The sequence below is a fragment of the Triticum aestivum genome, chromosome 3A, assembly GCF_018294505.1.
Source record: "Triticum aestivum cultivar Chinese Spring chromosome 3A, IWGSC CS RefSeq v2.1, whole genome shotgun sequence".
Taxonomy (NCBI): Eukaryota; Viridiplantae; Streptophyta; class Magnoliopsida; order Poales; family Poaceae; genus Triticum; species Triticum aestivum.
In genome coordinates, this window is record NC_057800.1 from 699573208 (window position 1) to 699645296 (window position 72089).

The following is a 72089-nucleotide window of genomic DNA, read 5'->3' on the forward strand; positions in this document are numbered from 1 at the left end:
AGCATCAGCATGTTCTTCATTTTCTTCTCATGGGTCGGCCTTGTCTTAGTCAGCACCCGACGCATCCTTTGTTCAGATGATCTTGATGATCCCTCATTTGCAGCAGTGAGGGCGTTGCAACCCTGCCAAGTGGAGGTTCTGCGCCAGGTACAAAGTAGAGTAGAACCACTGAAAGAACAGAACGGTTTTCACTGGTGTTTTATACTGTGGCAAGGGCCACTGCCGTCTGCCAACAGCAAGAATGTTCGGCCAGGCGAATTCTTCAGCGAAAACGGCAGCGCAGTAATATTATCAGCAGTGGTGCGTGTGATCGCCCTGCTGTCAGAAGGTGTGCCCGGTGAGCGGGCTGCAGCAATCTTGGAGCATTCATTCGAAAATCAGAGGTAACAGTTTCCAAAAGGAAAGAGAGAGCTTCAGATGAAGAAAGCTAAAGGACATATTGCACTTCGGTTCAGTTGACCCTTGAACCACTATCCATCTGGTTGTCCATGTCCCAACTACTACTCCGAATCCTCAACTTACTCTTGCCTTACATCTCCATGTCCATGTCTATAGCATGGTTGCTGATGCTCGTCAAAGGCACGAGCTTGTCACTGTTGGCTTCAAACTTGCAAACCATGGTGAGAAGCTGTCGCTTAATGATGATCAGCACTTGTCCACCAAACTCGACTAGGAAACAACGGACATTATTTTCATGTTCAGTCACAGGAAGATCATCGGAGAAAAACTTATGAGGATCAACACGAAGCAACATCATCAAATTGCCCATCTTGCGGACCATCTCATCTAACATGGTTGATTCCGTCCAACCGCCATCAAACCCACCTTTGATCACCCTCTGCAAGAAACTATAAATTGCCTCCTCATAGTCGCGGGCGAAGAAACATTCACTTTCAGTATACGCCATGTAATGCTTGTGAGACGAGCCACAGAATAAATTAAGAATGGGCAAATCCATGATAAAGCAGACTGCAGCGGTGACCTCCCCATCGGGCGGCATGGGCGCCTTGAATGGATCATGGCGCCGGTGAGAGGGCTGAAGATGCGCGCGGTGTGAGGAGGGCTCTTGTCAGCCAGGATAAAGAAGCCCTCAAGAGTGGTGGCGACCACATAGTAGTCGCTGAGCGGCAGGAGCTCCTTGTGGATTAATCGCCCGGTGGCAGTGTTGACTGTTGAGCGCTCTCGAAGGCCTCGTCAAGGATGATCCACCCGCGCGGGCGAAACCGGCAATCCGAGGTGTTGTTCCTGGGGTCATCGGTGGCAGAGCGCCAGTCATGGCACACGTACGGCGCGTAAGTCCATATACCAATCGACGTCGTTGGTGGCGAGGAAGGACTCGGCGATGCGGCGGACGAGGTCGTACGGGAGACAGGACCAGTCTGCAATCGCCGTGGATGGTAAGACCGGCGAGGTTTCCAGACAGCCGGGTTGGTCCTTCTTCCCCTTGGAAAGCGGGAGAACTTCAGCGTGTGCAGCAGCGGCCACCATAGCTGCACGCTGGAGTTGCTGTTTGGCTTGATTTTCGATCTCAAGGACAGAATCCAAGGGCCAGCTCCTCCCTGCCAAAATGAAGAAGGACCCCAGTTGTAAAAAATCGCAACAATTGATCACGGAGAAATGAGCAGAAGCATCAAGCAATGGCACAGTTGCACAAGCAATAGCAGCAGCAAGCAACACTCCAGCATTCTTTTCTTCTTCATCCTCTCGCGCTCTCTCTCCCCCCAAACTCATCTCTACAGTCTACACTGGATCCCCTCTCATGCAGCGAACACAGCAGCAGCAAATCCACTCTGCTCTGTCCCGATCCATCATCTCCCCAAATCCAAATAAAGAGCGGCAGCAAGCAGGACCAGCATCTCCCCCAGTCCTCGCCCCATCTCCGGTGCCGGGCCTATTTTCTTCCAAATCGCAAAATTGGCTCGCACGGGTGGTATCCCCTATTTTCCTTTTTTTTGAGAGAATTCCTTATTTGGCCCTTTCTAAAAATTTACTTTCTTTTTTGGCTCTTTAAATTATTCTCTTCCATTTTTGACACTTAAACTTCGTTTTATGCCCTATGTGACCCTTTCATCCATTTTTCCATCCAATGATGTTAAATGGCACATGCAATGACAATTTTACCCTTGATGGTAGTACGTCACCAGAAAAAAGAAGAGAAGGGGCATGAAGGAACAGAAAAAAGGAAAGGAGAGGGGGGAGGGATCTGTGTTGGGAGTTTTTTTTATAAAAAAATTAGGGAAAAATCTATGTTGAAAGTTAAAACACAACATAACCTCCTGTACGTGTGCGTATATGTTGTACGTGTGCGTATATGTTTCTTGCTCTTCCATGTATCCGTGTTGTGGGGCCGAGTTTCCCATGCCCGACAAGCGGCCGGCCGTATCCTCCTCCCGTGCGTGGGTGCGCCGAGGCCGCTGCCGCTGCCACCTCCCATGCACGACGGCCCAGGTTGTCTGCCGTGTGTGTACATCGTATTACAACCGTAGCTCGTATCCTCTAGAAACAATACTTTCTTCGTTTCTAAATATTTATTTTTTAGAGATTTCAAATGAACTATCATATACGGATGTATATAGACATATTTTAAAGTGTAGATTCATTCATTTTATTTTGTATATAATTAGTTGTTGAAATTTCTAGAAAGACAAATATTTAGGAACAGAGAGTACATACGTGCAAGCTAGCAGACGCAAGTAGCTTGATTGATTTTCAAGTACCAGCAGTGTACGTGCATGCTAGTAGGCTGGCAACTTAATTGATTCTGACCTAACTCTTGCGTAGAAGCACGTACGCGACTAGCTTCTGCTCGATCGATCTGATCGTCTCTCAGAACGTAGCGACTTCTCTAGTTGGAACGAACGCGAAACAAATAGATGGGTTGCAACAGGCTATCTGGTGCGTCGCCGGCCGGCCAATACATATATACGTGCACGGCTAGCTAGGTACTGCAGATCAATTAAGCTGCCTGTTTAGCTGCTTTGTTGAGCTAGCTTGCAGGTACGTGTTCAGCTCCAACACATCGAGGTGATCAGATGCATGTGTGCGTGTAAATAATTTGGTCACATACAACACTAAGGGTAAAATAGTTTTTTCGGGTTAAAGTTAACACCGTTACAGGTTAAAACTGACGAAAGTGTCACATAGGGAACAAAATAAAGTTTAAGTGTAAGAAAAGGAAAAATACAAAATTTTGGGCTAAAAAGGGTAGCAAATTTTAAGAAATGGCCAAATAAGGAATTGTACTTTGCACAAGCTAGCTCAGTCCTAATTCACGCGAGGTTTTTTTTTTGTGTGGATTTGGCCGGTCGAAGATGTATGTCGATGGGAATGTTGCTCCGTTCGATGGTTGCGAAGTAGATCGGTCTCCTATTTGGCTCAATGATTTTATGCAACAACTGGGATATAGTGACCAATCCAAGAATGTTCTATGCTGGTTACTGCCTGAAAAGAATTTAGATGATGCGGATTGTGGATTGTGACACTGACACTTTCCACATGACAACAATTGTTCCAAAGCTTCAGTACTTTTAGGTGTTTGTTAATCACAAAGACATGACATTTGACAATGCATTTGATGATATTCATGTTAGTGGTACACCTGATCTGCCTCCTGACAGTGCTTTTGCATTTCTCCTGCACATTCCTCTTCCACCTCTGTTTCTTCACTTGCAACGACACTAGCCGAATCAAAACTACTCAATCCACGGCTGAAGCACCCAACTCTGACAAAAAATTCCTCATAGTTGTTTGGTCCATCTTCCCAGAAACAGTGCTGGCAAGGATTTGGTGGAACCTGTCAGAAATTGAGTACAAAAATTCAGAAACAAGAAACACACAAGAAACATCAAATCAAAGAAACCTAAAAAACGAGCAAGTAAGCAATATATAATATGCACATAATTCAAACTCAATTGCTGAACCAATCCAGTCCAATTAGATGTATGTATAGTGCAAACTCAATTCAAACAACTTCATGATAAACATCAATAACTCACATAGTAAGCGAATGGAAAATAGACACTTACATCACGCATGCAACTTATTCCGCGTGTCGGCTGGCAAGATGGAATTGGGGGTCTAGGGTTCAAGGGGAATCAGTGGTTTGATTTTCCTTTTCCTCTTTTGAGAAGAGGAAGATTTTTCCTTCATTCAAATCAGTATTGAGCAAAAATCTCGTTTTTTTGGTTGAGGGAAGTAGGACTCCCTTGTTGTCTTTTTAAAGAAAATATCATTTATGCCACTAGTTGTGTCCCACTATTCAGTTTTGTCATCGTTCAAAAATAACATCGTTCCGTGAGATGTTTCTCAAAAATGCCATTACATATCTAAAAAATGCCATCGTTTCATTAGATGTTTACTTAAAAATGTCATTAGACATCAACATTGTCAGGTCAAAACCGTTGACCATGTTATATGACAAAAGTACCCCCAGACCCACATGTCAGTTCTCTCTATCTCACAATAATAAGTATGGGCCCCACTTGTCAGGAGTAAGCAAGCGGATAATTTTACAGAAAAATCAGAACTATGTTGGAATCAAGTGGGAAAACTAACATCTTGGTCCATAGGTATTTATTTATTCTATCCTCATTAACATAGCAATGAGGATAGTCCAGATTAGAGGGATGTCTGCCTAAGTGGGAGTTCTTAAGTAATATGATTAATTGAACTTTAATTTATCATGAACTTAGTCCTGATAGTATTAGCATATCTATGTTGTAGATCAATAGCTCGCGATGTTGCTCCCAGTTTATTGTGTTCCTAGAGAAAAATTATGTTGAAAAATGTTAGTAGCAATGATGCGGATTGGATCCGTGATCTGAGGATTATCCTCATTGCTGCACAGAAGAATTATGTCTTTGATGTACCGCTAGGTGACAGACCTATTGCAGGAGTAGATGCAGACGTTATGAATGTTTGGCTAGCTCAATATGATGACTACTTGATAGTTTAGTGCACCATGCTTAACGGCTTAGAATCGGGACTTCAAAGACGTTTTGAACGTCATGGACCATATGAGATGTTCCAGGAGTTGAAGTTAATATTTCAAGCAAATACCCGAGTTGAGAGATATGAAGTTTCCAACAAGTTCTATAGCTAAAAAGATGGAGGAGAATAGCTCAAGCAGTGAGCATGTGCTCAGATTGTCTAGGTACTACAATCGCTTGAATCAAGTGGAAGTTAATCTTCCAGATAAAATAGTGATTGGCAGAATTCTCTAGTCATCAATCAAGCGGAAAAATTGACATCTTGGTCCATAGGTATTTATTTCATTATAACATGGCAAATGAGATTTTAGCTAACAACAATGGTGTCCAGTTGCATTTTTTAGCATGCTTCTAACAAAGCGATGGCATTTTTGAGCAGTTGAAATTCCTAGTAGCAAAACTTTTTTTAGCGAGTACTAGGGGCACAAATGGTAAAAAACCCTTTAATAAAAACTATTTTTAGAACTAAAAAAACCATCTTGTTTTCTGAGGGAAAACAAAAACTGTCTTGTTATTGAGCTATTTGTTTTTTTAGGGGCTACTGAGCTTGCAAACGAACCTGGGCTAACGAAGATGTTATGGCCAGCCCATTTACGATGTCCATCTATTCGAGATGGGCTCACTGCAGCCCGAATGCCATTGATGTCTCTCGCTGATGGCCTGACCTGACCTACCTCCGCCGCCGTCACTACCACAACACCACAATTCACTCCTCTTGCTCCGCTCCTCTCCTCTCCCGCCGGCGACCATGGCGAAGGCCGCAACAGCAGCAGCAGCGGCGCCTCTCCACAGCGGCCTCCCGGACGAGATCGCCATCTGGGAGATCCTCGTCCGCCTGCCCCCCAAATCGCTCCTCCGCTGTCGCGCCGTCTGCCGCGCCTGGCGCAGCGCCACCTCCGCCCGCGACTTCCTCCTCGCCCACCACGCCCGCCAGCCCGCCCTCCCCCTCGCCTGCGGCCTGGAAGACGACGGTGGCAGCTGCTACTACCTGGCGGCCCAGCACCAGCCCGTCGCCCGGCTTGCCAAGGCCTTCTATCTGTGCGCCTCCTGCGACGGCCTCCTCCTCCTCTCCAAGCGCAACCAGCTCTCCATCTGCAACCCGGCCACTCGTCAGTATGCTCCCCTGCCGGCGAGTTCTGCCTTCATTCCGTTGGGAATGTACCGGCACCGCCCCACAGGCGAGTACCGAATACTGCTGTACAAGGAAATTGGTCTTCCAGCGACCGACGGGCAAGATGCCTGCCACATCTTCGCATTGGGCTCTGTCCAGCCGCCGAGGAGCATCGGGTCGCTGCAGGAGGCGGAGCAACTGAGGTTCAGCGGGGTACCTGTCCCGTTCCGCGGTAACCTGCATTGGCACCTGAATAAGCATTGGTACCTACAAAAGTATTGGTACTTGCCCGAGAATCATGAGAGCAGAAGCAACATTATAATTGTATTCGACACCACAGCCGAGAGGTTTCGTGAGATGTGTGCTCCGGTTGTTCCTGACCACCATAAACTGTTTGAGATGGATGGCATGCTCGGCATGTCCAGCTTTAACAATACATGGCCAATCATTGATGTCTGGATGATGCAGGAGCAGGACTATGAAAGTGAGGTCTGGACCTTGAAATACCGAGTTGAATTGTCCAATGCAGATCTTCTCCTTGTGCAGTTTGGTCAGTTTGTCGATTATTGGAATGTGGTGGTCGCCTCTTGTGATGGCGCTGTGCTTGTGCTGGTCAAGTTTGGCAAGTCTATACTTCAGTTTGATATTGATGGCAAGTTGGTCAGTTTTCATCACAAAGACCTCTTAGTTACTCAACATCGGCTCAAGCAAACTCTTGTTCCACATACCTTCTTTCCGAGACTAGATGGTCATTCCGTGAATGCTTGGCCTTTCATCTGAGTGGTGTTGAGTGAGTTGGTCCTTCTTAGAGGCCAACCTGTCTTTATCCTTGAAGCCTGCAATATGTATGAATTTGATCCACCATGAGCCCTAGCTTCTTTATCGATGTAATGCAAAGTTATGATCAAGAACCTCCTACTGTAATATGATTGCATGAAATTCATATTTCTTTGGATATGGTTTTGGGCTGAAGTGGCTAACGGACAAGCTGATGCTAAAATTACCAACTCTTTGGGTTAGTGTTTGAAATATTGACCAATTGATCTGCCTCTTGTCTCTGTTTTTTTTTAACTGAAGAATTGACTTGACTTCTTATAGAGGGCTTCCTCTTTTTTGGAATTATACAGTGATCTTATTAATACTATAAATATTTAGCAAATATACAAGATTTTCCTGGTCCCAATATTTGTTGTAGCTGACGATGAAATTAAGGCAGATTATCCTCTTTACTGACTACCAAGCCACACCTTATTTCTAGTCATGAATCCATTCCATCTGTTTAGGTAATCAAATATTTCAAATACGATGAAATTAAGGAGTATTATGCTATAATTCTGTCTCTCTGTTGCATCATTAGGAATTATGTCTACCATTTCTCTTTAGCTGCCAGCCATTAAAAGGAACTGGTGCTTCATCTGATATTCAATCTTAGCATAAGCTCAAGAACTAAAACCTGTACCGATAAGCCGAAGAAAGGCTTATCAGGTCACACGACATGTTCCTCTGGAGACATTGTTATTCTCAGCCATGTTCATTTTTTTCTTTGTTTTTGGAATAGTAGCTTTCTACTTGACCGGACTGACCAGTCTTGGTTTCATGGAACTCAGGTAAGACTCACAAGTAATCCATGGAACAACAGCTACAAGCGAGGTTTGGGACTTAAAGTACCAAATCAGACTGCCGGTTGAAGAAATCAGGGGCCGGGTCGAAGATTATTAAGACTATGGCTATCGGGACATTAATGTTTGGGATGTGAACGATGTTTCGGGGGATGATGGCATGTTCTTGCTGGTCAATTTTGGTCGGTGTGTGCTTCACGTTGACACAGATGGCAAATTGATTGACATTTTCAATTTTGATCTCCAAGGCTTCTGTATTTATGAATGTCGTCTCAAGCAAAGTCTGGTTCAGCATACCTTTTTTCCGTCTCTAAAAGGTTATACTGTGAATGCTTCACCTTTCATCTGATTATTGTTGTTGAGTGAGGTGGTGGTTCTTAACGGACTAGCAGTCGTTTCCTTATGAGCTGCAATATCTATGAAACGGATCAACTATGAGGCTGCTGGCATCTTGCTTTTTAGGCATTGATGTAATATAAGTTAGGATCATAAGCTCTGAATGTTATATTGCTTGTCTCCCTTTCGGTTGAACTGATTAATGCCGTGTTGATGCTTTGCTCTGCTTTTAAAATATTTGCCACCTGATCCACTTCACGTGTCTATTTTCTGGGCAGGAACCGGCTTTGCTAGCGGTGTTCTTAGTTCTTAGTACCATACTTCTTGAATTGAAGAATTGACATTACCATTTTTATCTAGTGATCTTCTTAATAGTCAATATTAGTAGGGGTGTTACCTGTTTCTACCCTTTGTTGAAGCTGACGATGAGCATAGACAGATTCTTTGTTGATTTGCAAGCTATATCTGAATTTTTAGAAGACCATGGCGCACTGGTAGTTAAATTAAATGGTTGCATCCTAGTCAACTGCTCAGTGAAATGTTCTGTCATAATTCATTTTTCATAAGCCAGCATGTGAAATCAGAATACAAACTCATAGTTCGGAGCTTGATACCAACCAGAGTAGAAAATATGCAGAAACTTGCAATGTTTTTCTCTTCCTAGAATCAAACTCAAGCACGCTATAAAAACTTCACCGGGAGGAAAAAAAACTGGCAAGGTTAATTGATTAAGCTACATGAGCAGGAAGCACTTTGGACGGTTCTGTACAAAATATACTGTTCTATACAACTAGGCTTCTGATACTAGTAGTAATCTGGTTATGTACAAAAATCAAAACCATCTGGACAATGTTTCTGTACAAAGTATTTTTCAGATAAGTCGACCAATAGTCTGCAGATCATAAACGTATGTTGCCAAGAGTAGCAGATTTTTTCCGACTAAACATGGAGCTGCCGCCTGAATTTTTTATGTGCAAGACTTAACATGAAAGATCATTTCTATCTTATGTAACTGCAGCTAATGACCCTCGTGGTAATTGGCAAGACACGAGGGACATTTAATATAGAGGGGTTATGGCTGGAAGAAGACACTTAGTTTTATCTGCTTCTTCCTTATAAGTTGAAGCCTGAAACACATTTTCAGCCTGCATGCTCTCTTCCCTCAGCTTGAATATCATCTTTTCAGCCTACAGAAACGGAAGCCTACTATTGTTTCTCGTCAGAGGGTGTTCTCTGAAATGTAAGCAAAGTGAGATAATGAAGCAATATAAGCTCACCGATGATGCTAATAACTTAAGATGTACTAGTACTTACTTTGCATATATAAATTCCTGACACAATTTGTAGTTGCTGCTTTCTAGATAATGAAGCAATATAAATTCCTTCACATATTTTTGCCGGACTGGTGTTTTACTTTAACATATACTATATGCTATTGGGAGGACACAGGTGTTGATTAGAATTAACATAATAGTGCAGATGCAGTTGATCGCCCAGATTGCATTTAAGACTAAGAAATCAAAGCTGCACTCCTAATGCAAGGGAAGAGCAGGCAGAGGGTTCAGAATAGTAGTTGGAACTTGGAACAGAGACTTTGATTGACCAGTGGGTGAGAGTCAAGACTCACAGGTGATCCTTGGAACGGCAGGTCCATGCACAACTACTTATTCTCACCCTACATCTATAAATTCTTCTTCATCTCCAACTGGGGCATCAACTCTTGTATTGCGTCCTGGCTGAGTTCTTGTGAAGCTGTAGTCTGTATTAACTAGTTGTTTCTGTGTTGGTGGAATGGGTCCTCGCGGGCCTGGAGGACCAGATTGGGGAGGCCCTGGCCCTGGTTCTTGGGGGCCTTGGTTTGGTGGCTTCTTCGGATCCTGGTAAGTTGAATCCTCAGCTACTAACAGAAATTTAAAGTGTGCATTTTTGCCAGCAAAATCATCAAATTATTATCAACATCAACATCTCCAAAAGAAAAAAAAAGAAAGCAATTATATTCAGTTAGATGGTTAGTGGTTTAGTGGTCAACTCAATCAAATTGCAATATATAAGTGGCGAAGCATACATTAGTCGATCGTTTATATTTGTTCCTTTGAAGTTTTTTTCCCTGTTTGAAACAGATAGTTTATATTCTCTGAAACTCAGGACGAATACTTCTTGTGCAGCTTCTACCTCCTCTGTTGTTGCTGCCTCCTCCAAGATTGCTGCGGCCCATTCTTCGGACCCCCGGGCCCAGGCGGCTCACCACCACCACCCTTCTGATAGCAGCCCAACATATCCACCACAACGAATAATGCAGGCCTAAATGTTGGCTGACAAGCGAACATTCTGGCTGTTGGGAGTACCCCTTGCTACAGTAGTACACACACTACTGAAAATAATTGTCCTGTATATCTTGGAGATGACTGTATGCTCTTACCTAGTTACGTGGCACTTATATTGTTTGTACTGACTGAATGCAATTATCGGTCTATCTTCAAAAAAAAAGAATGCAATTATGGTTACATTTTGTTGGTGCTATTTCTAGATGGTTTTTGTAGATTCAGTTGTTTACATAATTTTTGCCGGGCAGGTGTTCTAATTTTACCATATGCTGTTGGAGGATATATGTGTTGATTAGATTAGATCATACCATACCATAAACTTAATTTGACACAATTTTACTTTACATACACCTTTTTTTGTTTAGCATGTACTGTGTATAGGCAAGGGTTGCATATTTACCTTGCCGGCGCCTTCAAAAGAAATGGTCGATGGTGTTATATGTTGCTTATAATTTTCCGACGGGTCTTACTCATATTTCAGTATGAACCATTCCACCTTCATATAAGGAGTGCACTACTGTCTCTTTTGGTTTGTTCTGCTACTCCACTCTTGCATATTTCTTTTAGGAATCTCTGCACAAATATCAGAGTAGCTAATTTGCACAATATGTTTCAGCACATTGGAAAATATTGACCAAAATATTCAGAACTGACATATATTCGAAACTGACCTCTCCTTTTTTTGCCTTTACTTCTGAGAGCGGGAATGATGGAGATAGATAATTTGCACTGAACCAATCAACCAAGTACCAAATTTTGCGCATGCTGCTCAGTCCAGTGTGGAATAACTCAATGATGTTTGACAAACCCAGCTTCCATTGATGGAAGGAATAAGGCCACGATTAAAAACTATGGAATTTGATTAAGAAAGTGATAATGAAAATTTCAGAGCTAGTTTATCCCCTTTGGTGTCAATCCAGAGCAGCATCCCAGAATTATAAATAATTGAGAACTAGAGATGTGATTTGCAGCTCACCATTTCTGCTACGAACTTAAGATTTGCTTTTGCATATAATAATTCCTGACACATTAAATAGCTGTCGTTTACATATTCTAGCCGTGCAGGTGTTTCAATATTACATACAAAAAGAATTATACGCTGTTCAGAGGATACCAATGTCGATTAGAGTAGTAGTTCGTACATAGAACAGAGTAACAGCCATATTATTTGCCTGGCTGGTGTTCTATTTGTACCAATCATGTTCAGAAAGTAGTCTGGAACAAGGCTGGTGAAAGTATTGCTGCATCCATATTTTGCGGGATAAGTATATTTTTCGTCGTCGAACTTTTTTGAGAGTTTAGAAATCGTCCCTCAACTCAAGTTTCCGTCCCTCAACTATCAAAACCAGATAATTTTCGTCCCTCACGCCGCTTCAGGCGGTTTTCGTCCGTATAAACAGTAATTTTTTCCAAAAAGCAAAAAAGTCTAAAAAATCTGAGGATCAAAGTTCCTCGGATGCGCAAGGTGCGTGAAATTTTTTGTGCTATTTAGACATTCCAGGAGCTCGTGACAAAGGAAAAACCTTAAATTTTTTGTGTTTCATATTTTTTTGCTATTTTTTTTAATTTACTGTTCACCGACGTACATATTTATAATTTTTTGTTTGTCATGAGCACCTGGAATGTCCAAACAATATGAAAATTTGCACCTTGCGCACCCGAGAAACTTTGATCCCACAAATTTTCGGATTTTTTTGCTTTTTTTTTCGAATTTACTGTTTGTCGGTTACTGTTCATGACAGACGACAACCGCCCGAAGCGGCGCGAGGGACGAAAACTATCCGGTTTTAATAGTTGAGGGACGAACATTATCCGGTTTTGAGTTGAGGGACGATTTCTAAACTCTCGGAAGAGTTCAAGGACGAAAAATATACTTATCCCATATTTTGCTAACAGATCCGCCTCATATTTCTGTTTTATTTTATTTATTATCTCAAGGGAAAAACATTTATTACAACCTAGGAATTTTTTGTCGTTTTTAGTAGAAGGAAAAAATCTGGTTTTGTTTAGCAATAGAAAGAAACATTACCTCTTTTTAGTTGCTACTCCCTATAGAAAAGTTCACAGTGACCTTCTTCTTGGACTAAGCCCAGCCTGTTGAGAGCTACTATTTCCGAGAGTTCATGGGCTAAGCCCAATTCTTCTGTTTCAACCTAAACGATCTTCTCCGTCGCCACCAGGACAAGCGCGCGACTCCACAATTCTTGTCGTTCCCAGCCGCCGGCGACCATGGCGGAGGTGGCCGCTGCAGGACGAGCGACGCGTCTCCTGAGCAGCCTCCCAGATGAGATCGTGATCTGGGAGATCCTCGTCCGTCTCGACCCCAAATCCCTCCTCCGCTGCCGCGCCGTCTGCCGCGCCTGGCGCTGCGCCACCTCCACCCGCGGCTTCCTCCTCGCCCACCACGCCCGCCAGCCCGCCCACCCCCTCCTCCACAGCGTCCAACGCATCCCTGGTCTCCACCTCTATAACATCATCGTCTTCGACCACCAGGCCGCCGCTGACACCCAGCTCCATACCGTGGCTCAGCTTGGCCGGTCTTTCTCCCCGGAGGCCTCATGCGACGGCATCCTCCTCCTCTCCAGGCTTGAAAAGACCGGCACCTGCCACTTTATCTGCAATCCGGCCACGCGTGAGCATGCTTCTCTTGGGCAACCGTGGGACTTCAAGACCTTGGGGATGTACCGGCACCGCCCTACCGGCGAGTACCGTGTGCTGCTGCAACGGAGGGGCTGCAGGGACTCACCTAAAGAACAAATTGGCTGCTATGTCCTTACGTTGGGCTCTCACCAGCCGCCGAGGTACATCAGATGTCCGGACACAGCATTGTTGTGCTTCAAGAACCCCGTCCAGGTACGCGATAGCCTGCACTGGTACCCAATGTATTATGTGAGTGAAAGCAGCCCACTCCTAGATTTCGACAAGACTGAAAGCGGACTGCTAATTGTATTCGACACCATAGCTGAGTCCTTTCGCCATATGCACGCTCCAATTGTTCCCACCTATTCATATATATTTGAGATGGATGGCACGCTCGGCATCCATAGCCGTAACAGGGACAGAGCGACTATTTATGTATGGGTGTTGCAGAACTACGAAAGCGAGGTTTGGGATTTCAAGTACAAGATTCAATTGCTGGTCACAGAAATTTGGAGGGAGTTTGAACCATGTGTTGGCCATTGGTATTGGGATGTGGACATTGTTTCGGGGGATGGTGACGTGCTCTTGCTTGTCAGATTTGGTTGGCATCTGCTTCATGTTGACAGTGATGGCAAGTTGATCAACAGTTTCAATCCTTTGTTTGGAGATGTCTATGTGTCTCGGTGTAGGCTCAAGCAAAGTCTTGTTAAGCATACCTTTTTTCCGTCTCTAGAAGGTTATGCTGTGAATGCTTTGCCTTTTGTCTGACGGCTGTTGCTTGAGGTGGCAATTCTTAACGGCCTACCTATTGTTTCCTTATGAAGTTATGAGCTGGAATATCTTTGAATTAGATAAACTACGAGGCTGCTGTCCTCTTCTTTTTTTGCATCGACGTACACATTTTATGATCTGTACTAGCTCTGACCGTTATGTGGTCAGATGAAATCTATGCTTGCCCGGTACCCTTTTGGACTAAAGTGACTCATGCTGTGTTGAATGCTCAGCTTTTAAAATATTTGCCAACTGATCCGCCTCATATGTCTATTTTCTGGGGCTGGGGAATTGGCTTTGCTTTATTGTAATCATACAGTGGTCCTCAATATATTGGGCCGGGGAAGTGGCTTTGCTTATTTTAATTATTTAGTGGTCTTCTTAGTACTCAATTGGGGGAATTAGCTTGGCATTATTTTAGTTATCTAGTGGTCTTCTTAGTATTCAATTGTCAGCAATTTATACGGTATATGTTTCATATCCCTCTTCTTTGAACCGACGAATTGACCTTACCTTTTTATCTAGTTGTCTTCTTAATACTCCCTACGTCCCAAAATAAGCGTCTCAACTTTGTACTAACTTTAGTACAAAATTGTACTAAGCTTAAGACACTTATTTTAAGACGGAGGAAGTAATTGATATATAGAGTGTTCCCTGTTTCTACCCTTTCTTGTAGCTGAGTAGCTGAGGATGCAAAGAGGCAGATTTTCCTGTTTGTTGACTTGCAAGCTGCGTCTGATTTTTAGAAGACCTTGGAACACTTAGTCATTAGGTCACGTAGGAGTCAACTTCTCAATGGAACCTTATGTCATAAATTCATAATTCGTCATTCTTTATGAATCAATTGCATCTGGTTAGGTAGGTATTATGGGGATCCGGCTTGCCTGCTCCCTCTCTGTGCTCCCATCCGTGCTCCCACTTCATCCTACGGCTGTTTTTTTTTCTTTTTTCTTTCTAATCTAATAATCTCCCCCCCCCCCTCTGATTTTAAAGGGGTGGGCCGGGCCTTATTTTGTTCCAATCAAATCAAGCCAGGTAGACAGGAGCACGGATGGGCACACGACGGGGGAGCAGGCAAGTCTCGTCCGTATTATGGAGACTAATAAGGTCATCATTATAGCAAGAATTGTACTCCCTCCGTCCCAACATAAAGATTTAGTACAAAGTAGTACAACTTTGTACTGAATCCGCGGAACTTATTTCAGGACTGAGGGAGTACATAGTTGTATTTGTCTCGTTCCGAGGAGTTTTAAATTTTAATATTCTTGTAGGACATAAACTGGTACTGCAATCTGAAAATTTATGAATACCTTTTTGTTCTTCCGCATGGACACCGTTTTTAATTATGTTGCACTGCTTGGAACGAGCTCTTGTATCATTTCCCTTTGTCTGCCAACTATTTTAAGGATTAATAATGCTTCATGCAGCGCACGTTCTGAACAAAAGTTCGAGAAGTAAAATTTGCACTATTAAATACAAAGAGTTTTGCCATGGTGTTGCTGTTGCACATTGTGTTCATGTCTTAAGCAGGGCAACACCATGCCAGTTATGTGATTGTACAGCTGTAGAAGTAAGTTGAAAGTCACTCTGATCACACCCGCATCAGATTGAAAGTAAGTTCATCATCCAAATTAATTGATCCAGTTGAAATTCTCTTCATCTTAAACCGTCTGATGTGCTCTTTGGTGCAAAACACGCATGCAGCTGTACCAGAGCTCATGGTCGATACAAAGGAGCGAACTGAATAGTAGTCGCCTCAGTTTGGTGCCATGTGTATGCTCAAACTTGCCCTTATAGGGCAAGAGAATTCATAGTAGTCTGAATATAGACCAGTGTGGGTGAGATTGAGTTGTCCATAGAACGGCAGGTGCATGCATAGTTACTGGTTCCCACACTACTGTACATCTATAATTTCTTCACCTCGAACTGCTGCATCAGTTCTTGGTTCATTCTCTGAAGAAGGATTGCACCTTGGTGGAGTTCTTGAGAAGCTATAGTTAGCACTGGACAGCAGCTTCTATTGCTGGAATGGATCTGCGTAGGCCTGGAGGATCAGGTTGGGGAGGCCCTGGAGGCCTGGAGGATCAGGTTGGCACCAGCTGGAGGGCCTGGATTTCCAGGTCGCCCTGGCCTTTTGGGATCCTGATAAGTTTAATCATCAGCTAATTAGTGGGACTTCACCTAATTTTTTTAACTAATGGGACTTTATACATTGCATCTGTCCTCTGGCATTGTCAATTCATTCAGTGCACAACTGTCAAAATTTCATATTCAGTTCACATCTACATTTCATCCAGTTAGATGATTGCTGGTTGAGGGGTCAATTAAATCAAAGTGGAATATATAAGCGATGACACAAACATTAGTCACTTAGGTTTTCTCTTCAAAGCGTTCTTTCTCTGTTTCTTTCCGCTGCTAACAAATTTACTCTTGTTTCTCTTTGTCAAAAGTCAAAACACATCCAGAGTGCACTTATGCCGTCCATCTAATGCTTGAACAGTCCCATCGCCATCACCTGGCCAACTAGCCAGGTCGCGGAGATGTGAATGTGATTGGTGTCGGGCAGGTACTACATAGTGCATTATGCCTCGATGTTTCTCACCTATGTATCGATGGAAATTAACTTTTGCTTCAACCTTTGCTAGTGTGCGCTTCTTTTCTAGTACATGTACATGCATTTTGCTTCAGCCATCGCATCTACCAGCTTCAACCATTCACAATGCTGCTTCTTTCAGCCGACTTAAGTTTCGTCTAATGTCAATGTGTCCTTCATTGTTTCTGACGAATTCTTTTTTTACGGATAGATTGCTCCATCAGATTCAGATCATGCTTCATTGTTTCTGATACTCTTGAGTGGTTTATCGAGTTTTTATCTTGAAATGCTATAAATGTGGTTTAATGCCACTTAAAAAACCTTGCACCTGTTGCGTACTTAAAATCGCATATGTCAATAGTAATCCTGAAACTCTCTTGAGTGTGGAGGGAAGCACGATTATCACATTTCAAATTGGTGTTATGATAATTTGCATTTGTAAATTAGTTCAGTGAGAACATGATTCTTACAAATATCAGGAGAGTTGGATAGTTAATTAACTTCAGAGCATTGATGATGCCACTGATTCTGTTTTCTTGGTTCTGCTGCAGGGGAATATCCTGATGATATTAGCAACAATCCAAGCTCAGAAGGTGGCTGAAGACAGGGTTAGAGGATGCAAGGATTAATGATCTGCTGAGAATGCCTGAATTGGAAATGCAGTCTGCGTGATCAGATGAGCAATCTTTTCGCATTGCATTAGACAACTCATCAACTAAATCATCACCCCAACGATTCAGCCAAACACGCAACATGACAAAGGGCGCGACATGGCATCCCGACTTCTAACGCTTGGTACTGGTGCCATGGTTTAGTGTCATCATAAGAGCTCGATGCGTAGAAATTTGATACAATTTATTCTTGCTTTCTTCACTATACGTGGAGCACTGTTGTCGGTCAGATAAATTTTTTGTCCCGATGGTCACTTGTAGCTTATAAAACTAACTTGATGTAAACTGTTGCCTTGAACTCATTTCCCCTGTATAAACAGGAATTAATCTTGTGACGTTATCTCAGTTTCACTTGAAATATCAGCCTCTGTTAGTGTTACATGCCATGCATATGAACACTGCATCTAGCCTGAATCTAGAGGAACTTTAGGCAAAAATACACTTTGGATTGAAGGACGAAGAACTTTATGCAAAAATACACTTTGAACCAAGGGGACACTGGTTAGTTTATTTTGACCTTAGAAAGAGCAAACATTTCAGTAATTCCACAGTAGGGACAATTTTATATTTCTTATTCACATCGACTGCAGTTAATTTTTCTGCAGTGCTTACGCAGAGATTACCTTTATGAAAAATAATAAGCCATCCCTAGAGTACTGGCAGAAGACATTATATTATCATCTGCTTCTCATTGAAACATCAAAGGCACATAACAATACTCAGTTCCACCAGCACAAAATCTGCAACATCCATCTGGTGCCAAGCAAGCATACATCCAGCAAGATCAAATGGCGCGGATAAGATTCATATATGAAACAAACAATGACTTATTAGTCTAGCACAGCAGACCAAGCAAAGTTTTAAATAGCGCGCTAAGCCTCTTAGCGGTACGGTGGACCTCAGCTAAATGCTATAGCGTGCTATAGCGGAGCTATAGCGAGCTATTTAAAATGTTTGCTCAAGTGTTTGAACAAAAGACTCTTAGCGCGGGGCCTTTTCTAAACGCTATAGCGGAGCTATAGCGGGCTATTTAAAACCATGAGACCAAGTCACCCTTCACCAAGATAGAGACAAACTGAAGCATTATTTGTTGACAGGCACATCCATGGATGTTCGCTTGGAAGTAACAGCAGTGTCCAGGATCACCATTTTTAGAGCCCTTTCTGGCCGTATTTGAAATTCAAATGCATCCAAGTATCCATCTCTACGGCAATCATGGATCTTCTTAAGCCACATTACTCAAAAAACAGCAGACCAAGTCACCTTCACTGAGATAAAGGCAGGCTTAAGTTTTATTTGTCGACAGGCACGTCCATGGATGCTCGCTTTGAAGTAGCAGCAGCGTTCAAGCTCACCATTTTTAGAGCCTTCTTGACCATATTTGAACTTTAGATGCATCGGAGTATCCTTTGTTACGGAAATCACACGTCTTCTTAAGCTACATGACTCGCCAATAGTGCCAGGAAAGAGCTCAATTCTGTGAGGTGACCCACGGATAAACACGAACGAACTGAGAGACAAATTGAATCCACTCTGCAGTTTTGATACGTTAACCTCTATTGTTGCCTCCACTGCCCTGTACAACATTGCTAAAGTGATGTCAACTGCACCACAATCCCCATGAATGCGATTCGTGAATGGCGTGCAAGGCATGGTTAGATTGCAGTAGTCTGCTACCCCGTCAACTAATTGTAAATCATCTTCTTCTTGCTCTCCTATCTTAATCCTCATGTCAAACTCTATTAGAACAGAGGAAGTCATTGAGATGCCTCGCTTAGGTCCAGTCATCTCAATGAGAGAACCCTGCAAGATTATTATTAAGTAGCTCCTCATGGTAACACCAGAATTATCTAAAGCTTATACTTCTCCTACAGCCAATTGGAAATGGAACTCAAATAAATGAAAAAAATTATTTCTATTCACAAAAAACTAAAATAATGTGAGTTTTTTCACCATAAACATAAGTCGGTTGCACATGACACTTAACATTGCTAAACCAAACATAATTAACCATAAACATGCTACATATATGCAAAAGGACAAACTCATCTTGGTATAACATCCTCCAACCACACACATATTTGCATACAAGAATCCACGAAAATAAAATCCATAAAATAGAGCCAGCATCACCAACACCTCAAATGTTTATAGGAGTAATTGTCTTACAAGAATTAAGGGTCCAAAATTATCCGACTTGATATTAATTAAATACATATTAGTCTATTACTGGTTAATAGATCACTAAATTACACACTATAGTTCCAGTAGTAAGTTTCGTCTAACTAATTGTAATTCCACAACATGATTCTCCAATTGGTAACATAGTGGACAAATAATAGTTATTTTCACAATTTCGGTATGACACTTTTTAATAGAGTTAAGCACATGGAAGAAGATATGCAACCATAACACAAAAATATTATTAAATAGGTAAAAATCAATGCATTATGAAATACTTATTTAAAGAACGACAATAAAAATAAACTAAGCATGTGTTATTTATTAAGAACTAAGAACATCACAACAAAACTAAGAACATAATTAATAGTATTTTCATTACATATACCAATCCACATGAGATAAAAGATATTAAGCATGTACAATATTCCACCTTCGATCCCAACTTTAATGATTAAAAAGAGATGAAGTACTTGAAGTATATACCCAAACAATGTTTATATTTCGATCCATTTTGTGCAATGCATGTGATGGGATTGAACTTACAAATTAAAATAAATGAATTATTTCAAACAATTTGTGCAAGTAAAGATATGCACCTGTCGCATAATGATGGGATCATCCCTGCTATGATTAATAACATAATTAAGCAATTGATCTTGACAATCCCGCACTGCTATGTATCCATATAGTTGTATGGAGTCCATGTTAGTAGAAATTCTAGCCAACTTTAATGAGAAAATTTGCATCATGCAACTAGTATAATGCACACAACACCTTGCCCTATCAGGCCAGCAATCTGTGGGTTCTGTTATCATCATTGGCTCCAGTTGTGCTTCACCAAAAAAACATCTGTATTAATAAACAATAAGGTAAACACATCAAAATATCCTCCTCTCCCATTTCCAGTTTGGTATGAATACATGAGTTTACATGAGACTTATTTATTAATGTGAACTCTAAAAAATTGCTAGGACAAAATGCATTATACACTCTTAGTAATAAAGAAAACTATGAATTGGCACCAACTGTAACAACATTGTTGCAGATTGAGATGGCTATAATACAAACACTAATTGTGCATATACATAACTAAGCATGTTGTAGATAGCTAACCTTTTGGCTATACGTATTAGCATATACTGCTCACACAAAAATCAAACCACTAGCATAGACACTGGACACTAGTAGCAATTATCTTTCATAAGGATGATGTTCCTGATAAGTTCACCAAACAGGGACTTGATCCTGGTGAAAAACATAGCTCTTATTACCCTGGTAATAGGCATGCTAGAGCTTGTGATGAGTGCAGTGAGCCTGAAGGGCTGCCTGACTCTAATGACTTGTTAGATCCACCTATTACCCCTGAAGTGCTAAAAGGGATTCCTTCTATGTTAGATGATCATAGTATGATCTGGTCTAAAATCTCTAAATATGGACGGGGCAAGCACCCCAGGAAAGCCTTTTCAAAATGAATTGCCTTTCTGGAATATTAGAGGGATCACCACCCCTGGCAAAAAAACATGCATCTTGGATATGATTGCCAAGATTAACCCTAGTATTATTGCTTTCCAGGAGACAAAGAAAGAGCAGCTTTCTACAGTTTTCCTTAAATCTATTAGTGGTAATAAGAATTTTTACCTTGCAACATTTGCCTGCTATTGGCGTCTCTGGGGTCATCCTAGTAGGTGCTGATAGTGATATCTTTGATATAGTTGACTGGACTTCTCTTAGATTTTCTATTTCATGTAACTTAGAGATTAGAGCTTGTGGTAAAATCTTAGATTCATTGTTACAGGACGGCGGTTCGACCCGCAATGTTGTATGGCGCGGAGTGTTGGCCGACTAAAAGGCGACATGTTCAACAATTAGGTGTAGCGGAGATGCGTATGTTGAGATGGATGTATGGCCACACGAGGAAGGATCGAGTCCGGAATGATGATATACGAGATAGAGTTGGGGTAGCACCAATTGAGGAGAAGCTTGTCCAACATCGTCTGAGATGGTTTGGGCATATTCAGCGAAGGCCTCCAGAAGCTCCAGTGCATAGCGGACTAAAGGCTTTGTTTGGGACTAAAGGCTTTGTTGTTGTTGTTGTTGTTGTTGTTGTATATGGGTCTCCCTATGATGAGGGCAAGCATGACCTCATTTCTGAATTACATAGTTTGTTCATTGATGATCACCAACCAACTCTGCTTGGGGGTGACTTCAACCTAGTTATATATCAGAAGGATAAAAGTAATGGTAATATCAACCACTCCTGGATTGACAAGCTTAATGCCTGGGCTGAAATCTGGATTCTATTAGAGATCAGAATGCCAGGAAGGCAATTTACCTAGGCAAATAACCAGGAGAACTTGATCATGTCTACCATAGATAGAATTTTTTGCACTATTGAACCAGATGCCATTTTTCCTTTAAGCAACTCTCAAGCCCTTCCTAGGACAGGTAATGACCACTCCCCTCTTCTCTGGGTCTCAGGGGTGAGTAACCCCCCCCCCCCCCCCTCAAAAAAGTAATGGTAATATCAACCACTCGTGGAGTGACAAGTTTAATGCTTGGGCTGAAGTCTGGAGTCTATTAGAGATCAGAATGTCAGGAAGGCAATTTACCTAGGCAAATAAGAAGGAGAACTTGATCATGTCTACCATAGATAGAATTTTTTTCTACTATTGAACCAGATGCCATTTTTTCCTTTAAGCAACTCTCAAGCCCTTCTTAGGACAGGTAGTGACCACACCCCTCTCCTCTGGGTCTTAGGGGTGAGTAACCCCCCCCCCCCCCCCCCACCCCGGCGCGAAAAAAGCAATAGTTATAAATTTTAAAAATGGTGGTTACTTAGGGAACATTTTAAAGAGCTTGTAGAGAAAAACTAGAATGCCCGTGTTAAAAGTGCCAAAGCTATTAACACTTCGTAGGAAAAAGCCAGGAGATTTAGGAAATTCACCAAAAGGTGGAGTAGTAATATTAATGCTGACATTATGAAGAGTAAGAACTCCTTGTCAACTGAGTATGATGAGCTTGACTGAACCTCTCTTTGATCTTGAGATAGATAGGATGAAAATCATTCTTCAAGAGCTTCAAAAAATTTGGCTTAAGGAAGAAACCTATGCTAGACAAAGAGCTAGAGATAGGGATATACTGCACGGAGATAGGAATACTAAATATTTCCAGGCAGTAGCTAATCAAAGGAGGAGGAAAACTCTGATTAATTCTGTAGATGGTCTAGATGGGTCTGTTACTGATACTAAAGGTACGTTGGACATAACTTCTTTATACTACAAGGACCTTTTGAAAAAAGAGGATGAATCAGGTTTTACTTTAGATGGTAGATTCTTCTCTGATGGAGAAAAAGTCACCAGCAGGGATAATATTTCCTTACAAAAGCCTTTCTCTGAAGAGGAAGTGAAGGAGGCAATCTTTAGCTCTTATGCAGATGCGGCTCGAGGCCCAAATGGTCTCTCCTTCCTCTTCCTGCAACATTTTTGGGGAACCATCAAAAAAGACATTATGGCCTTGTTTGATGACTTAATTTGTTGTCCTAACTCTTATCCCTAAAGAAAAAGATGCAACTAGTATGAGAAAATTTAGACCAATTAGTCTCCTCAATTGCATCTTTAAGGTCTTTACTAAAGTCCTGACTAACATGTTAGCTCTTTTGATGAATATATTGACATCTAGTAATCAATCAGCTTTCATCAAGGAGAGAGATATATACTTGAGAGTGTGGTTACAACACATGAAGTGTTGCACTCCACTTACCATTCTGGTAACCCATGGCTTGTTCGAAAATTAGACTATGAAAAAGCATTTGATAGGGTCAATACAGATTTTCTCATGGACCTCCTGGAGAAAACAGGGTTTGGTCTACTTTGGTTAAATGGATCGAACAAATTACTCATCTAGGATCTGTAGGGGTTAAAATTAATGGAATTGAAGGGAACTTCTTCGCAACTAGTAAAGGATTGAGACAAGGAGACCCCTTCTCCTCCCTTCTCTTTAACCTAGTGGTAGATGTTTTAACTTGGACGCGCTATAAGGCAGCTACTAATGGGATGATTAGTAGCTTGTACTCAGAGCATATTCCTGGAGGAGTCATTTGCTTACAATATGCAGATGTCAGAATACTATTCCTAGAAAACAATGAGCAAAAAGCTAGTGATCTGAAAACAGTGTTGACATGCTTTGAAAAAGTTTCTGGCATGAAAATTAACTATGCTAAGAGTGAGCTGATTCCTATAGGTCTACCTCCAGATGATACCATTAATTTTGCCGAGATTTTGGGATGCACTATGGGTGTTTTTCCCATTAAGTACTTAGGGATTCCTTTGCACTATGATAAGCTGAGAAGAGAAGACCTCCAACAACTAATTGACAAGATTCTGAAAAGAATTGCAGGATGGAGGGGGAAATTGCTCTCATACTCTGCAAAACTAACTTTGATCAAAGCTTGGCTATCTAGTATCCCAGTTTATTTGCCTATGGACTGATTTTGAGGGGAATAGAAAACTCCACCTCGCCAATTGGCATGTAGTCTGCACGAAGAAAGATCATGGTGGACTAGGGGTTCATAACACAATATGTTAATCTTTGTTTGTTAGGAAACTCGGTGAAGAGATGTATTAAGGATGAAGGAAACATTTGGAGAACCATCATAGATAACAAGTATGTGAGGGACTCTGCCAATATCTTTCGACTAATACCCACGACTTCCAGATTTTGGCAGGGGGTCATGTGGGCTGCCAAAGCTCTTAAATTTGGCTATAGATGGGTGGTAGGAGATGGATCCAATATCAAATTCTGGGAGGATATTTGGTTTGGAACATCCCCTCTATCTGTCCAATGCTAGCCTTTATATTCCATCTGCCAGCAGCAGTGTGCTACTCTTGCTGAGATTTGGAATGGCCAAGAGATTAGATTGACATTTAGAATAACCTTCTCTCCACATATGATGGAAAGCTGGTATGAATTAGAGCAAATCGTCAAGGGGACTCAATTCCCTGGTGTGGCAATATGAATCAAGGGAGAATTCACCACAAGCTCACTTTATAGTATAATTAACTTTAGGGAGTGCAGCCTGTCTATATTTCCTCTATCTAGAATATAGTGACCCCACCTAGAGTACAAGTTTTCCTATGGTTGTCATCTCACAACAAGTTAATGACTAAAAACCATAGATTAAAATCGCGGGAGAAACGATTTCGCGGCGGCCTCTCCCGGCAGCTATAGCGGCGGCCATAGCGGGCAATCGCGGCAAATAGCTGAAATTTTTCTGGTGGGAGAGAAGATTTCTGGAGGGTTTTGCTCATTGTTGAGCCATTTAGATGGGTTTGTGGAGGATTTCGCGGCAGCAGCCACAGCGTAGTGGCGAGGCTTCTCGGCAGCTATAGCGCAGCTATCGCGGCTATTTTGTGGGCTATTTTAATCTATGCTAAAAACAACTTAGCAAAAGAGGGATCCTGAAACCCCCTGAGTGTGCTTTCTGCAATGAAACTGAAAGCATCAATCATTTATTCTTTGATTGCGTGGTGGCCAAAAAATTTGGCTTTTGGCCTCTGAGTTCCTTGGTGTTAATCTAGGACCTGACTACCTCTCTATTGCAAAGTTTGGCCTGTCAACAAAAAGAAAAGTGCTTTGAACTCTGTTTGTTCCTGTGTTCTGTGGTGCATCTGGAAATTCAGGAACTCAATGATTTTTGACAATGTGTATTGGATTGATATCAAACAAGTGTAGCTACTAATTCTGAGGACAACGAGGAAGTGGTTGATCCTCTACAAGGAGGAACCCCTACTGAAAGTGGAGAACTTCTGTGGGTGATATCTTGCTTCCTGAAGTTCCCCCTTCAGATCTCAGTGGGGTAGTTGCCGCTGACAAAAACACTGAAGGTGTTTCCAGTCAGGTGCTGTGAAACAACCTGAATCTGGGGAGTGATAGCCTGCCTCCCGACTGCAGGATGAAGCTTGACTCCCCTCCCAGAAGCCCTGGTAAACAGACAAACAAGCAAAGCTTCCTCAGCCCCGTCACATCACTGGATCTGCTCTGCTCGCCTAGTACACCATTGGTGAAGAAACTCAAGGGACCAGGAACTCACCAGAGGGCGCTGGCAGCTGAAAAAAGAGGAGTTATTCACCTAGCAACCACGCTGGACGTCGAGGTGCTGGGTGCTTGGGCGATTAGCTATGGAAGATGTAACATCTATAAAACTAGTGGTTTAATTTTGTTTTATCTCCCTTGTAATAAGCAGCAGAAGTTAGAGCCCCATCGCCCAGGTTTCACCAATCTGCTGACTGTGTGTGAACTGGCGGTGCAGCTTCGGTTGCTGTGGTGTCTTTATACTTAGTGGCAGTAGTCTTCGGCTGCTGTTTTTAGATTTCTTTGTCTGCTATAAACGTGCGTTGCTGTTGTTTTTGTCACTGGTTTCCCTGGTTTCATTAATACATAATGGAGCGGGGGCGGGGAAGGGGGTTTGCCCCCTGATCATCTAAAAAACTATTGACTGTGCATTCTTTATCTGATAGGGCTACCGGACCAACTTAAAATCAAAAGATGCTGCAATTCCAAAAAGCAACTTAAGATAATGAATCTTGTACTCTCTTATACTGACACCCTCAGTGGAACTTAAGAACTATTACTACAGCATCACATGGATCATTAAGCATATTGCCTGTTGGCTTCGTGTCCATGGGCCTATTTATAGGGCTACAGGACTACTGTCAAGATTCTAACTGTCCATTATCTATCACCAAATTTCCTAGATGTTTATATTAAAGATCATACATGTAGATTCATTTTTTTGCTACACACAATGTCATTAGGACATTCCAGATATACATTGCATATTCCAAAACATAATGATGTATGTTCAGACTCAGAGTCAAGTTTTTAGTCGATAAACCGCTTTGCTTGTCAAATATCATAACAATAAACTGGAAGAAGATAGGGAAGAGATTTGGAACACTTACTCTCACCACGCTCAGTAATACGGCATTGTCCCCGAAGACCAGAGTCTCTTGCGTATATAGAACCGTGGCGATGGCTGGTGTTCTTAATGACGTAGGCCGAGCTTACATAACCACCATCATCACGGTTAGCAGGATAGCTAACATGGACTTCTGCGCTATCTGTCCCTTTGGTGGTCGCAAAATGTTCACCTAGGGAACTACTTGAGGTGCGGAGAAGATCATTGGCATAAGGGAGGCGCCGGCACCAATTCGGCTTCCCCCATTCCTTCGCGCCTTTTAATCCGATGTTCCTTGCCATAAACCAGGATCCGTAAGCAGATCTATCACAAGAGAGCAATTTATAGTCAGGCTCGCGTAATATACAGAGATGTTATAATTTGCAAGAACCAAACTGCAGTCATACGACTCTCATTGGTTCACCATATATGTGAAATAAAATATCCGCTGGATCTGAAAATAAAACTGCAATCCTACTGAAGAGCCTTGAAAATTGGTTGATAATTGCAGTATTGTAGCTAGCTAGTACGGTGGGATGAGAGCAGGCGTAGTGAAATACTCCGTAGTAAAATATCCGCTAGATTAGAACTCTAGCGCAAAACACAATGTTGGTGTGAATCAAGAGACAAAAATCAATTCTCCAGCGCGCGTGTGTGGTGCCTACGAGAATAATGTACACAGGTAGACAGAAAAAGACGCACCGGGAAAGACGGTATGAGAAGTGGAGCATGTCGTGGCGAAGGCTCCGGAGGTGGAGAGAGTTGGGCGGAGAGGACAACGATTTGGTTTGGGGCGGGAGGGACGAGGCGGCGGCGGTGGCGGCGGCGGCGGCGGAGCGAGCGTGAGGAAGTAGCAACACCGAGTCAGTACGCCCGACGCCCCCGAGCCGAAGAGATGGGCTTGGCCCAGCCCATAGTATACATCCCGCCAAAGAGATTGAGAAGCACCACCACAACTCCAAAAAAAACCACCACAACTCCACCGCTCTTGCATATTTGCTCCTCGGACGGATCCAGAGCGACCATGTCGGAGTAGCGACGCCTCTCTCCTCCGGAGCCGGATCCCCTGACATACGGCTCCCTGCCGTTGGGCCGCTGACGGGTGGGTCCGGGCCCACACGTCAGTGTGTGGGCCGTACGTTAGACGAGCCGCCTCTCTCTCCTCTCTGGCCTCCTGGACAACATCACCATCTGAGAGATTCTAGCTCGTCGACGGCCGCGCCTAGCGTTGCACGTCTTCCTCGTCCAGCTTTAATCTAGTTGATGTTGTTTCTAGTCGCGCTAATCTATTTTAGATTGATGGCATGCTCGGCATGCCCAGCTTTAATGATGGATCGACAATAATTGACATATGGATGGTGAGGACTACGAAAGCGAGGTATGGAATTTCAAGTGCCGGTTGAATTGCCGGTTGGGGAGGTCATGGCGCGGTACGGAAAATTTGAGAAGTGGGATGTGATGGTCATGCCTGTGGATGGCGAGTTGCTCGTCGTTCAGTTTTCTGACTACTGCTTCATGGCAACGTGGATAGCAATTTGGTTGCTCGTTTTCGTCATGAAATAGGCTTATGTCTTGTTCCACATACCTTCTTTCGACACTACATGGTTATGTTATCAATGCTACGCCATTAGCTAGTATCCATACAAACACAACTGATTCGGTTCATCTAAAACACATCAGGAAACATAAACGAAAGACATATATTGGTGAAATTTAGATCTTAGACTGAATATCTGAAACAAACAACAGGAGTAAGTCATGCAGGGGAGGAGCATATGTCGTTTCCACCAGAACAATGGAGCCTAAAAATGATAAAAATGAAATGAAAATGCTGATAAGTTGACATTTAATAGAATCATGGAATTTGCTTTCCAATTTATATTTCTACTCCTAATAGAGCAGTTGGTAGTCTCGCCTCACTCCGGTTAATCCTTCCACACCGTTTTTTATCCCACCAACACATTTAAACCGGATTTTATTCACGGTCTATTTAAACCGATTTTATCTGCTAATAAGATCAATTTTCAATAGTATTTAGTAAGTTTTGTATGGAAAGAATAAATCATGATCAATCTTTAGTAAGATCAATTTTCGTAGTATTTGGTAACTTTTATATGGAAAGGAATGAGTCATGATCAATCTTTAATAAAAATTTGAAAAGCAAATCTCTACTCCTAATGTCATATTGGTAGCGTCACCTCCACGGTTTTATTTCGTCTGATTTGTTTCCATCTCACCTCCCACCATCATCTCCTCCCGTTGGTTTTTCCATCTCCTATTAAAAAAAATCCTAATCTTTTCAAAGTTTCCTAACCAGACATGTTACAAATAGGAAGAAATCGATAGCACGTTACCATACAATAAAATTCAGTTTTAGGACATTCAATTTCAAATCCTAACTTTCATAACCGGTCGATAGAGGGATCGATTTTCACTCACGACCACGCGTCCTGCGATCCCCACCCAGGCTCTTCTCCCTACTCCTCCTCACAATCGCCCATCATGCCGCCGCACACATGCCCCGCCGCTTGCCGGCCGCAACCTTTCTGCTCCTTCTCACCATGCGCCACCGCCACCCCATGATCTATATCAACGCCACGACGGGCATGGCCTTTCGACGCGTCGCCCCCGCCCCTCGAAATATGGACGCCATCGACGCCATGTACAACGCTCAAGGTCGGGGGTGCCGCACGTCCTGGTAGCGTGGATGGCGGCCAATGGGAGGTCGACAAGGAAGACGAGTTCAGCAGCGCGGGCGGCGGCGTGGTCACCTGCTGCTAGGTGTTCACCGCCGCCATGACCGTCGTAATCCGTGCCGATGACCACGAGTACTTAAATTTAGGCTCGTCTGTGGCACCCCTCCGACGCGCTACGTGTCCCACTTCTGCTCCACATCTGCGCTCTCATGCCCATCCTTATGTTGTAAGGAAGCCCCGCATTTGTTGTTTTTTATACTGCAGTGTACTAGAACTTTGTTGTGATTACTGTAATTTATGTGGTATTTAGTCACAATTTTTGGTATAAATGTGCTAGGTATGCTCGCAGTCGTTGTGAAGTGGTCATAGTGCACACCTGGGTTCTTGAGATGATAGCCACCAGTAAAAAATTGTGTTGGCTCACTCACTCTTTAAATTGGCTGGGAATTCTTGATTTAGAGGCAAGAAGGTAGCAATTAACTCAAATGTTGACATTGGAACCTTCAGTCTGGAAGTTGTAGCTTTAGCTTGATGCAAATACTTACCATTCTGATCGTGGGATCACTAGACACAATGAGAATTAGGCCTCATGGATTACCTTTTCATCATTGAATTCCCCATCTTATCACTCAATTTATTGAGTCAGAAGTATCAGTGCATTTAAGTATACTTCTGAGGTATCAGCTTATAGATGTTGCTTGATTGCTTCAGCTCACTTCGTAGCATTTTTTTACTAGATAAGAGCTTCGTCACATTGTTTCAGATGATCATAATAATTTATGCTATATGCTTTTCTTTGTGTGCACATGTAATTGAGGTGGGGAGGGGTTGCTTAAGAGGGAAGGACTGCTACATTTGGTTGTCAGTTCCTGTTAATATGGCTACAACTTGGAGTTCTGATGTTTCTCTTGTATATTTGCATAGGTACTGTGGCCGCATGGATGTTCCCCTAACGTTATCAGCATTTATTATTGCAATATATTTGGTATTGCAAAGAAGAAACCTCCATTTCGCTCAGCTTACTTGGTGTTGAGCAACAACAATCAAGTACATTACTAGCATCGGCATTGTGCTACTGTCCCACAACAACGCAATTCATCGATTATTGGTTAGATATGCCATGCCGTTTATATACTCTTCCTACTTCTTCAGTTGGAGTAACAAAGAAAGGTTGTTTTGCCTCGTGTTTCTGTTGGAGTAACAAAGAAAGGTTGTTTTGCCTCGTGTTTCTGTCAATAGAGCTTTTCTTCATATTGTACAAAAAACAGCAGCACTGTTGCTAGCAATAGTCATGTACGTCCATCTCAAGTATGGTTTCTCAAGCATGTAACTATGTAACACCATTTTCTGCTTAATACAAGTGAAACCACTATCTCGTTTGTGGTCTTTTGACATCTTGTTGATGCAGAAGCTAGGTGTAATTAGTATTTTCATGATATTAATATATTCGCTTTATAAAAAATATAGTTATTGTTGTGTATTGTGAATTGTATTTTTTTGTGTGCCCAGTTTGTCATGCTAGATTATCGTATCTAATATCCATAGTTCTTTCCGATATATTTTAGTTTTAACCATGCATTTTAAAGGGGGGAGGATTATACCACATGCTCATCCATCATCGCAAGCCTTATGAGTATAGATGACTTGGATGAAAGCATGCGACATTCCTGCTAGCTACTATGATATGCGGCATTATCTTCCACACCAAATTATTTCTCGTCTAGGTTCCCGCTTTACTATTAAAGGTGAAACAAAACTAGATTATATGTTGGTTATTAGCTTTATGTGGTAGAACTCAACAAACAAACAAACAACCAAATTGTGCTGACTGGGATGTAATGATGTTTTTGTTACAAAAAATATGTGGTGAGTTCTCTCTCTCTCGGTCGTTTCAACATATTGTAGTCAGAAGTGAATGTGATAGTCATTTGCATGTTTGCGACTTTTGCTATGCAGAACGAGTAACAGATGTCCGTTGGTGACATGACCTCTTTCTGGAGAGATATGTACTTCGCCATGATTATTCAGTTATGGGTTGTGTTTTTGAGAGAGATATTTTGTCAGCCTTTTACAGTGTTCAGTTATTGTACGAGTGTGTTAGCTAGACAAGCGTTGTTTCGTTCCAGCCCGGATATTCAGTTTAGAGTTGTCGTTTGGTGTTGTCTTCTATTCATATTGAGAAGAATAAGTATAGCTCGTGTTTTCAAGCAGGATTCTAAGAATAAATTATGTGGGCTGGAGTTAGGAAATGAGCATTCTTGAATCTCAGGTGTGTGCATACAAGAGCTTCTTTGTTCTCTTCCTATTGGCTGCAATTTCCTGTTGGTCTGAGCTCAATAAAAGCACGAACATCTCATTCTTGAAAGAAAAATCCATGTCATATATAATTTCACCGTGTTAGGTCCACATGACTACCCAAACGCCCATGGAATCGATCTAGGTGAAAGTGCTCTTCTCATGTCTATTTATATCTAGGAGGAGCAACATGACTCGTGATGGAATAAGTTTAGGGATTTGTCAAAGATTGAAGATGGTTTTCTTATTGATGATGTTCTAAAAGATCGTTGTCGAAGTTCAGGTTATTAGGTAATATTGAATTTTAGGATTGATACTTGAAGTTTTTAAAACGTTACTGAATTTTGTACCAAGTCTACTGTTATGTATAGGAAGAACATGCTCTAAAATTTTGATAATGCATATGAAAGTGATCATTTGATTATTAAATCTTGCTACTAAACATAAAATCTCTTGTCGCTAATATCTTAACTAATTTCCATTGTTCAGGTTCTGACTTCATTTGTTGAGCTATTTTAATTTTTGTATGACAGAAATGAAACACTTTATGATAGATATGTCGACACTTTGATCAGTTCCTTGTGGAATCATGGCAGTGATTTGGATTCTTCAATAATTTATGATAGGCTTCCATTTTGGATGCTCTGATTTGATTTCATGTTTTTTTGTTACCAAATAGACCCTTGAACTGCAAAAATGGCTTATATTTAGGAGCGGAGTTAGTAGAAAATACTTGATGTTGGTATCCTGGAGACGACACTTAATTATTGAGAATTTTATTTGTAGTGTGTGCCGGCGCCCTCATACTTTTCACATGAAACCTTGAAGAAAAGTAGAATGAAGGCTATGCAGATGGCAGTGCTGGCAGAAAGAAGATAATGAGGGAGCAATGTGGACTGGAAGGGAAGGAAGGAGATGGAAGCAACATCGCGAACTGTGCCTATAGCGTGACATTGCACTGCAGTTCAACCCTTGGTTAGATCCAAGAGAAAGACTATGACTTTGGATTCTGGCAGAAGCTAGCAACTGTAATGGACATGTTTATGTCAAGGTCAGCCTTCAGTAGTACTAACATATATGGATGCTTAATTGTCGAGGAAAGCCATTGATGTACTACAACCAATCAACCAATCAACTATATCATGCTAGCTTCTCGTTCAGTTCTTAAATCACTCACTACTCTCCTAAATTGCTAATCAATGAGAATATGGCGTTGTTTGCTTCAGAGAGCATGAGAAAATCATTAGGTGAGGCTGGAAAAAGGAAGTGTTCACGTGAGGACCTGAGCTGAAGATGTGGACCGACACCGGTTAGCTACATTAGCATCTACCTCTACTGTTGTGTCTGTAGATATATGTATCTCTTATTCACCTTACGTGGGAGGATGCCCCATGGCCCCAACCTACTGCAGGAGCCGAGAGGAGATTGTGGGTGAGAGGAAATGTTATCGAAGAGAGAAATCTGAGGTCAGCAAGATTAAATAGTGGGCATCATCCAGTTTGAAAGAAGAATGTCCCGCTACCATGGGAAACCGAGCAGGAAGGGGAGGGCTCAGTAGGTAAAGGGATGTGTGTGTCGTGGGGTGGGGGTTTTGTGGGACCTCCTAAGATAACATGGTGAATAGTATGGACAAACATGTTTCTTCCTCACATATGGGCTGGATTAGTGGAGCCCGGACTGTATAGGTTGGTCATCCGGTTTGAAAGAAGAATGTCCCGCTACGACCGGAAACCGAGCGGGAAGGGACGGGCCTGGTAGGTAAAGGGATAAGTGTGTCGTGGGGTGGGGGTTTTGTGGGACCTCCCGAGACAACATGGTGAATAGTTTGGACAAACATGTTTCTTTCTCACATATAGGCTGGATTGGTGGATCCCGGACTGTACGTGTTGGATTTTGGGGAGCCCGTTTGATGTCCAAACATGGCCGGATGTATGAGGGAGAAATAAGCTTTGGCCTTGAAGACGAGGTTAATTATTTGTTTGATTCATTTTTATGTATTGTAGCCTGTAGTGACGCACGGGCATTCTAATAGTCATTGTAAATGCTACATTCCTCAATGTAGTATGCACTTTCCAAAACTGAAGCTGACAATTAAAGCACGCATCAATGGCCTCAGTCCAAAAATACTGCCTACGCCTAACATGTTACAAAACATAAAACTAACACATGCACCTAATCAAGTGGACCCTAGTCACAGTAGGTCATGTGTTTTTAAGCTCGGGCCTGGAGAAACAAGGCATCCCCTTTGATAGTAAACTCACACTGTTTTTTTTTCGAAACATAAGCCCTGCTCATATGAAGTAGGATGCATGTACCACAGTAATTCGATGTTCAGTTAGTCGAAGGAGAGAGAATTGTTGGGGAACGTAGCATAAATTTAAAATTTTCCTACATGTCACCAAGATCTATCTATGGAGTCATCTAGCAACGAGGGAGGAGTGGATCTACATACCCTTGTAGATCGCGCGCGGAAGCGTTCAAGAGAACGGGGTTGATGGAGTCGTACTCGTCGTGATCCAAATCACCGATGATCCTAGCGCCAAACGGACGGCACCTCCGCGTTCAACACACGTACGGAGCAGCGACGTCTCCTCCTTCTTGATCCAGCAAGGGGGGAGGAGAGGTTGATGGAGATCCAACAGCACGACGGCGTGGTGGTGGAAGTAGCGGGATTCCAACAGGGCTTCGCCAAGCGCTATGGGAGGAGGGAGATGTGTCATGGGAGGGAGAGGGAGGCGCCAGGGCTTAGGTATGGTTGCCCTCCCTTCCCCCCCACTATATATAGGGCCAAGGGAGAGGGGGGAGGCGCAGCCTTGGCCCTTCCTCCAAGGAAGGGTGCGGCCAGGGGGGGGAGGAGTCCATCCTCCCCAAGGCACCTCGGAGGTGCCTTCCCCCTTTAGGACTCTCCCTTTTCCTCTACTCTTGGCGCATGGGACTCTTGGGGCTGGTTCCCTTGGCCCATATAGGCCAAGGCGCACCCCCTACAGCCCATGTGGCCCCCGGGGCAGGTGGCCCCACCCGGTGGACCCCCGGGACCCTTCCGGCGGTCCCAGTACAATACCGGTGACTCCGAAACTTGTCCCGATGGCCGAAATAGCACTTCCTATATATAATTCTTTACCTCCGGACCATTCCGGAACTCCCCGTGACATCTGGGATCTCATCCGGGACTCCGAACAACTTTCGGGTTACCGCATACTAATATCTCTATAACCCTAGCGTCACCGAACCTTAAGTGTGTAGACCCTACGGGTTCGGGAACCATGCAGACATGACCGAGATGACTCTCCGGTCAATAACCAATAGCGGGATCTGGATACCCATGTTGGCTCCCACATGTTCCACGATGATCTCATCGGATGAACCATGATGTCAAGGACTTAATCAATCCCGTATACAATTCCCTTTGTCTATCGGTACAATACTTGCCCGAGATTCGATCGTCGGTATCCCGATACCTTGTTCAATCTCGTTACCGGCAAGTCTCTTTACTCGTTCCGTAACACATCATCCCGTGATCAACTCCTTGATCACATTGTGCACATTATGATGATGTCCTACCGAGTGGGCCCAGAGATACCTCTCCATCACACGGAGTGACAAATCCCAGTCTCGATTCGTGCCAACCCAACAGACACTCTCGGAGATACCCGTAGTGTACCTTTATAGCCACCCAGTTACGTTGTGACGTTTGGCACACCCAAAGCATTCCTACGGTATCCGGGAGTTGCACAATCTCATGGTCTAAGGAAATGATACTTGACATTAGAAAAGCTTTAGCATACGAACTACACGATCTTGTGCTATGCTTAGGATTGGGTCTTGTCCATCACATCATTCTCCTAATGATGTGATCCCGTTATCAACGACATCCAATGTCCATGGTCAGGAAACCGTAACCATCTATTGATCAACGAGCTAGACAACTAGAGGCTTACTAGGGACATGGTGTTGTCTATGTATCCACACATGTATCTGAGTTTCCTATCAATACAATTCTAGCATGGATAATAAACGATTATCATGAACAAGGAAATATAATAATAACCAATTTATTATTGCCTCTAGGGCATATTTCCAACAAGAATGTCAGTGTAAATACAAATAGAATCCTATCGGTTCTCAGTCTTCTAGAGAAAATGACATTGGCAGGTGTCGGTGTCAAAACCGGCGGATCTCGGGTAGGGGGTCCCGAACTGTGCGTCTAGGATCGATGGTAACAGGAGACGAGGGACACAATGTTTACCCAGATTCAGGCCCTCTCTATGGAGGTAATACCCTAGTTCCTGCTTGATTGATCTTATTGAATATGAGTATTACAAGAGTTGATCTACCATGAGATCGTAATGGCTAAACCCTAAAAGTCTAACCTGGCTATGATTATTCGGGGGTTATCTACAGACCTAGCCTTCCGGTTTATATAGACACAGGAAGGATCTAGGGTTACACAAGGTCGGTTGCAGAGAAAGGAATCTTCATAGTCGGTCGCCAAGCTTGCCTTCCATGCCAAGGAGAGCCCTATCTGGACACGGGTAGAGTCTTCGGTCTTCGTATCTTCATGGCCCAACAGTCCGGCCCATATCCAATAGGTCGGACGCCCGAGGACCCCTTAGTCCAGGACTCCCTCAATAGCCCCTGGACCAGGCTTCAATGACAATGTGTTCGGCGCGCAGATTGTCTTTGGCATTGCAAGATGGGTTTCACTTTCCGAATACTCCAAGATAGTCTTCGGATAAAACGAAGGTGTCCGGATCTGCAACATAAGTACCACACACGACTGCAGAGAATATAATTTTTCACGAGTCCCATCTGCCGACAATTTTTTACAAGATGATATCACGTCTGTCCGGTTGTTATTTCGAACCTTTTCTGTTCCACGTTTCGAGGCGTGGCCCTTATTGGCACGTTCTGTCGGAGCAGAGATCATGTCCCCTTATTGCGGGATCCTCATTAATACAAGCGTGGGTAACCCAACCGTTCCACTGGAAAGATTCCCTGGGAATAGGCAGGTTTTAGGCTTAGGACGAGGCGTTCAATACCCGTGGCCTTTATAAAGGAACCAAGGGCCGTCTTTTTACACCAAGCCTCTCCTTAACCTCTCCAACTTCGAGTTTCTAGCACCCAAGGTTCGACTTCATTGCTTCAAGCTTCCCATCATGTCCGGACCCAGCCCTCAAGGTCGATGGGTGGATTCCTCTGTCACAGAGGAGGATATTACAAAGCTTCGGACGGCCTGATACCTGACCGCGGAGATCCACCACAGGCTCCCTGCTCAAGGACAGGTTATTCTGACCCCCAGATCTGGCGAGAGGGTTGTATTTATCTCTTACTTCCTCCGAGGGCTAGGGTTCTCTCTCCACCCCTTTGTCTGGGAGCTAATGTTTTATTACGGACTAGATTTCCACGATCTAGCTCCGGATTCTTTCCTTTACATCTCGGCGTTTATTGTCACGTGCGAGGCCTTCCTCTGAATCCCCCCACACTTCGGCTTATGGCTCAAGACCTTTGGTGTGAATCCAAAGGTAGTCGATGGGGAACAAGTGGAGTGCGGCGGTGCAGTAGTAAGCCAGCTTACCAACACTCCTTGACTAAAAGGCTCCTTCGCCGAAGCTTCCAATCAATGGCAGCGAGAGTGGTTTTATGTTACCAAACCCCGTAGCACCAAGTGGGCGGCTACACCTGTGTTCTGTTCCGCCCCTCCGTTACAGCTTACATCATGGGTCAATAAGGGGCTGCACTGGGGATCAGTTGACGAAGTGTGGACTCTACAGAGCCGCGTACGAACCCTCCTCGAGAGGGACATCGATCTTGTCAACGTGATTCAAGTAATGTTGATCCGCCGAATCCTGCCATGCCAGCGTAGGCCTCTCCGCATGTGGGAGTTTAGTCCGGAAGGGCCATGAACCCTCCAACACTTCTTCAGTGCTATGCACAAAGGGACGTGGAAGATATTTTTTGGGAAACAAAAACATTGGCCGGACACCTCCGAAGACGTCGGCCTTGACTGCAACCATAGACACCCCGGTAAGCACTTGTCTTTCGAACACTTCGTAGTTAAGTATATCGTGATATGTTACCTAGCAAACTATCTTCTTTCAGGGGTGGATAAAGAAAGAGGAACTAATTAGGTGTTCGGCCCCCTTCCCAAAGCCTCAACAGATCCCGTATTAGCAAGGATGCTGCCTCCGGCACCATACCAGATGTCTGCGAAGGAGGACAAGACGGGGTGCGGGAGGACCAAAGAGGGCCTCCATCCCGAAGATACTTTAGACGCCGTGTCCGGGGAGATGAAAATCCCATCGCCCGAAGGCAAAAGTAAAGGGGAAGCCAACATTCATTCCCCCTATGGTAAGAAAAGGACCATCTCCGAAGACTGGGAAGAAAAGGTTCCCAAGCGAGGCAAGATGCCTTTGTCGGGCGGCTCAGGTTTGAAGGACGACATTATCGCGCAGTCCTCCAGCGAGGCCAAGCCTAAATCGTAAGTAAACAAGGGCATTTTAAACATACCCCGTTCCTCCCCTGTGACCAGGGTAACATCTAAAATGTATGTTTTTTGCAGCTCGGCGCACAATCTTTCTCAACAATCATCTTCCTCAAGAGACCTTCTCCCAGAGATGATGGAAAGCGAGACGCCTCCACCAGTCTCCTCGCCCAATAAGGTGGATGACCTCGAGGTGTCGTCCCGGAGGATCTCTCCTGATCCGCAAGTGATGCGAGGGGTGATGAAAACACGAACCAAAGATGACACTTCGGTAGCCCAGGGTCCGGGGGCCAACAGTCAAGGCCCCGGACTGTCCGGCTTTCAGCCGGAGACAATTCTAGGGGCGAACGAACGGATCCCTTTGAAGGGAGGCCGTGCTGCTACGGCTGCTTCCAGAGACCCAGAAACGCCGGATATATTGACGAACATGCTGCGACAGGCGTCTGTCTCCGAAGACCATCGTACCTTGATGGGCGCGGTGGTTAAAAAGGTCCTGTCCGCGAAAAGCGGATTGAATGAAGCCTTCACGAGTCTGTTAAGAGGTTTCGAGGTTTGTGCTGTAATGCTTTCAATTGTGTTTTATTCACAAAATACTTATAGATAGTAGCCCCTAAGACTCTGATAGGCTCCCCAAGGGAGGCAATCAGAGGATCAAAAATATTTATCCAGGAAATAATATGACTACTTTGTACACATGTTATTACTTCCCCTGCAACTGCCCGATCTGCGGAGGTTGCAGATCTGCAGCGGAAGATTGAAGAGGCGGATGATGACATCACGCTGATCAACAAGCATCTCGACGAGGCGCAAGGTATGTTTTTGGGTCAGCCAGTATATTTACGCATGATAACATGAGCATGAAGATGGAATTGTACACTGAGATATGTGTAACTACATATGATGCTGCTGTGGTGGAGGCCCTTCGAACTGAGCTTGTCCTTGCCAAGGAACAAACCCGAATGAGTAATCTGGCTGCCCATAAGGCGGCTGAAGAATTTAAAACCAAATAGGCTGTTCGGTGCCAATGTGAGGAAAGAATTACTACCACCGCAGTCATGTAAGTTAGAGCTTAAGAACCTCCGTTCATTTCATTAATAAGATTGAAGGTACGCAACCTGGTCCATGGACACAGCTTTGTACCTATTTCGTTTTCCCTGTAAAGAGGAACTATAGATCTTGTAAGTACATTGTGCAAAGTACTTCCAAACCTATATATCCTTTTCTTTGGCGGGTTAAACCTATATATCCTTAATAGCACTGTTCTTCTCCTCTAGTGATACTCCCTCCGTTCTAAAATAAATGACTCAACTTTATACTAACTTTAGTACAAAGTTAATTCAAAGTTGGGTCATCTATTTTGGAACGGAGGGAGTAATTCTTTTATCCCTGTCAGACTATTACACAAAAAAGCCATATATCCTTGTTGTAAATTATTATGCGCATACCATGTCATCGGATCCCAAACCTGGTTTTCTTGCGGAGTGGTAGCTCCTTTTGTGGAACTAGTATAGTGTACGTGCAATGCACGTTAATTTGGAACTATATTAAGTGCATGCGGATATTAAGTAGGATATTTTTTGCGTGTTATTATGTGATTAACACTATATTTGACATGAAATTAACTGCACGCTAAATGTGCTGAGCGCTCGACATTGAAGCAATCTAGATCGTTGGATTGACACGATTTAATGGCCGAGATTAATTCGATCTGCCTCTTTAGGTCTTTTTATATTGATATAGATAAAAAAATCGTCAAAGCAAAAGGTTAACGTGTCATGCACCCATGCATACTAGTACAATGCCCGTGTGTTGCTGCGGGTCTTTTATCATTAATCTAATCTTATGTAAATTTATGGTGCGGAGGAGACGTATCAGACAACACCCATCACATTCAAAAACAAAGCGCCGAGGTAAATTTACATTGCACATTTACGTCAATTGGTCAACATGCTTGCCTTGACTCCAGGAATGCCTCCGGCTGATGGAGGTCGCCAGATAGGGTTATGCTAATAGAAATATTTTGATTAGAAATCAATAGAAACTTTATGAAAAATAACGCCTAACTTGGAGTCTTGGACTTGCAAAGCCAGAGACGTGGTCCACGTCCATGGGCGAGTAAGGGAATCGTAGGAAAATTGGATACACTTATATTGGTATTTCAGGTCTGCCCAATACATAGTGTTCCTGATATTTTGGATATTTTACGCCAAGTTTCTTACTAAACACAACAGGCCTCTCGCAATCTATCTTTGGTTTTGGGTGGTTTAACAAGAGGTATTGCTTCAACACGTTGTTTCCCAGTCGAAGCTCTCTTCTTCCGACTGTCCTAGATAGGGGCAAGAATATGTTGAGAGATAAGAATAAAAATGCTAGTAGTAAATAGGACAAAACCGTAGTTAATCCAACAAGTTTCTTGGCAAAATTTCTGATCACAAAAACGGAAAATTCATGTTGTGTGATTACATCGGTAGTACACATAGGAGTGACTCCATTCTGAAGCATCTGCCAAATACGGGGGCAAGATGTGAAGTTACATCAATATACTTGCAAACATAAGACAGAGCACAGACTTCATATCTTTGCTATCGGCTAGAGCTTCAGCTCCGATCCCTAAGTTAATATTCACATCTTCTCAGTAACAATGCAGTTATGCCCAACTTCTGGTCACACAAGGATCATGGACTGATTACAGGTCACGATTACAACATGAGCACAAGAGCAAGCATACACATGCCAAAAGACAGAATATGCGTTGACTGAATAACCTGCACGGAAGGCATTAGCACTACATTAATGTCCCTAAAATCTACACCAAAAATGTAGCAAAAATCCTGACAATTAGAATATATTGCAAAACAGAATGCCAAAGACAGTTCAGTATATATTACCAATGCAACTCAGTTATCAACAAAATGAGCTAACTAATTTAACTGGGCAAAAATGGATTTGATTGTGGTAACCAGTTAGAACACAAGGTAACAGTGTCTCGCGTGCTTGAGGCTGGTGCGGGGTAGGTTGGAGCTAGCGAAGGACTGGATCCTTCGGTGCGATTTATGCGACCATATCTATCTGCAAGGGCGAACAGCGAGATGGTCATCGAAGAAGCATTAGAGCAACAAAAGTCCTCGTGAACCTTTGGTTCTGTGGAGGGCAGGTAAAAGTAAGATTTTGTTCCAAAATTATTTGATAACAAGTTAAGTTTAATGTGAAATTTGAGATTACAACAGTACAAAAAATAACTATGAAATGCTGAGGATCATCTCCCTTCAGAAATGTCATCAATTAAGAATGCTAAAAGGATCATCACAAATTACCTAAAGGCCTTATCTCTGCTGTAAAGAGATGATTGTAGGGGCACTTATACAAAGACAATGTCTTCTCCTCAAAGTGCACGACCAACGCGGAATTTGCTGCCTTCAGTCTGTCCTAATTTTGCCATGAACCCCATGTCTGATTGTCCACAAGAGCTCTGACAAACAATGAATCATCTGGACCATGAAACAGAAGGACAATAAATTACGAGGAAGGTAATTTTCTGTTATTGGCAAAACATTTGATAACTGATTAAACCCAACACTAACCACTACTTTGTCGCGCATCTATTGCCAAAATCGCAGCTTCTCTTATAGATCATAAGTGTGTAAGTGTGTGTGTGTATGTGTGTGTGTGTGTAAGTGTGGGCACGCGCATACGCGCGCGTGTGGGTGCGTGTGTGCGCGTGCGTGCGTGCGTGTGTGCGTGTGCGTGCGCGCGTGTGTGTGTGGGTGTGTGTGTGTAATATCTCTAAATCGAATAAACCTCCAAGTATGCAATTCATGAGCACAAAACAGAAATTATAGTTCAGTATCTCTAAAAAATGAAGCGGGAGGAGAGAAATCATGACTCACCTCACCCAACAACAAGGTGGAAACTGCAACCCAAGAAAAAGATGCCCTTCCCTCTCTCGGTGGAGAGCATGCATGCCTTCAGGAGGTGCCGACCTCAATCTCCTTCCTTCCTTCCTTGGAGGTGCTATCTAAGTACAAATTCCAGAAAAAAATACAAATCATCCAAAGGAGATTACTTTCCAGTAGTCAGGGGCCGCAAAATGCAGCCATGACAGATGACACACCTATTATACACATGCATTCACCTTTAAGAGTGACTAATCAGTAATCACTAAAAGGGAGTAGGAAATAAACAAAATACTCGTATTACTGTTAAGAGGTGAATAAAACATATCATTTTTTAGGCTTTTGCAACCAGTGGCAAGAAACAAATACATGTGCATCCTACTGCTGATTCCTCACAATAATAACCTACTTGATCAACACTGGTACAAAAATAAATATTATTTAAACGAACTAATCTTGAAAAATGGTAGTTGGATTAAGAAGCAATTAATTTGAAGAGACCAAGAATATTTGTGGAGATGGAAAAATGACTCCTCGTTGGCGTTCCAGCAAATAGGCTGTGAGCAACTCAGTCTGCTACGGAATAAAAGAAATTACGGAGCTAACCAATGTGCAAGATTGATTTCTATAAAACAGATTCACTTATATGCAATGGCATATGAGTGGTGGCAGGGTTATCTCACCACGGAAAAGGATTCTGAATCCTATCTCGCCGCAGAGTCCACACACCACAGCTCGCTGCAAAGGCTATCTCAGCGCCTGCCTCGAAGACACGAAGCAGGGGCGCTTGGAGCGGCCGGCATGGAGTTGACGAGCACGTGCTTGGAGGCTTGTTCTCCTCTCCGGGATCAGTCTGGACAAGGAGTAGCGTGAACCTCAGAGGAAGATCCCATTGTTGGTCGGGCTCAGGGAGCTTTTCGAGGAGCGGAAGTAATGGAGCAGCAGCTATAATGATTGGTCCTCACCATCCACCACCTCTTCATCCGACTTTCGGGTGGGCCGAGATCGTGGTACGATGGTGGCCGAGGCTGAACGCCGCGAAGCCTACTTTCCAACCACCATGTGGTCGCGCCCACCCGCCGCCGCTCACTGGTCTGCCGTGAACAACTGCCTTCCACACGTACAAGCCAGCAGCAGCCAGCCAGTCGCCGTCGAAACAGCCGCTCACCATGCGTGATTAGAATATGAACGGAAGAGACCTAGGAGTGGGCTAAAAGAAAAGGAAAATTACATCAGTGCGAAAAGAAAAATTACCTCGCTGCCTTTGCCATGGAGCAACAATGTGGCGTGCTGGTGCGATCGGTATAATCCCACACAAAATCTTACTTGAAAACAACATCTCTGGTAAAATCTCCACATCATTGACCTCATCGGGTTTCAAGTATATCTTTCTCTCCTGGCATATACTATGTATTAAATTAAGATGAATGAGCATCAACCACTCTAGTCTCAAGTAAAAGAATGAAACATTACTTCTGAAAGAACTACAAAAGAATGGTGTGCAGGAGCTTACTTCAAAACAACATCTCTGGTATAATCTCCACTGAAATAGCCATCTATTGAGTTTCCTTGATGACCCCTAGCAAGAATCAGTGCAAGATTGTTGGCCACTAAAAAATTAGGTACGCAACATTCAAGTAGAGACCGAAAAGTATCAAAACACCTAGCAGAAGTCATGCAACCTTCAACCATGATAAAGGAACACCCTTTCACTAAGACCGCATTTAATGGACTAAAATTATTGATAATAGCTAGGTCTTACCATAAGCGATCTGCTGTCAAATATTTTGCACTCTTATGTTGTCAATTATCAAGATAAAACGTCTCTAGACAGTCATTTCTACAAAACCCACCAAGTGACATTACAAAGAGCACCGCAAGTGATGCTCCAACGGGTAGCCAATGGATAAACCTACACCTGCCAGGGCACCTTGGGTGCTAGCTAGTCTTGCTTCAGAAAAGGTAATGGTTTCGAGAATCGAGTGAATGGATCGTCCAAGGCTGAGAGCATTTTCTTTGCTGCGGCATCTGAAAAAAAATGTGGGATAAGAAAATTCAATCAACAATGTAAGAACTGTAAAAACACAACATCTCTCAGTTCTGCACAGATCAATGCTTTATATATCTAAGTGGTTCGTTATGTTTCTGACAAAATTTCAGATTCAACCAAAGCAAGTACAAGACATATAACTGCATTTGATCCAATTATCAAATTCACTCGTATTTTCTAAAATATGAAGACTTGCAAAAGTGTGAGCCGTTGAGGCAGCTGATAAATTATATGATAAATTAAGTGAATTTTTGTATGAATCACCGTGATTCTACCTACCATTCTATTAGTAATGTGATTTCCTTTATCCGTTGAACTCACATCTCATGTAGATATTAGGGTCGAGGAACGTGAGAAACGAAATCCCAGAACAACAGTACAATCATGTGCCTTTTAATTCCTACAACAATTATCCGATTTGCATGAGAATAGTTTCTCCTCAGATCACACAACTCCTGCATAATAACAGAACCATATTTATCAATCTTCAAGTCGATGACCTGAAGCAAATTAGTGGTAGCAGTGTCAATGAGTTTTGATCAAGGAATATATGTCTATATACTTGAAGCAAACAAAACACAAATATATCCAGTTTAAGGAGTTTAGCTATCACCTCATTAATTTGACCTCAACTTCTTTGGTGCTATAGCACATGTTTTCGCCAACAAGTGTTGTGAGGTGAATGTATTGAGATCAAGTAGTTTTAGTGCCATGGATAACCGTTAATGGCCAACAATCTGGTGCAAAAACAACTCAACAAAATGTTTAGATCATACTTTTATATAGGAATTATTAAGAGGGCTATTACTATTTACTACCTGTGTATTGTGGAAAAAAATGGTCAGATCATTTTACCTTTAAGGCTGCTGTAATCTGCTCTAATCTGCTATACACTCTGATAGTTTCGAATATAGTTCAGTAGGCATAAGCCCGCCGTAGTTCCCTGTCAAGAAAAAAAGTGTGTTGGCAATGGAATCTTATCAAAACTGTAAAGTAAAACACACACCACTGAAGAAATCAATCTTTAAGAAAGGAAAAATAGTACCTTAGTCAATACAGCTATCACTGAAAAGTAGTTCCCAAGTATAAGTGATGGCCAGGCCTCATTTATTTACAACGGGCCATCATATTGACAAGTAGCGGAAAATATAAATCAAGTCGCTGCCGACTCTGTATGGAGAAAATATCAGATATATCCTACTCTTATGGATTTGGAGTATCCCATATTAAGTGTAAGCGCCGTTTGCTGAAGGACTATTTGCAGAACAGAAGATTTCAATACTATGGGAATATTATATTGCATAGCTGACCATCTAATTATTCGGAAATCTATAACTCTAGAAGCATGATAAATTCAAGAATATTAACACCATGCCAAATGCTGAAAACTTTTGTTGACCAATGACCACCAACATGTTTTCAGAAAATTGTGCCACAAGCAGTATATGCAAATACAATGGTAGTTTTTCAACCTGCTATGTGTATGGCACACAAGTTCATACCATTTTACTAAGCTAACAATGTTCACATAGTTCAGGCATCAAGACCGAATGGTAAAGTAACTGAAACAAAGACAAACTGAAAGGCTTCACAAAGTTCCGTTGTCAGTTTTGAACAGGAAATGATAGACAAAGAAGCTTGGAGCCTTTTGAGCCGACTAAAATTACTTAAATACTTTACCATAAGGTCCATAAGAACTTGAAATCAGGTAAATGTGGATTTGTTTTTTTCAGATGGCAGATGTGAAATTTAGTGGGAAAGAGAGCACTTAATGATAAACCAAATCATGTACATGTGAGGCCAGGCACAACACTTTCTGTAACATATCCCCACTATCTAGATTATCATACTACAAGCATTTCACAAATTGTTAAACAACCATACAAAGGAACAGAGATATGCCCCCGCACACGGTACACTCCCCTTGAGAAAACTATAAAAGGGTCTTTCCGTCCTATGTGTTGACTCGCCTAAACTAATCAGCATTAGATGAGAATTAGATGGACTGCAGGTAATCAAGCTAATTGCTTCGGAATTCAACTATGCGACGTGTGGTTGGATCACACATACTGTACCTTGTGGATATGTCAAGCGAATCATCAACTGAACATACAACAAACAGAACAACACAATTCATCTACCCACCAAAGTGACAGACATTGATCACCGAGATTGAAAAATCATCAGAGATACACACTAAAAGGGACAACAAAAACAAGCACCAATTGGCATACATATTTGACGCACCTTTGCCTTTGAACTGCATGTATGTGGCGCACACGACCCCCACCCGAAGTTTGGCGAAGTTCCTATAGACAGAGGGGAAGAAAAGAGTAAGCCCAATTTGTGCGATTTCAAGAGGAAATTCATCGTTTATTACTTTTTCCGATGGAGTGAGATTCAAAATAACAAAATCTTGCACTCACTGTGTCACGAGGTCGTGCGTGGATGCCATCCGTGGTGACCAACGCATCCACCTCCCGAAGCGCCACGCCTGGAGCGCGCCCATGTAGGCGGCCGCATCGTAGCCCGCGTCCCCGCTGGCGTCGAGCGCGAGGGAGACGGCGAGCTCGCCCCCGCCCTCCTTCGCCAGAGAGCGCTCGCCGGCGGCGGAGGCAAGGAGCTGCTGGTCCTGGGCGGACTTGCCGGAGAGCAGGAGGAACGTGGTGGCGGTTAGGGCTCCGCCGCTGCTGCTATGCTCGGCTGCGGGAGCGGGAGCGGCAACCCGACGCGCACATCGGTGGGGAGGCTGGCCAGCGCCGGCGGCGGCTCCAATCGGTCCTCGGCGGCGGCGGATCGTCTCGGATCTCGGCGGCGGCTCGTATTGGAGTAGAGATGGGATCGAGAGGAGTCGGCAATGAAGGATGGGATCGATGGAGCGTTTTTTCTGCCGGGTGTGGGGTTTTTTTTGACCTGCGTGGGGTGGGGTGGGGGTGAGGACGAAAAAAACCAGCGAAAAAAACCGAATGAAAATGGTGGGACGAAAATGATGGGACGAAAATAAAACCCGGAACGCGGACTACCAACTGAAACATTAAGAGTAGAGATATACATGTGGAATGAAATTTCCATGAAAGCCGTTTCATGCTGCAGAATACAGCTTGGTGTCTACAAACCTCTATTTTGCTATGAAACGAAGAGCTAGAACACCACGGAAAAAAATTAAGGCCGCGCTTGGAATTGATGTAAATAAATATAGATATATTTTTCTTACGGGTGTATTCCTAACCCATCAGGGTTCAAATCCTGGTGCTCGCATTTATTTCTGAATTTATTTCAGGATTTATTTCAGAATTTCCGGCGACACGTATTTAGTGGGAGGAGACGTTCCCGTCGACGACGAGGTGTCTACGATGAATTTGTAAATTTTAAGATGATATGCTAGCTCGGTCTTTCGAAAGTGCTTATAAGAGTAGGGTGTGTGTGTGCGTTCATAGAGATAAGTGTATGCTTGTATATGAACGTTTTGTGTTTGTACTGATGTTAAAAAAAATAGTGATTTGCAGGCGGAAACAAAAACTACAGATGGTGGCCTGTATTTTTTACAAGGGCATTCAAAGTAGAAACGACATTCCAAACAAAGCGTAAAGGGGGGGAAGTGCATGGTTGAACGCGGGTACATATGAATTTATTTTGAAAAACACATTTCTAAATGTTAAAAAATTCCGAAAAGGGGCGGCGTGGGTACGTATTCATATTCTATGTGCGTGTGCATGAAGTTTCATGGAAAAATAACTTTTTTTACGGTCTATGTAAAAAAGACAAAAAATTATATCGTGAAACGCTATTTAGAAGTACAAAACTTTGTCTTTTATACTGAGACAAAACAAAAACATATTTTTGCACAAAACTTTGCGTCACGCATACACATTTTGTAAACAAGTATGCATGAAATTTTCTTTTGATTTTTTTGAGATTTTAAAACATATTTAAAATGCATTTTTTGAAAAGTGGGTGCAGATGCCCCTAGGTTCATATCATGCCCACTCGTAAAGGGGGCCGTACAGGAGGAGAATGGTTGCCTACTTGTCCACCGCTGATACGGGTGCTACGCCTCCACCCGGCCGTCTGCCGCCTCGCCGCCCGCACCGCGGTCACCGTCTCCACCGCCATCTCTGGCCACCGTCGCATGTTCCCCTCGCTCGCGTCGCTCGGCGAGGAGGCCGTCGATGCCGCGGGCGTGCTACCTGCCGCCGTGTTCCACCATGTTCGTCGGTGCATCATCGGCGTCTGACGTCGTTTGCCGCGGCTCCGGTCCACCTCCGGCCTCCCCGACCACACCTCCGAGCGCGCGGTGAACCCCTCTTCCTATTCCCCACTTATTCCCCTTCGATCCGTTGCCGTAGCCCTCGCCCTGTACTCGCCATGGCCGCTCCCGAGCTCCCGTCACGTGCACCCTGCTCGCCCGTGCTCGGCCAGCGCCCTGGGCCCCCGTGCCCACGCTCTGCTCGCGCCCTGGTGGCCCCGTACGCGCCTACGCCGCGCCTCGCCCGACCGCGCCCGCAGTTGCTCGCCGCAGCCGACGCCTCTCCTGGCCACGCGCGCGCGCTGCCGCTTGCCGCTGCTACTCTTGGCTGCTGTCGCTGTTCGCTGATGTTCTGTTAGTGCTATTGCCTCCTGTTGCGAGCTGCGTGCTGCGTGCTGCTCTTGCTCTTGCGCGCTGGCTACTGCTGCTATTGCTGCTTGCGGATGCTGCTGCTCGTGCCGCCGATGATGCACCGACGAAGATGTGCTATCCAGCCAGCCGCCGTGTTCGCGGTGTACTACCACTACTTCCACGGCCACGACGCCGTCCTCGCTTCCTGCGCCAACGACCCTGACCGCGACGCCGTCGTCCGACTGCCGGTTCTGCGGCCACTCAAGTCCCGCGCGCTCCGGCTGCGAGCTCTCCTTCTCCGACCTCGTCGACGCCGTCAGGCCGCCCACCACCAACGCCGGCCACGCCTCGGCATCGTCGCCTGACACCAGTCAGGGTCGAAGCAGAGGTTGCCGAGCAGAGGCGGGAGGAGGGCCCGACGTCGAAGCAGCAGCAGCAGGCGGCGGTGAAGGAGGAGGAGGCTGCAGAGGCGGCGGAGCGACAACAAGGGCAGCTACGGCGGAGGCGCGGACGGGAACGGCGTGCGCGGGAAGGAGCGCGGAGAGCGGGAGGACAAAGGCGGCGGCGATGCGAGCGTGGAGCGGTCGGGGAAGCTAACTGTGGGCCAAACATATGCAAAACCTTCTCTCTCCTCTCCCAAGTGACCTCCGGTGGGCTGGGTTTCTTCTGGGAGCGCCGGCGCTGATTTTGGCCAAATCCGGTGCAAAACAACGTTCTGGTGGGTTGTGGTTGGGAGTTTTTTTTTACTGCAGGGGCTTTGTATTTTGTATTTTGTAATCGGTTGAGCTTTTGTATTTTGTAATCTGTTCAATTGTTACAGTTTTATGCTACATAATAGAAGTGCGCTTGCAGTTTGCTTTTGTTCTAACTAGAATGCTGAAAGAAACTATGTCGGGAAGTTCTGAAAAATTCCTTGTGTAATTGGTTCATCTTTCGCGTTTTATAATCTGTTCAAGTGTTGCAGTTTTATGCTACAGAATATAATTGTTTGTAGTTTGCTGCTTTTCCAGTAACTAGAAGGAAAATGTTTACAATTGGTTGACCGATCTCACGCTCCATCGATCACCTTTCTCGTGTGCCACGTGCCACATACTAAACCTGATCATACGTATGAAACCCGAAAATAACTTTTTTCTCAGGGACCTCCTATATGCCGCTTGGTGCGGCAGCTAGCGGCTCCTTCGCACATGGCGACCCATGACTGGGTCGGCCCATTTTCAGTTCGACACTGAAAATCCCCCCCCCCCCTTCCCAAAAAAAACTACGCACCGCGAGAGGTATCGAACACAGGAACTCCTGCTTGGTAGCACTCATTACGAACAAGTTGAGCTGACGAATTTTAGTGCGAAAAACCAACTCGGAACATTAAAAACTATAGATCTGAGACATTTTTCAAAATTTAAAACGTGATTACCTAAAAAGTGATTTTTTTATGAGAACCTTGTTCAAAATTGTGATTACTTTTTAAGAAATTACTCTTTTTTAAAACGCATTTTTTTAAAGTCTCAAATATTTCTTGAAAACACGTTTTTTGGAATATTCGAACACCTTTTGAAAAGTAGGGACATTTTTTCAAAAACTTCGAACAAAATTAAAAAATGCAAACTTTTCTATAAACATATACCTTTCTTTGATAATATGAACATTTTTTTAAATGGGATTTGTTTTTGTAAACATTCAAACAGAATTTGGAAAACACAAAAAATGGATCCATGAACAATTTTTGAAATTAAAAACAAAATTTGCAAACACAAACATTATTTCAAACTTGCAAACATTTTTGAACTTTTGAACATTTTTTTTGAAAATATGAACATATTTTGAAGAATTGGAGTCTTGTTGGAAATTCAAACAATTTTTTAAAATTTTGAAAAAAATGAAAAGAAGCAATCACAAAAAAGGAAAGAAAAAAGACACAAAAAACGAAAGGGAAAAACTAAAACAAAAAAAAACTAGAAAAAAAAATCTTGTTCTAGAACCTTCCCCAAAACCGGTTAGCTCGCACTCGAGGGCCGGCCCGTCTGCATCGCTCACTCGCAACTTCCTATGCGAAAGGTTCACAATCTAACGCAATGTGTGTCGGATAGGAATTTTGCTTTTCTCAAGCCTCACCCTTGCCTGAAAACAACCCGAAGACCATCCCGGACATTTTATTTCAGTCTACACACAAGAAAAGCTTGCTCTGAATTCAGAAAATCGAAGCTTGAGCCTGACGCGAATACACTTTTGGGCTGTAAAATGAAGATGAGCCCGTCTTGAAAGACAAGCCTGGCCCGACCTGACCCGTGTTTTCTGGTTGTGTTGCCAATGACCCGTGTTCATCCATTCCCTATCCACCCATCCTCCTCTTCACCCATAACACAACACCTACCATGTCTCTTGGGAGCAACGCGACCATTACATCATCTCTTTGATTCTGTCAGGTTAATGCACCGACAAGCTTCCCCACCAACATATCATCCTCCGGTGAACATCATGTCGTGATCATAGCTCCTCCATTCTCCTTGCCCCCTCCCACCTCATTAGTGTTTCCCTCCTTGAGATCTGCTGCCTAGGGGCCCCCACCATGACACAATTGTGAGTGTAAGGGAGATGTTGCGACTGTTGCACGGCAAGTTGCAATTCCGGCGACATGGCTACAAGGGGCAGTGATGCAGTGACGACACTCGACGATGCTATGATGGTGATCGCGGATTGTTGCAAGCGGCACTGCCACAAGTTGTGTATGGTGTTGCTAGGACATGCAACGACAATTGTGAGGACGAAGTGGTGGCTGTTGTGAGTGCTACCATAACTTAACATAATTAGGTCCGGCAATACAATATAAGCAAGCCAATAGAAAATTTATATATTATACAAAAGCAAATTGCCCAAAATCACTTAAGCACAAATGTTGAAATGAAGTACTTATGGATAATCCATGCAATGCAAAGCGGGAGTTTTTTCCCCTCTCGTAAGTTGGCGCAAGGTCGAGGACAACTTGTTCACGGTGCAGTTTGGATGTTTGGGAGATTGGAACACGGCCATGAATTTGGGACCATGGCTGTTTCGTGATCAAGGTCTGCTGATTGCTGAGTATGACGGATTCCAGAATCCGAGGTCTATCCAATTGGACAAGATCGCAGTCTGGGCTCGGGCCCTTAAGTTGCCAGACAACTTCCTCATCCCAGCGGCAATCAAGGGCATGTGTCGTAAGATGGGAAGAATTCTTGAGGTTCAGACTACTCTCATGGCCGGTTTTGTGGGAGAGTTTGTGCGAGTAAGGGTAGAACTTAATGTGAATAATAAGCTCATTAGGTTTGTTTATGTGACAAAGAATGATGAGACCGAGTACTATCAAGTTCACTATGAGAAGATACCAATTTTCTGTGGGAATTGTGGCATGCTAGGGCATTGGTACCAGGAGTGCGGTACGGGAGAACATGGCGTTACAAAGTTGGAGTGGGGGATTTCATTCTAGTGAGCGGTGGAAGAGGCCGGGGTCGCGGCCGTGGAACTGGTCGAGGAACTGGAAGGGGCAGAGGAGATGCTGGACGTGGAGATCCATCCTTTGGCCATGGAAGGGGGAGGGGTGACGCCCCCTTTGCTGCTGGGAGGGGAGCGACTACTAGCTGGCGCCACAATGCTCTATTTAATAGAGAGGGAGTGCATGATATGGAAACAGAATCTGGATTAGACAATGACAACAATAGCCAAGATGTCAGGAACATGAATATCTTAGGAAAACAAACAGCAACAAATGCCAATATTGCGCGGGGCTCTGAAACATTAGCTATTGTACTAGTTGTCCCGCTACCAACACCATCCCTGGTGGACAATTTGGTTGATCGGATTGAAGGAGGATCCTTTTCTGGTGACACGAGTGAGCCGGCAAATACACCACAGAAGAATGCAAATAGGAAGAAACTGAAAGGAGATGATGGAGATGCAGTAGATACGTCAAAAGTAAGCAAGACCCTTGAGCTATCGGCGTCCTCCCATGAGGAGGATGACCTGACGCAATGAAACTCTTAGAGTGGAATTGTCGGGGACTTGGGAATGCCCCGGCAATTCGTGCTTTGCTGGATGTGTTAGAGTTGTGTCGAATATTGTGTACAAGGTAGATTACAGTTGAACTTGTAGTTGTATTGTGTTTACAGGGTATGAAGTCGTGTTCTAGTAGGACACTTGTATCCTAGACCTCTCATATATAGCGGGGGTAGACACACGATGTAACCTATGCCAACATAATAGCATAGGTGCGCAAGGGGGAGCCGGCGGCGTGTGCCGGCGCCCGGGTGGCCGGTGTGCGGTATTGTGACGGTGTTACGGGAAGGAGCGCCCGTAGTCAAGCCCCGGGGATGTAGCCATATCGGTGAACCTCGTTAACAAATCTCGGTGTTGTGCTCGTGTGATTGCTTGGTCCTCGGATGATCGACGGTATGCCTCGAATTTATTCTAACAAGTGGTATCATGAGCTAGGTTATTCAGATGTTGTGGTTGTTGATTCAGAGGAAATATGAGTTTAAGATGCAGCCGGCTACGGCGTGGTTCTCAACCAGATTGGAAGAAGCAATCGGAATAAGCGGCGGCGGCGTATTGTGACGCGTGCGCGTGGATGCACCTGACCTAGTGTACAGGCAGCAGCAACTCGTGCGGAGCGAGCAGCGGCTCGATCGGCAGGCGGCGAGGCCTGTGGCGCGAGGCACAGGGGCCTTGGCACAGAGTGCTGCAGCAGCAGCGATCAGCAAGGCCCACGTGGGCTGGCAGGCCTCGTGCGTTTGTTTTCAAGGTGCATACACTAGCGCTGGAGGCCGCAGGATCGTGTACAAAGGCATCGTACGGGATTTGTTTTGGACCAAAAGGAGACCGAGTCTCCAACGACATGGAAAGAGGCAGAGGCAGATTGATTCAGCGGTAAAAAGTCCATTGATACGTGAGGGACGCATCCATCGGAATTAGCAGGAGGTTTTGGCAGAGAAGACAATTGCTAGCATCGGAAGTTAAGCCAAGACAAGAGCAAAATTCACGTGAAGACCAGCTAGTTGATTGCTAGTAGTACGCGGAGGTTTCGTTCGTGCACTTGGGGATCACAGGAAGACTGCTCAGTTGTTTTTTCGCAGGGTCGGCTGTACAAAGAACCATGGCACCAACGGGTATCTGGTTTGAGGTGGAGAAGTTCAAGTGAACTGAAAGCTTTGGGTTATGGCAGACAATGGTGAAAAATTTGTTGGCACAATAGGGATGCTTGACGGCATTGTTGCAAGATGTCAAGCCAGCTAAGATGGAATTATCATGGGATGGATGGAAATTTGCAGAAGATGATTTGCGAGCCTCGAGCGTGTCGCACAGTCGAATAAATTCGGTTGGGTCAGACTTGGACAGCCTGACGGATTGACGCAAGTCGGTTGGTATAGAAGACGGTGGTGCAGGATCAGCGACGACGACATAGGAGCGTGATGTTGATGGTGACCGACTTCTGGGGCGTGGAAACACGTGTCCCAGGTCCGAGGACTTGTGTGGCTTCGACAAGACTATGGCATGGGGTTGATTCAAGATGGCGTACGCATGTGAGCTTGAAGTCGACGGGACGCGAGGGTGGACTGATCATCTACCATGGAGTCATGTTGAAGGTGGAGCTGGATTAAGGGGCTACGGTGTAAGGATCCAGGGAGTCAAAGCCTATTCAGCAAGGGGGAAAAGCAAGGGACACGTAATTCGGACTGGAGCCCAGTGGTCTGATGGAAGCGTCAAATTCGTCATCGGTCGGTGATGATCGGTGGTACTCTGCAGTGGGGGTTGAGTGGTGTGGGTTCACGACCCTTGAGACTCGACCGGGACAGCGGAGGCTCGACGCGGTAATAGCGGCGAGGCGTGCGGTATGCACGGGACATGGAGACGGGCCAGGGCTCTGGTGGTCATATGTAATACCCTCGATGCGGCTATAGCTCCCACGTGTCGAGGCACGACTTAGAGGCATAACCGCATTGAAAGCAATGTCGCAAGTCAGACAATCATTACAAGATCCCATATATAATAAAAGGGGGAGAAACATAGTTGGCTTACACTCGCCACGTCACATCAAAGTACATAAATAACATCCATCATACAAACACTCATGGCCCGACTACGGCGCCAAAACAGAAGAAAACCCAACATGCGACAAGGCCCTGAATCGAACCCCAACTAAGCACCACTACTGATCGTCGGGAAAGGAAACATAATAACGCTGAGAGTCCTCGTCGAACTCCCACTTGAGCTCGTAATCGTCACCTGGAGCAGAATCACCTGGACCTGCATCTGGAGTTATAGTAATCTGTGAGCCACAGGGACTCAGGAATCTCGCACCCTCGCGATCAAGACTATTTAAGCTTATAGGAATGGGTAAGGCAAATATATATGTGGAGCTGCAGCAAGCGACTAGTATATATGGTGGCTAACTTATTCGCAAAAAGAGAGCGAGAAGAGGAGGCAAAGCTCGAGCGAGAATCTAGAGGAACAACCTGCGCAAGCATAACTCGAACACCGTGTCCACTTCCCGGACTCCGCCGAGAAGAGGCCATCACGGTAACACACTCAGTTGATTCATTTTAATTAATTAAGGTTCAAGTTATCTACAACCGGACATTAACAAATTCTCATCTGCCCATAACCGCGGGCACGGCTTTCGAAAGTTCAATCCCTGCAGGGGAGTCCCAACTTAGCCCATGACAAGCTCTCACGGTCAACGAAGGAATAGACATCCTCCCAAGACGTTCCGATCAGACTCGGTATCTTGGTAACTCAAGACACTTCGACAGGTTAAAACAAGACCAGCAACACCGCCCGAATGTGCCGACAAATCCCGATAGGAGCTGCACATATCTCTTTCTCAGGGCACACTCAGATTGTCCAAACTTCCGGTAGGCCAGCCCAGAGTTGCCCCTGGTAGCCACCGGCGGCTGACGGTTTGGACCAACACTCAGAGGAGCACTGGCCCGGGGGGGGGGGGGTTAAAATAAGATGATCCTTGAGTCTGCAGAACCCAAGGGAAAGAAAAGGCTAGGTGGCAAATGGTAAAACCAATGTTGGGCATTGCTGGACAAGCTTTAATCAAGGCGAAATATCAAGGGGTTCCCATTATAACCCAACCGCGTAAGGAACGCAAAATCCGGGAACATAACACCGATATGACGGAAACTAGGGCGGCAAGAGTGGAACAAAACACTAGGCGAGAGGCCGAGCCTTCCACCCTTTACCAAGTATATAGATGCATTAAGATAACATAGCAGTATAATGATATCCCAACAAGTAAATAAATGTTCCAACAAGGAACGGCCTCCAATCTTCACCTGCAACTAGCAACGCTATAAGAGGGGCTGAGCAAAGCGGTAACATAGCCAATCAACGGTTTGCTAGGACAAGGTGGGTTAGAGGTTTGACATGGCAGTTGGGAGGCTGACAAGCAAAAGGTAGGCATCGTAGCATTGGCATAGCAAGAGCGAGCAAACTAGCATAGCAAAGATAGTAGTGATTTCGAGGGTATGATCATCTTGCCTGCACAGTTGTCAGAGTTGACTGGATCCTCACAAGCAAACTCAACGGGCTCCTCGGTAGCGAACTCGTCTCCCGGCTCTACCCAAACAAGACAAACAAGCAACAAGGATACAATCAACCACGTGCAAGAACAAGCAATATGATGAAATGATGATATGCTATGCGGGATGCGATGTGGGATGCAAAATGCAAGATATGACAGGGAATGCATGACGCTGGCCTCAACTTGGAATTCCAAGGGTGCCACTGGAAAGATGAGATGAAATCGCTTGAAAACGATATAAAGATCATTGGAATCGGAGTTACGGTTTGGAAATGACAAGCGTTTTAAGAATGACACCGGTCTGCGATTTACAGCAAGTAGGCATCTAAATGCAATGAAATGAACATGCTACAGCCACCAAATATGACAACAAAATACATGGCAGGGATGCACACAAGATGCTTAATAAAAGACTAGCACTGAGCCACGGCCAATTCATCCATTAAGAGGTTCAAACAAGCATGGCAAAAACGCAAATGCAAAACAGATTCCAGACTTAGTGAAATTAACACTCGTCTGAAATTTCAGATCACAAAGCCCTCTTCGGAGCAGCAAAATAACATGATACATGACCTGATTAAAACAAGTAAGAACATGGCATGGAGCTACTCAACAAGCTTAACAAAAAACCCAAAGTGACCTGGGGCCAAAAGGGTTCACAAAATATACTAACGGGCACACGAACATAGCAAAAACATAATCAGTTTTCAGACTTAGTGAAAACTGAGACATGCTGAAATATAACTCACGAAGGCATGTAAACAAGCTCGATGCACTCACCACGGTGCAAGTCATGGCAAGGCAGGCATACATCCATTAAGAAGGCACAAAATACTAGCTAGACATGGCAAGAACAATGGCATAGCACGCACGGATCAACTTCAATAGCATCGGCAAAATCGCAAACGAGTTGACGATCTGCCCAGATTCACCACGAAGCAAAAGTAGAGCTCGATTGACTCAAGCTAGGGTGCTCCATAATTGCAAACAAAGACATGGATGGATAGAGCATAACATGGTTAACAAAACTCCTTTACTGATCATCCTCAAAAGAGGCACGGATCACTAGGAAACAAGCTGAACATATGGCATCATGAACTAAATAATCCCAGACTTAGTGAAAACTAAGTCTCTGAAAATAGATTTCCCGGGTGCCTCACTTTGCAAGCTTGCACAAGTCACCACACACATCCTAAAAATGCATGGGTTGCACCTCTGGAAAGAAGACAAAATGCTTAACGAAACATATGAAGGACTCACAGGCATAGCATGCACACAATAATCATGGCAAAAATGACAAAAGTCTAAGATGAACTAGCAGATCCGACAATTAACTCACAAAGCCTCCTTATAACAGCATTTTGGGCATCAAGATGCACTCAAATGAAAATGATGCAATGGAATGAAATGATGTACTCGTCAAGTCGAACATTTTGATATATTACACGTCCAAAACGGAGCTACGGATGCGGAGATACGGACGGTCAAAGTATGCACAAAAAAATAGTGTTTCGGGGAGAAAGTCAACCGTCTCGAAACTGGATCTGGATGTGGCGCGGAAACCGAGGCTCGCTGGAGACGCACTGTACACGCCGGAGACGGGGAGGAAGATCCAGCCGGATCCGAGGCCGGTGAGAGGAGGGGGGCGCCGGGGCGCGGTCGCCAGCGCCGGGCGGCGAGGTGGCGGCGTCGAGGTGACGGTCGGGGTGGCCGGTGACGACGAAGGACGGCGGCGGCGGCGAGCACCCACGGCGGAGGCGGCGGCGCACGGCCGGCTCGGGGGAAGAAGGGCGCGGTCGCCGGGTGAGGAGGATGGAGAAGGCGGCGGCGTCTCGCGGGCCGGGGAGGGCCCCGCGTGGGCCTGCGGGCCGGCGGCGCGGCGATGTGGACCGGGGCGGCGGGGCGAGTCACGACGTGACACGTGGCGGCGGCGGGCTATCCGGACATGTCCGTCTCGCGCGATTACGTCCGGCGGCGACGGGAGAGATGGATCTAGGGTTTTAGGAGTGTTTGACCCGGAATTTTCGAGGGGGGGGTGTATATATAGGCATAAGTGGAGTTAGGAGAGTCCAAATGAGGTGCGGTTTTCGGCCACGCGATCGTGATCGAACGCTCTAGGACATGGAGCAGAGTTTGGTGGGTTTTGGACCAAATTGGAGGGGTGTTGGGCTGCTACACACACGAGGCCTTTTCGGTCCCTCGGTTAACCGTTGGAGTATCAAACGAAGTCCAAATGATACGGAACTTGACAGGCGGTCTACCGGTAGTAAACTAAGGCCGCTTGGCAAGTCTCGGTCCAATCTGGAAATATTTAAACCCCACACACGAAAGAAAGCTAGAAAAGACCACCGGAGGAGAACGAAGCGCCGGAATGCAAAACAGACAACGGGGAAAATGTTCGAATGCATGAGATGAACACGTATGCAAATGCAATGCACATGATGACATGATATGAGATGCTTGACAGCGAAAACAACATACGGAGACAAAACCCGAACCCGAGAAATAAATATAACTTAACGCCGGAAACGGCAAGAGTTGGAGTACAAATTGGGAAAGTTACATCCGGGGTGTTACAACACTCCACCACTACGAAAAGATCTCGTCCCGAGATCTAGGACTGAAAGAACTCCGGGTACTCAGAACGGAGGTGATCCTCGCGTTCCCAGGTAGCTTCACGGTCGGAATGGTGCGACCACTTAACTTTGAGAAATTTGATTGACTTGTTGCGAGTCTTGCGTTCAGTCTCTTCAAGAATAGCAACTGGGTGCTCACGATAAGAGAGATCTTCTTGGAGCTCAATGTCCTCGAAGTTGACTGTGCGGTCAGGAGTCTTGAAGCACTTTCGAAGCTGAGAGACACGGAACACATCATGAACATTTGCAAAGTTTGAAGGAAGCTCAAGTTGATAGGCGAGGTCGCCTCTCTTGCTGACAATCTTGAAAGGTCCCACGTATCTAGGGGTAAGCTTCCCTTTGATACCGAAGCGACGAGTGTTGGGGAACGTTGCAGAAAACAAAAATTTTCCTACGGTTTCACCAAGATCCATCTATGAGTTCATCTAGCAACGAGTGATCGGATGCATCTACATAACTTTGTAGATCGCGAGCGGAAGCGTTCAAAGAACGGGGATGAGGTAGTCAAACAAAACGTGATCCAAATCACCGGAGATCCTAGCACCGAACGGACGGTACCTCCGCGTTCAACACACGTACGGTCAGCATAACGTCTCCTTCTTCTTGATCCAGCAAGGGGAAAGGAGAGGTTGAGGAAGATGGCTCCAGCAGCAGCACGACGGCGTGGTGATGATGGAGCTGCAGTACTCCGTCAGGGCTTCGCCAAGCACTATGGAGGAGGAGGAGGTGTTGGAGAGGGAGAGGGTGGTACCAAAGTTCAAGGTAAGAAGTCCTCCATCTCCCCACTATATATAGGAGGACCAAGGGGGGGGCGCCGGCCCTAGGAGATCCAATCTCCTAGGGGGGTGCGGCCAAGGGGGAGGAATCCTTCCTCCCCAAGGCACCTAGGAGGTGCCTTCCCCTCCTAGGACTCTTCCTCCTTGAAACCCTAGGCGCATGGGCCTCTTGGGGCTGGTGCCCTTGGCCCATGTAGGCCAAGGCGCACCCCCTACATCCCATGTGGCCCCCCGGGACAGGTGGCCCCACCGGTGGACCCCCGGGACCCTTCCGGTGGTCCCGATACAATACTGATGACCCCGAAACTTGTCCCGATGGCCGAAACAGGATTTCCCATATATAAATCTTTACCTCCGGACCATTCCGGAACTCCTCGTGACGTCCGAGATCTCATCCGGGACTCCGAACAACATTCGGGTTACTGCATATACATATCCCTACAACCCTGGCGTCACCGAACCTTAAGTGTGTAGACCCTACGGGTTCGGGAGACATGTAGACATGACCGAGATGCTCTCCGGTCAATAACCAACAGCGGGATCTGGATACCCATGTTGGCTCCCACATGCTCCTCGATGATCTCATCGGATGAACCACGATGTCGAGGATTCAAGCAACCCCATATACAATTCCCTTCGTCAATCGGTATGTTACTTGCCCGAGATTCGATCGTCGGTATCCCAATACCTCGTTCAATCTCGTTGCCGGCAAGTCACTTTACTCGTACCGTAATGCATGATCCCGTGACCAGACACTTGGTCACTTTGATCTCATAATGATGATGCATTACCGAGTGGGCCCAGTGATACCTCTCCGTCATACGGAGTGACAAATCCCAGTCTTGATCCATGTCAACCCAACAGACACTTTCGGAGATACCCGTAGTATACCTTTATAGTCACCCAGTTACGTTGTGACGTTTGGCACACCCAAAGCACTCCTAAGGTATCCGGGAGTTACACGATCTCATGGTCTAAGGAAAAGATACTTTGACATTGGAAAACTCTAGCAAACGAACTATACGATCTTATGCTATGTGTAGGATTGCGTCTTGTCCATCACATCATTCTCCTAATGATGTGATCTCGTTATCAATGACATCCAATGTCCATAGTCAGGAAACCATGACTATCTGTTGATCAACGAGCTAGTCAACTAGAGGCTTACTAGGGACATGTTGGTGTCTGTTATTCACACATGTATTACGATTTCCGGATAACACAATTATAGCATGAATAAAGACAATTATCATGAACAAGGAAATATAATAATAATGCTTTTATTATTGCCTCTAGGGCATATTTCCAACAGTCTCCCACTTGCACTAGAGTCAATAATCTAGTTACATTGTGATGAATCGAACACCCATGGAATTCTGGTGTTGATCATGTTTTGCTCTAGGGAGAGGTTTAGTCAACGGATCTGCTACATTCAGGTCCGTATGTACTTTACAAATCTCTATGTCTCCATCTTGAACATTTTCACGAATGGAGTTGAAGCGACGCTTGATGTGCCTTGTCTTCTTGTGAAACCTGGGCTCCTTGGCAAGTGCAATAGCTCCAGTGTTGTCACAGAAGAGCTTGATCGGCCCCGACGCATTGGGTATGACTCCTAGGTCGGTGATGAACTCCTTCACCCATATTGCTTCATGTGCTGCCTCCGAGGCTGCCATGTACTCCGCTTCACATGTAGATCCCGCCACGACGCTCTGCTTGCAACTGCACCAGCTTACTGCCCCACCATTCAAAATATACACGTATCCGGTTTGTGACTTAGAGTCATCCAGATCTGTGTCGAAGCTAGCGTCGACGTAACCCTTTACGACGAGCTCTTCGTCACCTCCATAAACGAGAAACATTTCCTTAGTCCTTTTCAGGTACTTCAGGATATTCTTGACCGCTGTCCAGTGTTCCTTGCCGGGATTACTTTGGTACCTCCTACCAAACTTACGGCAAGGTTTACATCAGGTCTGGTACACAGCATGGCATACATAATAGAACCTATGGCTGAGGCATAGGGGATGACACTCATCTCTTTTATATCTTCTGTCGTGGTCGGACATTGAGCTGAGCTCAATTTCACACCTTGCAACACAGGCAAGAACCCCTTCTTAGACTGATCCATATTGAACTTCTTCAATATCTTATCAAGGTATGTGCTTTGTGAAAGACCTATGAGGCGTCTTGATCTATCTCTGTAGATCTTGATGCCTAATATATAAGCAGCTTCTCCAAGGTCCTTCATTGAAAAACTTTTATTCAAGTAGGCCTTAATGTTGTCCAAGAGTTCTATATCATTTCCCATCAAAAGTATGTCATCTACATATAATATGAGAAATGCTACAGAGCTCCCACTCACTTTCTTGTAAACGCAGGCTTCTCCATAAGTCTGCGTAAACCCAAACGCTTTGATCATCTCATCAAAGCGAATGTTCCAACTCCGAGATGCTTGCACCAGCCCATAAATCGAGCGTTGGAGCTTGCGCACCTTGTTAGCATTCTTAGGATCGACAAAACCTTCCGTCTGCATCATATACAATTCTTCCTTAAGGAAACCATTAAGGAATGCCGTTTTGACGTCCATTTGCCATATTTCATAATCGTAGAATGCGGCAATTGCTAACATGATTCAGACGGACTTCAGCTTCGCTACCGGTGAGAAAGTCCCATCGTAGTCAACCCCTTGAACTTGTCGATAGCCCTTAGCGACAAGCCGAGCTTTACAGATGGTCACATTACCATCCGCGTCTGTCTTCTTCTTAAAGATCCATTTATTTTCTATGGCTCGCCGTTCAACGGGCAAGTCAGTCAAAGTCCATACTTCGTTTTCATACATGGATCCTATCTCGGATTTCATGGCTTCTAGCCATTTGTCGGAATCCGGGCCCGCCATCGCTTCTTCATAGTTCGAAGGTTCACCGTTGTCTAACAACATGATTTCCAAGACAGGGTTGCCGTACCACTCTGGTGCGGAACGTGTCCTTGTGGACCTTCTAATTTCAGTAGGTGCTTGATCAGAAGTACCTTGATCATCATCAATGACTTCCTCTCTAGCTGGTGCAGGCACCTCAAGAACATTTTCTTGAGTTGTGCCATTTTCCGGTTCAAGAGGTAACACTTCATCAAGTTCTACTTTCCTCCCACTTACTTCTTTCGAGAGAAACTCTTTCTCTAGAAAGAATCCATTCTTGGCAACAAAGATCTTGCCTTCGGATCTGAGGTAGAAGGTATACCCAACAGTTTCTTTAGGGTATCCTATGAAGACGCATTTTTCCGACTTGGGTTCGAGCTTTTCAGGTTGAAGTTTCTTGACATAAGCATCACATCCCCAAACTTTTAGAAACGTCAGCTTAGGTTTCTTCCCAAACCATAATTCAAACGGTGTCGTCTCAACGGATTTTGACGGAGCCCTATTTAAAGTGAATGCGGCAGTCTCTAAAGCATAGCCCCAAAAAGATAGCGGTAAATCGATAAGAGACATCATAGATCGTACCATATCTAATAGAGTGCGATTACGACGTTCGGACACACCATTACGCTGAGGTGTTCCAGGCGGCGTAAGTTGTGAAACTATTCCACATTTTCTTAAGTGTCTGCCAAATTCGTGACTCAAGTATTCTCCTCCACGATCTGATCGTAGAAACTTGATTTTCCTGTCACGTTGATTCTCAACCTCACTCTGAAATTCCTTGAACTTTTCAAAGGTTTCAGACTTGTGTTTCATTAAGTAGATATACCCATATCTACTCAAGTCATCAGTGAGGGTGAGAACATAACGATAGCCACCGCGAGCCTCAACACTCATTGGACCGCACACATCAGTATGTATGATTTCCAATAAGTTGGTTGCTCGCTCCATTGTTCCTGAGAACGGAGTCTTGGTCATTTTACCCATGAGGCATGGTTCGCACGTGTCAAATGATTCATAATCAAGAGACTCTAAAAGTCCATCTGCATGGAGCTTCTTCATGCGTTTGACACCTATGTGACCAAGGCGGCAGTGCCACAAGTATGTGGGACTATCATTATCAACTTACATCTTTTGGTACTCACACTATGAATATGTGTAGCATTACGCTCGAGATTCATTAAGAATAAACCATTCACCATAGGAGCATGACCATAAAACATATCTCTCATATAAATAGAACAACCATTATTCTCGGATTTAAATGAGTAGCCATCTCGAATTAAACGAGATCCCGATACAATGTTCATGCTCAAAGCTGGCACTAAATAACAATTATTAAGGTTTAAAACTAATCCCGAAGGTAAATATAGAGGTAGCGTGCCGACGGCGATCACATTGACCTTGGAACCATTCCCGACGCGCATCGTCACCTCATCCTTTGCCAGTCTCCGCTTATTCCGCAGCCCCTGCTTTGAGTTACAAATGTGAGCAACTGCACCGGTATCAAATACCCAGGAGCTACTACGGGTGCTAGTAAGGTACACATCAATTACATGTATATCATATATACCTTTTGTTTTGCCGGCCTTCTTGTCCGCTAAGTATTTGGGGCAGTTCCGCTTCCAGTGACCACTTCCCTTGCAATAAAAGCACTCAGTCTTGGGCTTGGGTCCATTCTTTGGCTTCTTCCCGACAGCTTGCTTTCTGGGCGCGGCAACTCCCTTGCCGTCCTTCTTGAAGTTCTTTTTACCTTTGCCCTTCTTGAACTTAGTGGTTTTATTGACCATCAACACTTGATGTTCCTTCTTGACTTCTACCTCTGCTGATTTCAGCATAGCAAATACTTCAGGAATGGTCTTTTCCATCCCTTGCATATTGAAGTTCATCACAAAGCTCTTGTAGCTCGGTGGAAGCGACTGGAGGATTCTGTCAATGACCGCATCATCCGGGAGATTAACTCCCAGCTGAGTCAAGTGGTTATGTAACCCAGACATAGTGAGTATGTGCTCACTGACGGAACTATTTTCCTCCATCTTACAGCTGAAGAATTTGTCGGAGACTTCATATCTCTCGACCCGAGCATGAGCTTGGAAAACCATTTTCAGCTCTTCGAACATCTCATATGCTCCATGTCTCTCAAAACGCTTTTGGAGCCCTGGCTCTAGGCTGTAAAGCATGCCGCACTGAACAAGGGGGTAGTCATCGGTACATGCCTGCCAAGCGTTCATAACGTCTTGTTCTGCAGGGAGAACAGGTGCGTCACCCAGCGGTGCTAGTAGGACATAATCTTTCTTGGCAGCTATGAGGATGATCCTCAGGTTCCGGACCCAGTCCGTATAGTTGCTGCCATCATCTTTCAGCTTGGTTTTCTCTAGGAACACGTTGAAGTTGAGGACTACGTTGGCCATTTGATCTACAAGACATATTGTAAAGATTTTAGACTAAGTTCATGATAATTAAGTTCATCTAATCAAATTATTCAATGAACTCCCACTTAGATAGACATCCCTCTTCTAGTCATCTAAGTATAACATGATCCGAGTCAACTAGGCCGTGTCCGATCATCACGTGAGACGGACTAGTCAACGTCGGTGAACATCTTCATGTTGATCGTATCTTCTATACGACTCATGCTCAACCTTTCGGTCTTCTGTGTTCCGAGGCCATGTCTATACACATGCTAGGCTCATCAAGTCAATCTAAGTGTTTGCATGTGTAAATCTGTCTTACACCCGTTGTATGTGAATGTTTTGAATCAAACACCCGATCATCACGTGGTGCATTAAAACAACGAACTGTCGCAATGGTGCACAGTTAGGGGGAACACTTTCTTGAAATTATTATGAGGGATCATCTTATTTACTACCGTCGTTCTAAGTAAACAAGATGCAAAACATGATAAACATCAAATGCAATCAAATAATAATAGTGACATGATATGGCCAATATCACATAGCTCCTTTGATCTCCATCTTGGGGCTCCATGATCAACTTGTCACCAGCTTGACACCATGATCTCCATCATCATGATCCCCATCATCGTGTTTCCATGAAGTTGCTCGCCAACTATTACTTCTACTACTATGGCTAACGCATTTAGCAATAAAGTAAAGTAATTTACATGGCGTTTCTCAATGACACGCAGGTCATATAAAAAATAAAGACAACTCCTATGGCTCCTGCCGGTTGTCATACTCATCGACATGCAAGTCGTGATTCTTATTACAATAGCATGAACATCTCATACATCACATATAGATCATTCATCATTCATCACAACTTTGGCCATATCATATCACAAAGCACTTGCTGCAAAAACAAGTTAGACGTCCTCTAAATGTTGTTGCAAGTTTTACGTGGCTGAAGTAGGGTTCTAGCAAGAACGTTTTCTTACCTACGTGAAAACCACAACGTGATTTGTCAACTTCTATTTACCCTTCATAAGGACCCTTTTCGTCGAATCCGCTCCAACTAAAGTAGGAGAGACAGACACCCGCCAGCCACCTTATGCAACTTGTGCATGTTAGTCGGTGGAACCGGTCTCACGTAAGCGTACGTGTAAGGTTGGTCCGGGCCGCTTCATCCCACAATACCGTTGAAGCAAGATAAGACTAGTAGCGGCAAGAAAGTTGACAACATCTACGCCCACAGGAAATTGTGTTCTACTCGCGCAAGAAGAACTACGCATAGACCTAGCTCTGATACCACTGTTGGGGAACGTTGCAGAAAACAAAAATTTTCCTACGGTTTCACCAAGATCCATCTATGAGTTCATCTAGCAACGAGTGATCGGATGCATCTACATACCTTTGTAGATCGCGAGCGGAAGCGTTCAAAGAACGGGGATGAGGTAGTCGAACACGACGTGATCCAAATCACCGGAGATCCTAGCACCGAACGGACGGTACCTCCGCGTTCAACACACGTACGGTCAGCGTAACGTCTCCTTCTTCTTGATCCAGCAAGGGGAACGGAGAGGTTGAGGAAGATGGCTCCAGCAGCAGCACGACGGCGTGGTGATGATGGATCTGCAGTACTCCGTCAGGGCTTCGCCAAGCACTATGGAGGAGGAGGAGGTGTTGGAGAGGGAGAGGGAGGCACCAAAGTTCAAGGTAAGAAGTCCTCCATCTCCCCACTATATATAGGAGGACCAAGGGGGGGCGCCGGCCCTAGGAGATCCAATCTCCTAGGGGGGTGCGGCCAAGGGGGAGGAATCCTTCCTCCCCAAGGCACCTGGGAGGTGCCTTCCCCTCCTAGGACTCTTCCTCCTTGAAACCCTAGGCACATGGGCCTCTTGGGGCTGGTGCCCTTGGCCCATGTAGGCCAAGGCGCACCCCCTACGACCCATGTGGCCCCCCGGGACAGGTGGCCCCACCCGGTGGACCCCTGGGACCCTTCCGGTGGTCCCGGTACAATACCGATGACCCCGAAACTTGTCTCGATGGCCGAAACAGGATTTCCCATATATAAATCTTTACCTCCGGACCATTCCGGAACTCCTCGTGATGTCCGGGATCTCATCCGGGACTCCGAACAACATTCGGGTTATTGCATATACATATCCCTACAACCCTAGTGTCACTGAACATTAAGTCTGTAGACCCTACGGGTTCGGGAGACATGTAGACATGACCGAGATGCTCTCCAGTCAATAACCAACAGCGGGATCTGGATACCCATGTTGGCTCCCACATGCTCCTCGATGATCTCATCGGATGAACCACGATGTCGAGGATTCAAGCAACCCCATATACAATTCCCTTCGTCAATCGGTATGTTACTTGCCCGAGATTCGATCGTCGGTATCCCAATACCTCGTTCAATCTCGTTGCCGGCAAGTCACTTTACTCGTACCGTAATACATGATCCCGTGACCAGACACTTGGTCACTTTGAGCTCATAATGATGATGCATTACCGAGTGGGCCCAGTGATACCTCTCCGTCATACGGAGTGACAAATCCCAGTCTTGATCCATGTCAACCCAACAGACACTTTCGGAGATACCCGTAGTATACCTTTATAGTCACCCAGTTACGTTGTGACGTTTGACACACCCAAAGCACTCCTACGGTATCTGGGAGTTACACGATCTCATGGTCTAAGGAAAAGATACTTTGACATTGGAAAACTCTAGCAAACGAACTATACGATCTTATGCTATGTGTAGGATTGGGTCTTGTCCATCACATCATTCTCCTAATGATGTGATCTCGTTATCAATGACATCCAATGTCCATAGTCAGGAAACCATGACTATCTGTTGATCAACGAGCTAGACAACTAGAGGCTTACTAGGGACATGTTGGTGTCTGTTATTCACACATGTATTACGATTTCCGGATAACACAATTATAGCATGAATAAAGACAATTATCATGAACAAGGAAATATAATAATAATGCTTTTATTATTGCCTCTAGGGCATATTTCCAACAACGAGTACCTTTCATAGGAGAGACACGGAGGTAAACATGATCTCCGATCTCAAAAGCCAAATCACGGTGCTTACTATCATAGTAGCTCTTCTGGCGGGATTGGGCTGCTTTGAGGTTATCATGAATAACTTTGCACATTTCTTCTGCTTCTGTGATTAAGTCATTACCCAGCAGCTGACGTTCACCAGTTTCAGACCAGTTGAGAGGGGTACGGCACTTCCTGCCATACAGAATTTTAAAAGGGGCCTTGCCCGAACTTGCTTGAAAACTGTTGTTATACGAGAATTCAACATAAGGAAGACAATCCTCCCATTTCATGCCGAAGGAGATCACACAAGCCCTGAGCATATCTTCAAGAATCTGGTTGACACGCTCGACTTGACCGCTTGTTTGAGGATGGAAAGCAGTGCTGAAGCGGATGTTAGTGCCCATGGCCTTCTGAAAAGAATCCCAAAACTTGGAGGTAAAGATGCTGCCACGGTCTGAAGATATCACTTGAGGAATACCGTGCAGAGAGACAATACGAGAGGTATAGAGTTCCGCCAATTGAGCTGCAGTGATCGACTCTTTGATAGGCAGAAAATGAGCCACTTTGGTGAGTTTGTCGATGGCAACAAATATAGCATCATTGCCACGCTTGGACTTTGGAAAGCCAGTCACGAAGTCCATCTCAATGTGGTCAAACTTCCATTCTGGAATGGCAAGAGGTTGGAGGAGACCCGCTGGCCTTTGGTGTTCTGCCTTCACTCTTCTGCAGACATCACATTCATTCATGAATTGAGCGATCTCGCGCTTCATTCGAGTCCACCAATAAGCTTGCTTAAGGTCCTGATACATCTTCGTGCTCCCAGGGTGGATGGAGAGGAGAGAATTGTGAGCCTCGTTCATGATCACTTTACGAAGGTCACCTTTGGGAATAACAATATGATCCTCGAAGAAGAGAGTGTCCTTGTCATCAAGGCGGTAGCACTTGTACTTGGACTGACTCTTGGCAATCCCAATCTTCACCTTTTTCACCATAGCATCAAGAAGCTGGGCTTGGCAAATTTGGTCTTCTAAGGTAGGAGAGACTTGAAGGTTGGCAAGGAAACCTTGAGGAACAACTTGCAGATTAAGCTTGAGGAAAGCTTCACAAAGCTCAGGTTGATAAGGCTTAAGAACAGACTGTTGCAGTAGGCCTTTCTGCTAAAAGCATCAGCAATCACATTAGCCTTGCCTGGAGTATACTCGATACTCGGATTATACTCTCGAATCATTTCGACCCATCGAGTCTGCCTGAGGTTGAGATTAGGCTGAGTGAAAATGTACTTGAGACTCTTATGATCAGTGAAAATGTCCACTTTTCTTCCCAATAGAAGATGTCTCCAAGTCAAAAGAGCATGCACAACTGCCGCCAACTCGAGATCATGAGTGGGGTAGTTCTTCTCATTAGGTTTCAACTGGCGAGATGTATAAGCAACAACTTTCTTCTCTTGCATCAAAACTGCACCAAGACCTTGGAGAGAGGCATCACAAAAGACCTCATACGGTTTGGTTCATCAGGCGGAGTCAGAACTGGAGCAGTGATCAATTTCTCTTTCAAAGTGTTGAAAGCAATATCACACTCCGGAGACCAAACGTACTTGACGTGCTTCTGAAGAAGATTTGAGAGAGGCTTCGCGGTATTAGAAAAGTTTTCAACGAATCTTCGGCAATAGCTTGCGAGACCGAGAAAACTGCGGAGTTGCTTCACGTTCTGAGGAGGTTCCCAATTCACAATTGCAGACACCTTCTCAGGATTCATGGAAATGCCCTTGGCAGAGATGATATGACCAAGATAAAGAACCTCATCGAGCCAAAATTCACACTTGGAGAACTTGGCATAGAACTGATGTTCCCTGAGCTTATCGAGAACCAAACGCAAGTGCTTGGCATGATCTTCCTTGTTCTTGGAGAAAATCAGAATGTCGTCGAGATAGACCAAAACGAAGTCATTGGTGTAGGCGTTGAAGATGAAGTTCATCATGCGAGAGAACGTCGGAGGAGCGTTGGCGAGGCCAAAAGACATGACAGTGTATTCATATGAACCAAAGCTTGTTCTGAATGCTGTCTTGGGAATATCTTCTTCACGAATGCAAATCTGGTGATAACCCATACGGAGATCAAGCTTGGAGAATACTTGGGCACCTTTGAGTTGTTCGAACAGCTCATTGATGTTGGGAAGTGGGTATTTGTTCTTGATGGTCTTCTTGTTCACTGGACGGTAATCAACACAAAGTCGGTCCGTTCCATCCTTCTTCTTCACAAAAAGAACACCACAACCCCACGGAGAAGAACTAGGCCGGATAAGACCCATTCTTTCTTGCTCATCGAGTTGCTTCTTCAGCTCCTTCAACTCTTCAGGTCCGAGCTTGTAAGGACGTTTGCACACAGGTTCCGTGCCAGGTTCAAGTTCAATAACGAATTCAACTGGCCGGTGCGGAGGCATTCCTGGGAGCTCTTCTGGAAAGACGTCTTGATATTCGCAAACGACTGGAATTTGAGAGATGGCATCCAATTCACCCTTCTCATTGAGAGAAAATAGACGGATAGTATTATCCCGAGCGGCAAAGATAATTACATCCTCAGACGAATGAGTCAATTGAATCTGCCTGGCTGCACAATCAAGCTGAGCCTTGTGCTTAGAAAGCCAATCCATCCCGAGAATAAGATCAATATCCGAGTTACCAAGAACCATTGGAGAAGCCAGAAACTTGAAATCACCCATCATGATAGAAATATCCGGAATCTCGTGATTAGCAAGCAAACATTTACCCGGAGAGACGACTGCTAACGGTTTATGCATAACTTGGGAAGTCAACTCATGCTTAGATGCAAAAGGTTTCGAGATGAAGCAATGCGATGCACCAGTGTCAAAAAGAACTTTTGTAGGTTTATCATTAACAGGAAGGTTACCCATGATCACATCTGACGAGTCCTCTACCTGAGCTGCATTCATCAAATTGACCTTGGCATGCTTGGGGTTATGCTTGACCACAGCTGTACTTGCCGATCTGACAGGAGGAGGAGGAGGAAGACGCCTCTGGTTGAAACACTTGTTGGCATAGTGACCCTTCTGTTGGCACTTGTTGCACGTGACCTCTAAGAGCGGACGGTGGTACGGAGCACTCGATCTTGGAGCTTGAGACGGAGTCTTGTTCTGAAAGCCTGGGTTGGGTGGGTGGGAAGAACCACTACCACCTTTACTCTTCTACTGATACGACTGACGGAACGGAGGAGGAGGAAGCCAAAACTTCTGCTGCTTGGCCACTTGAGTAGAGGAAGAAGGAGTAACATCTCTGACTCGCTTCCTGGAAGCATCACACCTCAACTGAGCAGCCTCTTGCTTCAGTGCCATGTTGTAGAACTCATCGTACCTCAAGGGCTCAAAGAGAACAAGAGCGAGCTGAATATCTTCTCTGAGACCACCCCTGAACTGATATATCATGCTCTTCTCATCAGGCACGTCCTGCTTGGCAAAGCGGGCGAGCTTCTGGAACAACTTGTTGTAGTCATAGACAGACAAAGAGCCTTGCTTCAGATTGCGGAATTCCTCACGCTTGCTTTCAACCACACTCTGCGGAATATGATGAGCTCGGAAATCTCGACGGAAATCATCCCAAGTGATAACACGTCCACCTCTGGAATCCTTGTACTGCTGGAACCATTCTGCAGCTTGATCTTTGAGTTGGAAGGAAGCGAACTTGACAAAGTCCTCAGGCCTGACGTTACTGCACTCGAAATGCTTACACAGATCCACAAGCCAATCGTCAGCATCGGTTGCCTCAACACAATTGCTGAAAGTCTTTGGCTCGTTAGCAAGGAACTGGTTGAGTGTAGCAAAGTGACTCTCATTGCTGCCTTGATTCCCTTGACTGCCTTGATTGCGCTCTTGAAGAATTTGCATGATCAGCTGAGTGTTTGCATTGGTTGCGGCCATCACAGCTTGCCATGCCTCTGGAGGAGGTGGAGGTGGTGGCGGATCTTGATTCTGGTTCTGACTGGTGCTCTTAGCGGGAGCCATCCTGAAGAGGTTGACCACCATTAGCACATAGACAGATAATTGAAGCTGAAACCAACAGAATGAAAATTGCAACATATAGTCTTCACATCCGAACAAAATGAACGAATGCATTCCTCTTCAAATGGTCACATATCCATAAATTGAGAAGCCACGTAGAATTAAGGTAGAGAAATAAATCAACAAGGTACGGATCAAGAACGAATAATCGGTAAGAAATCCCAATCTCAAACCAATATCCGTGGAAGAAGAACTAGAGCTACTAGAATTCCCACCTATGAAACTCCCGAACCTTTCCGGTTATGCAATCAGGTGTTGGGGATACAGGGGAAGCATAATATCTCACCCAAACTAGCAAATTCTACATCCAGCTGTATCCATCCTTCAACACATAACCAAGAAAACTTCGGAAACCATCTACCTCAACCTTCGAAAAGCATCCGTTATACAAGTTATGGCGATACTCCCGAACTCCCGCCCCAGTACTGGGTGGCGTCGAGGTTATCTCACCAACGAACTGCATAAAAG

General features: G+C 44.6%; 2 protein-coding genes and 1 long non-coding RNA gene across 6 annotated transcripts; 1 reads left to right on the top strand and 2 right to left on the bottom strand.

The window, feature by feature from the left end:
- Positions 1 to 5677: 5677 nt before the first annotated feature.
- On the top strand, positions 5678 to 10563 carry LOC123063320 (F-box protein At5g49610). 4 transcript variants are annotated; one of them, XM_044487068.1, is made up of 4 exons: positions 5678 to 7114; positions 7707 to 9294; positions 9529 to 9934; positions 10220 to 10563. In XM_044487068.1, the coding sequence occupies exon 1, from the start codon at positions 5737 to 5739 to the stop codon at positions 6877 to 6879; it is 1143 nt and encodes a 380-aa protein (XP_044343003.1). In that variant the 5' UTR covers positions 5678 to 5736; the 3' UTR covers positions 6880 to 7114; positions 7707 to 9294; positions 9529 to 9934; positions 10220 to 10563. The 4 variants fall into 4 exon arrangements, with proteins under 4 accessions (XP_044343003.1, XP_044343004.1, XP_044343001.1 ...); XM_044487069.1 differs by having other exon boundaries at positions 9534 to 9934; XM_044487066.1 differs by having other exon boundaries at positions 7707 to 9934.
- Positions 10564 to 17792: 7229 nt separating this feature from the next.
- Positions 17793 to 27075, bottom strand: LOC123063321 (uncharacterized). The gene is made up of 4 exons (XM_044487071.1): positions 26895 to 27075; positions 26197 to 26516; positions 19834 to 20086; positions 17793 to 18856 (listed from the first exon to the last, which is right to left on the bottom strand). The coding sequence occupies exons 3-4, from the start codon at positions 20053 to 20055 to the stop codon at positions 18293 to 18295; spliced, it is 786 nt and encodes a 261-aa protein (XP_044343006.1). The 5' UTR covers positions 20056 to 20086; positions 26197 to 26516; positions 26895 to 27075; the 3' UTR covers positions 17793 to 18292.
- Positions 27076 to 43971: 16896 nt separating this feature from the next.
- On the bottom strand, positions 43972 to 44528 carry LOC123059236 (uncharacterized). The gene is made up of 3 exons (XR_006427392.1): positions 44463 to 44528; positions 44221 to 44344; positions 43972 to 44107 (listed from the first exon to the last, which is right to left on the bottom strand). It is a non-coding gene; the product is annotated as an uncharacterized lncRNA (long non-coding RNA).
- Between the last annotated feature and the right edge of the window lie 27561 nt (positions 44529 to 72089).

Coding starts and splice junctions, on each gene's coding strand:
- LOC123063320 (XM_044487066.1), top strand. CDS start 5,737: ATGGCGAAGGCCGCAACAGCAGCAGCAGCGGCGCCTCTCCACAGCGGC.
- LOC123063321 (XM_044487071.1), bottom strand. CDS start 20,055: ATGATGATAACAGAACCCACAGATTGCTGGCCTGATAGGGCAAGGTGT. Junction 18,857..19,833: donor ATCCCATCATTATGCGACAG/GTGCATATCTTT, acceptor ATAATCTTGCAG/GGTTCTCTCATTGAGATGAC.